We start from the raw sequence: 56,648 nt of genomic DNA on the forward strand, positions 1-56,648 counted from the left end.
GTATCGATAATTTCTTGTGTTCCATGCCACATTATTGATGTTATCTACATGTTTTATGCACACTTTATGTCATATTCGTGCATTTTCTCGGAACTAACCTATTAACAAGATGCCGAAGTGCCGCTGTCGTTTCTCGCTGTTTTTGGTTTCGAAATCCTAGTAAAGAAATATTCTCGGAATTGGACGAAATAAAAGCCCAGCAGGCCTATTTTCTCACGAAGCTTCCGAAGTCCGAAGGAGAGACGAAGAGGGGCCACAGGGGCGCCAAACCCTAGGCGGCGCGGCCCCCTTGGCCGCGCCGCCCGTGGTGTGGGCCCCCGTGCCGCCTCTTGACCTGCCCTTCCGCCTACAAATAGCCTCCGTGACGAAACCCCCAGCACCGAGAGCCACGATACGGAAAACATTACCGAGACGCCGTCGCCGCCGATCCCATCTCGGGGATCCTCGGAGATCGCCTCCCGCACCCCGCCGGAGAGGGGAATCATCTCCCGGAGGACTCTACACCGCCATGGTCGCCTCCGGAGTGATGAGTGAGTAGTCTACCCCCGGACTATGGGTCCATAGCAGTAGCTAGATGGTTGTCTTCTCCCCATTGTGCTATCATTGTCTGGATCTTGTGAGCTGCCTATCATGATCAAGATCATCTATATGTAATTCTATATGTTGCGTTTGTTGGGATCCGATGAATAGAGAATACTTGTTATGTTGATTATCAAAGTTATGCTTATGTGTTGTTTATGATCTTGCATGCTCTCCGTTATTAGTAGATGCTCTGGCCAAGTAGATGCTTTTAACTCCAAGAGGGAGTACTTATGCTCGATAGTGGGTTCATGCCTGCATTGACACCTGGGACAAGCGATGTAAAGTTCTAAGGTTGTGTTGTGCCGTTGCCACTAGGGATAAAACATTGATGCTATGTCTAAGGATGTAGTTGTTGATTACATTACGCACCATACTTAATGCAATTGTCTCGTTGCTTTGCAACTTAATACCGGAGGGGGTTCGGATGATAACCCGAAGGTGGACTTTTAGGCATAGATGCAATTGGATGGCGGTCTATGTACTTTGTCGTAATGCCCAATTAAATCTCACTATACTCATCATGATATGTATGTGCATTGTCATGCTCTCTTTATTTGTCAATTGCCCAACCGTAATTTGTTCACCCAACATGCTGTTCGTCTTATGGGAGAGACACCTCTAGTGAACTGTGGACCCCGGTCCAATTCTCTTTACCGAAATACAATCTACCGCAATACTTGTTCTACTCGTTTTCTCTCGCAAACAATCATATTCCACACAATACGGTTAATCCTTTGTTACAGCAAGTCAGGTGAGATTGACAACCTCACCGTTTCGTTGGGGCAAAGTAGCTTGGTTGTGTTGTGCAGGTTCCACGTTGGCGCCGGAATCTCCGGTGTTGCGCCGCACTACATCTCGCCGCCATCAACCTTCAACGTGCTTCTTGGCTCCTCCCGGTTCGATAAACCTTGGTTTCTTTCTCGAGGGAAAACTTGCCGCCGTGCTCATCATACCTTCCTCTTGGGGTTGCCCAACGAACGTGTGAAATACACGCCATCAAGCATATTTTCCGGCGCTCGCTGCCGGGAGATCAAGACACGCCGCAAGGGGAGTCTCCACTTCTCAATCTCTTTACTTTGTTTTTGTCTTGCTTTATTTTATTTACTACTTTGTTTGCTGCACTATATCAAAATACAAAAAAATTAGTTGCTAGTTTTACTTTATTTGCTATCTTGTTTGCTATATCGAAAACACAAAAAAATTAGTTTACTTGCATTTACTTTATCTAGTTTGCTTTATTTACTATTGCTAAAATGGCCAACGCTGAAAATACTAAGTTGTGTGACTTCACAACCACAAATAATAATGATTTCTTATGCACACCTATTGCTCCACTCGCTACTACAGCAGAATTCTTTGAAATTAAACCTCGCTTTTATCGAATCTTGTTATGAACCATCAATTTTCTCGGTGTTAGTTCTGATGATGCCGCTGCCCATCTCAATAATTTTGTTGAACTATGTGAAATGCAAAAATATAAAGATGTAGATGGTGATATTATTAAACTAAAATTGTTCCCTTTCTCATTAAGAGGAAGAGCTAAAGATTGGTTGCTATCTCTCGCCTAAGAATAGTATTGATTCATGGACTAAATGCAAGGATGCTTTTATTGGTAGATATTATCCCCCGCTAAAATTATATCTTTGAGGAGTAGCATAATGAATTTTAAACAATTAGATACTGAACATGTTGCTCAAGCTTGGGAAAGAATGAAATCTCTCGGTTAAAAATTGCCCAACCCATGGACTCGACTACTTGGATGATCATCCAAACCTTCTATGCGGACTAAATTTTTCTTCGCGGAATTTATTGGATTCAGCTGCTGGAGGTACCTTTATGTCCATCACATTGGGGGCGGCTACAAAACTTCTTGATGATATGATGATAAATTACTCGAATGGCACACTGAAAGAGCTCCACAAGGTAAGAAGGTAAATTCCGTCGAAGAATCCTCCTCCTTGAGTGATAAGGTTGATGCTATTATGTCTATGCTTGCGAATGATAGGACTAATGTTGATCCTAATAATGTTCCGTTAGCTTCATTGGTTGCACAAGAAGAACATGTTGATGTAAACTTCATTAAAAATAATAATTTCAACAACAATGCTTACCTGAACAATTCTAGTAATAACTATAGGCCATATCCTTATAATAATGGTAACGGTTATGGTAATTCTTATGGAAATTCTTACAACAATAATAGGAATTCACCCCCTGGACTTGAAGCCATGCTTAAAGAATTTATTAGTACACAAACCGCCTTTAACAAATCTGTTGAGGAAAAGCTCAATAAAATTGATATTCTTGTTTCTAGAGTTGATAGTCTTGCCTCCGATGTTGATCTTTTGAAATCGAAAGTTATGCCTAATAGGGACATTGAAAATAAAATTGTTACTACAGCAAATGCCATTCAAGTTAGAATTAATGAGAATATAAGACTAATGGCTGAACCGCGTGCTAGGTGGGATAGAGAGGAAAATGAAAAACTAGCTAAAGAGAAGAATATAGCTAAAGTTTGGACTATTACCACCACTAGTAATGCTAATGCTACACATGTTGCTGCACCTCCTACTCATACTAATAAAAGAATTGGTGTTAGCAATGTTTCCACTTCTAATGCAAAGCGCGAAAACCGCCTCGAAACCGCTAAAATCGTCGAAACCGCTCGCGATAAAGCTGCTGAAATTTTTTCCAACATTGGGGATGATGATCCCATTGCTTTAGATTATAATGGTTTGAATTTTGATGATTGCCACATCTCTGAAGTTATAAAGTTCTTGCAAAAACTTGCTAAAAGTCCCAATGCTAGTGCTATAAATTTGGCTTTCACGCATCATATTACAAATGCTCTCATAAAAGCTAGAGAAGAGAAACTAGAGCGCGAAGCCTCTATTCCTAAAAAGCTAGAAGATGGTTGGGAGCCCATCATTAAGATGAAGGTTAAAGATTTTGATTGTAATGCTTTATGTGATCTTGGTGCAAGTATTTCGTTATGCCGAAGAAAATTTATAATATGCTTGACTTGCCACCGCTCGAAAAATTGTTATTTGGATGTTAATCTTGCTGATCATTCTACAAAGAAACCTTTGGGTAAAGTTGATAATGTTCGCATTACCGTTAACAATAATCTTGTTCCCGTTGATTTTGTTGTCTTGGATATTGAATGCAATGCATCTTGTCCAATTATATTGGGAAGACCTTTTCTTCGAACTCGTTGGTGCTATTATTGATATGAGGGAAGGAAATATAAAGTATCAATTTCCTCTCAAGAAAGGTATGGAACACTTCCCTAGAAAGAGAATGAAGGTACCTTATGATTCTATCATTAGAACAAATTATGATGTTGATGCTTCATCTCTCGATGTTACTTGATACACACTTTCGCGCCTAGCCGAAAGGCGTTAAAGAAAAGCGCTTATGGGAGACAACCCATGTTTTTACCTACAGTACTTTGTTTTTATTTTGTGTCTTGGAAGTTGTTTACTACTGTAGCAACCTCTCCTTATCTTAGTTTTGAGTTTTGTTGTGCCAAGTTAAGCCGTTGATAGAAAAGTAAGTACTAGATTTGGATTACTGCGCAGTTCCAGATTTCTTTGCTGTCACGAATCTGAGCCCACTGCCCTGCAGGAAGCTCAGAAAATTATGCCAATTTACGTGCATGATCCTCAGATATGTACGCAACTTTCATTCAATTTGAGCATTTTCATTTGAGCAAGTCTGGTGCCATTTTAAAATTCGTCAATACGAACTGTTCTGTTTTGACAGATTCTGCCTTTTATTTCGCATTGCCTCTTTCGCTATGTTGGATGAATTTCTTTGATCCACTAATGTCCAGTAGCATTATGCAATGTCCAGAAGTGTTAAGAATGATTGTGTCACCTCTGAATATGTCAATTTATATTGTGCACTAACCCTCTAATGAGTTGTTTCGAGTTTGGTGTGGAGGAAGTTTTCAAGGATCAAGAGAGGAGTATGATGCAACATGATCAAGGAGAGTGAAAAGCTTCTAAGCTTGGGGATGCACCCGGTGGTTCACCCCTGCATATATCAAGAAGACTCAAGCTGTTTAAGCTTGGGGATGCCCAAGGCATCCCCTTCTTCATCAACAAATTATCAGGTTCCTCCCCGAAACTACATTTTTATTCGGCCACATCTTATGTGCTTTTTCTTGGAGCGTCGTTTTGTTTTTGTTTTTGTTTTGTTTGAATAAAATGGATCCTAGCATTCACTTTATGGGAGAGATACACACTCCGCTGTAGCATATGGACAAATATGTCCTTGGTTTCTACTCATAGTATTCATGGCGAAGTTTCTCCTTCGTTAAATTGTTATATGGTTGGAATTGGAAAATGATACATGTAGTAATTGCTATAAATGTTTTGGGTAATGTGATACTTGGCAATTGTTGTGCTCATGTTTAAGCTCTTGCATCATATGCTTTGCACCCATTAATGAAGAAATACATAGAGCATGCTAAAATTTGGTTTGCATATTTGGTTTCTCTAAGGTCTAGATAATTTCTAGTTTTGAGTTTGAACAACAAGGAAGACGGTATAGAGTATTATAATGCTTTCAATATGTCTTTTATGTGAGTTTTGCTGTACTAGTTCATCCTTGTGTTTGCCTCAAATAACCTTGCTAGCCTAAACCTTGTATCGAGAGGGAATACTTCTCATGCATCCAAAATACTTGAGCCAACCACTATGCCATTTGTGTCCACCATACCTACCTACTACATGGTATTTTCCAGCCATTCCAAAGTAAATTGCTTGAGTGCTACCTTTAAAATTCCATCATTCACCTTTGCAATATATAGCTCATGGGACAAATAGCTTAAAAACTATTGTGATATTGAATATGTAATTATGCACTTTATCTCTTATTAAGTTGCTTGTTGTGCGATAACCATGTTTATCGGGGAACGCCATCAACTCGTTGTTGAATTTCATGTGAGTTGCTATGCATGTTCGTCTTGTCCGAAGTAAGGGCGATCTACACCGAGTTGAATGGTTTGAGCATGCATATTGTGAGAGAAGAACATTGGGCCGCTAACTAAAGCCATGTTCCATGGTGGAAGTTTCAGTTTTGGACAAACATCCTCAAATCTCTAATGAGAAAAGAATTAATTGTTGTTGAATGCTTAAAGCATTAAAAGAGGAGTCCATTATCCGTTGTCTATGTTGTCCCGTATGGATGTCTAAGTTGAGAATAATCAAAAGCGAGAAATCCAAATGCGAGCTTTCTCCTTAGACCTTTGTACAAAGCGGCATAGAGGTACCCCTTTGTGATACTTGGTTAAAGCATATGTATTGCGGTGATAATCCAGTAGTCCAAGCTAATTAGGACAAGGTGCGAGCACTATTAGTACACTATGCATGAGGCTTGCAACTTATAAGATATAATTTACATGATGCATATGCTCTATTACTACCGTTGACAAAATTGTTTCATGTTTTCAAAATCAAAGCTCTAGCACAAATATAGCAATCGATGCTTTTCCTCTATGAGGACCATTCTTTTACTTTCAATGTTGAGTCAGCTTCACCTATTTCTCTCCACCTCAAGAAGCAAACACTTGTGTGAACTGTGCATTGATTCTTACATACTTGCTTATTGCACTTATTATGTTACTCTATGTTGACAATATCCATAAGATATACATGTTACAAGTTGAAAGCAACCGCTGAAACTTAATCTTCTTTTGTGTTGCTTCAATACCTTTACTTTGAATTATTGCTTTATGAGTTAACTCTTATGCAAGACTTATTGATGCTTGTCTTGAAATGCTATTCATGAAAAGTCTTTGCTTTATGATTCACTTGTTTACTCATGTCATACACATTGATTTGATCGCTGCATTCACTACATATGCTTTACAAATAGTATGATCAAGTTTATGATGGCATGTCACTCCATAAATTATCTTTGTTATCGTTTTACCTGCTCGGGACGAGCAGAACTAAGCTTGGGGATGCTGATACGTCTCCAACGTATCGATAATTTCTTGTGTTCCATGCCACATTATTGATGTTATCTACATGTTTTATGCACACTTTATGTCATATTCGTGCATTTTCCGGAACTAACCTATTAACAAGATGCCGAAGTGCCGCTGTCGTTTTCTCGCTGTTTTTGGTTTCAGAAATCCTAGTAAAGAAATATTCTCGGAATTGGACGAAATAAAAGCCCGGAGGCCTATTTTCTCACGAAGCTTCCGTAAGTCCGAAGGAGAGACGAAGAGGGGCCACGGGGCGCCAAACCCTAGGGCGGCGCGGCCCCCCTTGGCCGCGCCGGCTCGTGGTGTGGGCCCCCGTGCCGCCTCTTGACCTGCCCTTCCGCCTACAAATAGCCTCCGTGACGAAACCCCCGCACCGAGAGCCACGATACGGAAAACATTACCGAGACGCCGTCGCCGCCGATCCCATCTCGGGGGATCCCGGAGATCGCCTCCGGCACCCCGCCGGAGAGGGGAATCATCTCCCGGAGGACTCTACGCCGCCATGGTCGCCTCCGGAGTGATGAGTGAGTAGTCTACCCCTGGACTATGGGTCCATAGCAGTAGCTAGATGGTTGTCTTCTCCCCATTGTGCTATCATTGTCGGATCTTGTGAGCTGCCTATCATGATCAAGATCATCTATATGTAATTCTATATGTTGCGTTTGTTGGGATCCGATGAATAGAGAATACTTGTTATGTTGATTATCAAAGTTATGCTTATGTGTTGTTTATGATCTTGCATGCTCTCCGTTATTAGTAGATGCTCCGGCCAAGTAGATGCTTTTAACTCCAAGAGGGAGTACTTATGCTCGATAGTGGGTTCATGCCCGCATTGACACTCGGGACAAGTGATAGTAAAGTTCTAAGGTTGTGTTGTGCTGTTGCCACTAGGGATAAAACATTGATGCTATGTCTAAGGATGTAGTTGTTGATTACATTACGCACCATACTTAATGCAATTGTCCGTTGCTTTGCAACTTAATACCGGAGGGGGTTCGGATGATAACCCGAAGGTGGACTTTTTAGGCATAGATGCAGTTGGATGGCGGTCTATGTACTTTGTCGTAATGCCCAATTAAATCTCACTATACTCATCATGATATGTATGTGCATTGTCATGCTCTCTTTATTTGTCAATTGCCCAACCGTAATTTGTTCACCCAACATGCTCGTTCGTCTTATGGGAGAGACACCTCTAGTGAACTGTGGACCCCGGTCCAATTCTCTTTACCGAAATACAATCTACTCGCAATACTTGTTCTACTCGTTTTCTCTCGCAAACAATCATATTCCACACAATACGGTTAATCCTTTGTTACAAGCAAGCTCGGTGAGATTGACAACCTCACCGTTTCGTTGGGGCAAAGTAGCTTGGTTGTGTTGTGCAGGTTCCACGTTGGCGCCGGAATCTCCGGTGTTGCGCCGCACTACATCTCGCCGCCATCAACCTTCAACGTGCTTCTTGGCTCCTCCTGGTTCGATAAACCTTGGTTTCTTTCTGAGGGAAAACTTGCTGCTGTGCTCATCATACCTTCCTCTTGGGGTTGCCCAACGAACGTGTGAAATACACGCCATCAATATGCTAAAACAACTTGCTGTACAGCCAATGGAAGTATAACAAGCAATAAAGACTGCAGCTTGTACAATAATTTATAAGACCATCTCTCAGTTTATTTGTAATGGTTTAGTTTCAGTGCTTTCTCAATTACCGTCATTAAGCTATATTAGTGAGAGCAATGATGTCATATTTAACTCGTCCTTTCTATAGTCAAACTTTTCGCATACTATGGTCGATACGCTATCTATTAACACAAGAACAAAATTGAAAAATATAACCTTTACGCAACACCTCTCACATCATCCCATATTCTCATGAATTAAAATTTGCTGAAACCGAGACCATCAACCATCGAGCAAGAAAAGGCTGCGTGGTTTAGAATTCCATGGTTCCTATCAATAAAATAGGCAGCATCTGGAATAATCATGAGTAAATAAGCAAGAAGATACGATGAAGTAAATAAAGTGCATTTTTCTGCCCAATGAAGTAAACATGAAGAAACATAATTCACTCAACATATTACATGGTAACTTTATGTTTAGAAACAGGCTTAAAGCCTCATTACAATGTAATAACCGAAAACAAATGAGAAGTGAAATCTAAGATTCGCTGGGCTCCATTTCTATATTTGAATCTAGGATTCGCTGGCACAAATTCCCAGAAACTACACGCATGAAAATTTAGAAGGGGCATTGTTTAGTTACAGATAAATAATAAACACATGCTTTCCTCATAGGGCAAGCTGAGCGTACGTAACAACAGCCAAGAAAAACATCCTCCCATGCCTCCTACCATTTAATTTCCAATCAAAACAAATACAAGGATATAGGTTAAATGCACTTACCACGAAGAGAGGAAGGCTCTTTGCATGGAGAGAAAAACATAGACCATGATCATATCATATTCACAAGTCTTACTACCTCACATCCAAAATCACAGCAACCAGTAGAGTGTAATAATAAAACAATATAAGCACTAACCATCCCACTGACCATAAGAGGTAATAAAAGTCAGGAATGGAACAGTAATCATTAAACATCCCATTAACCATGTGCTTATATAGTATCTTTGAGGTCGTTGTCTTTCATCTGACTCAACGTAGTCATATCCACCGACTACATACTAAATACGGAGAAAATAGTGTATTCGGAAATCCAAGTAACCATCGCTTGTACTTCTTCCTGCAAAACCACATAGAACAATGTCGGACAACTCCGGAGACAATGTTAATTACATAATGTAATACCAGAAGCCGTGTATGCTTAGATATAAGTAAATATGTGCATTCATGCTGATACCACAGGGGTAAAGCCAAGGTACTTATTGTGCATATTCTTCTATCTGGTTAGTAAATTGCTAGAGAGGTATCTGGTCACAATCGCACTACGAAATTATATGAGATATCCATAAACAGAAGGTCCATGCTCTAAAACAAAATGCATACCTGAAGGTTGATTTTCTATTGTAATAAACAAAGTATTTACATCAAATGTACATAACCTAGAACTTAACCTTATGAGATAAGCACAAAATCACTTATGATAAAAGCATTCCACAAGTTTGAGAAGGATTTGAGAGGAAGCTTGCTTCCATCACATGAAGGATCACTCGGAAAAATAGGAAGAAATCAAACAACAGCACATATCACCTGTAGACATAGTAATATCACCTTGTAGCACATTTGGTCTTGAGATTAGGCACTTCTCTTCATAAACACACAATAGTTGGCCATCTCAAAGCGAAGGAGGCTGAAGCACAAAATAGAAAAGTTATTTATTTTTTACCACATTATTATATCGGCAAGCATTTGTACCCCGACCTAAAAGTACATAAACCAAATATATAGCTAAAATTATTTAACTTTCAACCCCCGAATCAAGATCACTTCGGTAATAATAAACCAAATTTTAACTTTGTCAAGTGCAAAGGATCTGATATTTTTTGGTGTGTGGCTTGGTACATGATTATATTAGTGCAAGGATAGATCACATCAAACCATGTTATCTACAGAGGCAAGACCGGTAGAGCACGGCGAGTAAGTCCAAGATACATGAAGACCAAAAGGTGAAGATCCAAAACAAATTTTCCATGGCATAAAGGTAAATAAAGACGGAGATCCGATTAAGCATCATGTTTCACGTACACAAGATCGGCTAGTTGATAGGAATGAAACATAATTAATGTAATTGTTCATGTGCGTGAGTGCAATTTCATTTTGTTTTCTAACAAAGCTATCACTACTATCGCCAAACAACGTAGGTGCAAATACACCTGCAGGTTCACGGTTCTCACCTAAATTTTGACAATAGCTATGACACTCTTCCTTATATGAGAACCACAGCTGAACCTGCACTTCACCGATGTATATGAAACTAATCCAATCAATCGATTTGCTGAATAGAAAAAAAAAACTAAGTCAGCATGTACCTCACAAGTAAGAAAATTAGCTAAAAATGACTCCTACCAAACAGTCATGAATATGGAGCCTACTGGATAACATTTCTAAAATTTGGTTGATATTCAAGGCATCATTTCAGCATATAATTGTTACTGGATAGATGTAAATTGAGTGTAACAATCTACCGAGTGTTACGCATATGAGTAGTATAATTGGTAAACAAAAAAGCTTCGGCTTGCTTGTGTTGACACTTCTTTTTCATCAAAATTATTCAGCTCGAGCCATATCAAGACTCACTACTCGGTGCTTAGTACTACGAAGAGATAATCAAAGACTATACTACTCCAAACGAAGTGTGTCCCGAGAACAATTTTCAATTAACCAACATGCGGTACTACTCCAAATAGAATAGTTTTACTCCACGCGCATGAAGTATGTGCAGGGGAGTACATGAACAAGAAGTACATGCGTGTATTCAGACCTGTAGAATCAGGCGCCATGGGCAGATCACCAAGAAGTTCCTGATTTTCTCGGCCACCCCTGCTAGCGTCTCGTCCATCTGCAAGCAAGCCTCGTCCCAGTCGTGGCTGAAGCGGATCATGACGAGCCACTCGTCCTCGGCGACGATGGCCCAGTCCACCGCCCATCCAGAGTGCAGGTGCGCATCCCCTGGATGAGGTACCTCCGCGGCGACCGTATCGCCGCCACCAGATCTCGGATCTCCGCCACCAGATCTCGCATCGTCTCCACCGGATCCGCGAAAAAGGTCTAAAACTGAGGGGAACGACATGGACGACGGCCCTGCTCCATCTCGAGCTCGTCGACGATGGCCAGCAGAGCACCACGAAAGATCGAGCTCCATGGAGGAGGCCGGCCGGTTATCAGCCTGCATCTGCCGGCCACGGAGCTCTACCCACTGTTTATGCGCGCGGCGGGTGGTGCGAGCAGCGGGCTGCTCTGCATCTGTCGGCCACCAACCGAGATCCTCCCTGGGACGACACGACGGTGCGGCGCTGCGAGCGGCGAGATGGGTCGCGGCTCGAGCGGCGGCCTGCGCCTCGTCCCGATGATGGCGATGCGACGAGCTCGTCCGGAGGATGGGGAGGCGGCGGGTCGACCAAGATGTGGTGGAGCAGAAGGGAATGGGGCAGAGGTGGAGAGAGGTGGGGCGGCTGCCGTGCTCAGCAGAGATCGGTTGGGTTGCTAGGATGGAGGAGGCCATGCGCGAAGAGAGGAACGTGGGTGGCGGCTGAAGGTGAGGAAGGATGCGCTCAATTGGCCTAGGTTTCACTCGGGCTGGTTTTGTCTCTCGTGGCTTCTTCAGCCTGCGCGCGCGTCGAGTGGAAGCCAGACGCGGGAACGGCCAAGATCCATCGGTGGAGAAGATCCGATGGCTGAGAGGCTCAAATCGCTGTGAGGCCCCCTATGGGGGGCATCATATACAACGTTAGACTAGATTTAGATGTGCGCCTTGGCGCACGACCCCGTGTAACTCATACCGATGAACAATGTATATAAAATAAATAAAAATTAGGTTGAGAAATGATAATATGATTCTTAGGTTTCACAAACGAAGTCAATAGAATGAAGTTTAGATAAAGCAACCTTAATTACAAACAAAGTATGATATCTACAAACACATAGAGAAGACACATCATAATTTAGTAGTACAACATAGGGAAAAGCAAGTAAATGCGTGAAGGATAAGCGGTACTGCAGGTTGCCAGTCCAAAGTCCTACAAAAAAAGAGGAGACATGGTTATCTTCATATAGAATCGGCTACTACCTCTATAGGACAAAACAAGTTTACATCGTCATTTCTCTGATTGGTGGATGTACCATGCGGTCATCCAAGTTGGTACCAAAGCTATTTATACATATGAACATGGTAGTGGCATTTCAAGAAACAAATGCGTTGAGGAAAAGGAACATTTCTAACCAAAGAAGAATGACCTACATATTTCTCATAAACACTCTGAATAGGCAACACCAAAATACCACCAAAAGGGATGCTACACAGCTAAAAATAGATTGTTTTCTAAAACAAAATCCAGGAGAATGGTACCAACCAAACTGCACTGATGCACCATGGCAGTAAGTGATACATCTAACCAGAAAAAAGGCTTGTGGAGTAAACTCTTAGATTTCCTCAGGTATAGATTTTGTTAAATCTTTCTGTTTCCTAAAAAACATTTTTGAGATTCATTATTTGAATAAGCTTCATATCACAATTTTTCATTGGTGCACCATCGTAGGCTAGAGAGATATTACAAACAACATAGTATCATATCAATAATTTAGCATCAAAGACATAGGGCATACCTATCTGTTGGGGACACTGCACTTGTAGAATATGGAAATTAGCCATCAGAGTAAAGGAGATACTATGGAATGTCTGAACAAATATAACAATCAGGCTAGGTAGATGTAAGAACATGGTCCTTCATAAGTTACAAATATATTATAAACATCTGGAGGACTGTCCTCTCAAAAAATTCTACCATTTTCTTAAGACAAATGGTATTACCGAGTTTACTGGTACTTAGAACAAAACAACCTCCTTGACAAAACTTTACTCCAATAATTTATACATCGCCACTCACCTTGGTCCTTTGAAGGTGGAGCAGTTCGACGCCTTGCAGCTCGTAGATAGAGGCTGCTAGGTTGCCGACTGCTACAACTTGACTCCTAAACATAAATGACATCTAAAGCTTTCATACATAATCCATGAAATGATAATGGTATATAAAAATAGGCCGTAAAGAGATATGCACCAATCGCAAGATATCATTTAAGCATCGGCAAGCAGCAAGAATCATCATTTTAAATATATAGCATCCATTTAGGCTGCTAAGGAAATGACTATAAACATTATAAGCATAACGGCCAGTGTGAAGTCCAAAGAAAAAAACAATGACTACTACATGAACATCAAACCAATCCATACCATAGTATTTCTTTTCATGCAAAGGCTAAATAATTGTTCCATCAAATTCAGAAAGCTACAACTGAAGTTATTTGACCTTGAAATAATCCAGTGTGGGGGGAACACGGTGAACTTAAGGCCAGTGGTACATAACTACTCCGTGAAACAATCTAATCCTAGGACTTGTGACAGCATGATGTCGGGCCAATCAAGTCCGGGAAATAAGAACAATTACCATTATTATGTGCATACAGGAAAAGAAGCCATCAAAATAGATGTGAATGTTGCAAAGGACAAGAAGTAAAGGGGATTCCACTAATACAACAGAGATCCATGCTGTAAAGACATACTTTACAATTTATATCTATTTGATAATCGATTGTTGTTACAAAAACAATATATTCTTTGATTACCAAAGGCTAAAAGTATTGCTTTTTCATTTCATCAACTCAAGGTCCCCCAAAAAGCCATCTGTAGATATTTGTAACATAATAAAAATAGTGGAATCAAGACACAATCACACAACATATAAGCATGTACCTGACGGAAAAAAAAGACAAAATAGATGCAGAATATGTGTCAATGTTTAATAAAACAATGACACGGTTATCATTGAGCATCACATATTAACTCTGCACAGATTATATAGACCTTCACACTTTGTCCTAAACCCAAACACACCCGGCCACCGACCATAAGGCCAAGATGGCGACCAACCGCAACCAATCTAACATAAACCTACATCACAAGGGAAAACTTACCAAGAATCAAGCAGGACATTAAGTCCATCTAAGCAGTGAATCTCACCAGCAATTCCCCGGGCATCAATCTCCATCAAGACGACCACCAGGAAAGAAAAAGGAAAGAACATAACAGCCGTATCAACCAAAAGCCGTTCAAACTTTGACATCGGGATAACTATTTTTAAAAAGGATAGAAGCAACATGTTGTAGATCTTAGGTTTGGCACATATTAGTACATTTGCCTTCATCTATATAACTATCTTTCCTAACATAAGCTATTCGGATAAATGTTAACCGAGAAAACCATAATAATAAAGTCCTGATTTGACCCGCTCGTCGACATTTAGATGAAAGATTTATATTAATTTCAACAGAAACCAATTTTATCTGATTAAGAATGTCAGCTCGATGCATAGGAACAGTTGTTGCTAAAGAAGTTGACTATGAAAAGTGTAAGAATACTCCAAATATGTACACCGTATACACCCCTTTAGAGAAGCATACATCCATCATTGATAAAAAAAAATGTAGATGATAAAAAATACGAGGAGCCTGCACTCCAAACATGACGCGTTCTTAGTTCACGAGCTCAAAATGGAAGGTTCAAAAGTTTTGATTGCAGATGTTGCAAGCTCATGAAAAAAAACTGTTACCCTTCCATGGATAAGTTAAAGCTAAAGTATATCATTGTCTACCTAAGTTTACTTTAAACAGTTATATAACCCCGGCAACACTTTCTATCATTTAGCTTAGAAGTGAGACACTAAATCCTGATTTAAACGGTGCAAGCTGGAAGTTCTCGAATTATCAGTTTTTTAGGATAAATAAAAGTATGTGTGCAACCTCAGTTTATATGACTGGGCATGGATGGGATGGTCTAATATCAAAAAAAATGTAGAGGCATCCCCCTTAATTGCTAGGATATATCGGCCATGAGCTGACACATTCAATCATCTCGGTTGCTGAACAAATAATAGAGCATATCGGTGTGAACCAACCAGAACAACAAACTCATACTAAAGAAGATGACAATAAATATGAAATTAAGCCTAAATGATGATGCATCTTGGCCATATTTAGTGCTAAGAGGTTTGCACAAGGTTGCCACATTTCGCCACGAGTGTCTCATATTATACAAAGTCATCTCCGCAGCCCGAAAATAGCCAGCATCAGCGAACACGCTTCCTATGAGATCCGTGGCCAAAAATAGAAAGGGCAAGAATTAAATGCATAAGATACCTAGTATAATAGGTCACGGAAGTAATTCCGATGAATAATTCTATGCTAAGTGCCGGCAAACAGGAGAATATTTTCCCTGATCTCTGTAAGAGGAATGTAGATGTCACCTGAAACTGCAAGCTATTCAAATGCTGAAATCAATTGGTTGCATGAGAAACGCGAGAGAAAAATAATGAAAGGATGATGAAGATGATGGGCTCCTCACCGGAGAAAAACCCGTTGAGGAAGGATAAAACCACGTCAACTTCAGACACTACCAGAATATTCAGTAGACTGCAGCACAACAAGGTTTTCAGTATCCACCTAAACCTGATGCAGCCGGCGTGGCACGACTGGTTGCCAAACTCTGCCGACAGGGTGCACACCACGCTTGAGGGCAGGTTCAACTGGTTCATCCTCTTCTCCCACCCCTGCAGCGTTACCGTCAGCAGGTAATCTTCACGATGCCAGGTCCTGTTTCACATTAACATCAGTGTGCATTTCACGAGAATGGAGTCAAAATGAGATATTTGTTCTGCTGGAGGTGCCTGTGCCAAATCTACATCAAATTCATGAGAAGGTCACGATGGTAGGTGGTGTTCTACTATTTCCTATGGATATATGTATGCACATATTGTTCACAGTAAGCTAATAGATTTAGGCCAGTGCACATATATGTATGCACATGTGTGCCTGAAAAAAATACAGCTTAATTTATACATGATGAAGAAAAACATCCATGCAACGAGTACACAAAAAACCCGAGAAACAAAAAGTCAAGTCAAATAAATCAGGATTGATACTCTGATCGATCGTGTGTATTTACATATCTGAACAAAATGCCAACATGGAGAATTAAAACAAAACTTATTCCAGATCACAAACCAAGAAATAACATCAAATACATTTTTCTTTCATTACACTGATCATTCTACTATGCATTAGAACAAGTTATAGTACAGTAGATCAGATCAGAGAGACATAGTAAAGAGAATCTATTTAGCAGCAATGCCATAAGTTCAGAGCATTACCTGTAGCATACAAAGGAGACCGCGTATAATTAATTGAACTGCTATTCATGTAAAAAAGAAGGCTGGATCTGCATGAACAAGACAAATAAATTCAGAACACTGCCCAAAGTTCCTCCAAATTCTCACATTCAGAAATATACGGATGCATTTATCTGTCAACCAAGCAAAACTGTAATTTATCAATTTGCACTCATAGATACTGAAACATGGGAACGACTACTCATAAGTTCAGAGCATTACCTGTAGCATATAAACCAGACCGCGTATCATTAATTGAACTACTATTCATGTAAAAAAGAAGCCTGCATCTGCATGAACAAGAAAAATAAAATTCAGAACACTGCCCGAAGTTCCTCCAAATTCTCACATTCAGAAGTATACGGATGCATTTATCTGTCAACAAAGCAAAACTGTAATTTATCAATTTACACTCATAGATAATGAAACATGGGAACGACCTTGCAAATGTTTTCTGACACCCAAATTTGTATGAGTGCTCAGTAAGATTCCTAGTAATACACAAGAATGCAACAATACATAAACCATAACTATCAAATGCAAATCACATCTCACGGTGCCTGGGAATCTCATTGAATGGAAAATTCAGAAATGACACCACACAAAGGATGAGCTATAACCCGATATGTGTGTCTCAAACAGTCTATCACAAATATCTTTTCCCATGAATCACTCAGCCATTTAGCAATAATAGCTCGCACAGTTAAGTCACATACATCAGCCAAACAGTGATTCTTGAAGCTAATATATCATAGTATTATATTGGAACACTATAAGAAGCAACTTCCAAACCGAAGATCAAGTAAAGCTAAACTATAAACCTTAAATATTCATGTTTCTACACAATACAGCTGCCAGACCTGCTGCTTTCACAATTAGCTGTCGTTGCTTTCTTGGCAAATCATCCATCTAACACAAATAAAAATAGTTCATTCTTCATACATGGACATGAAATTAAAAAATTGCACTGCCCACAACACAACAAGCATCTACATATACCAATTTTACTGCCCATAAACATTAAAAAAACGAGAGTAGAAGTGGTACCTCACACACTCGACCTGCTGGTCGATGAGAGCAGGAGTGATGCGTCCGGCTGCTACAGCTGGAGGTTCGAGATGATGCAGATATGGCGTGATAGACAAAAGCTCTATGAAAGATAGAAGAGAGTATGTCATCCATATATATATAACCATTAACCACATGATTTACTCCCTACAATTTTAGGCAACTTTGAAGAAAATGGTACCTGCCATCTTATCATGCCCACCCTTCATCCATAAATAGTTACTTCTTGATTCAGATCAATCTGCACCTGCAAGCACATCATAGAGCATACACGAGCTCATTCTTGGTAAATTGCAATAAATGTATTCGTAGAACTGGTCTATAACTGTAATTTGTTCAATAGGAACACAAGCAAAGAATGAATTAGAGAATTAGCTGGCCTTGAAAGTATGCCCAACATTTGAACTCAAACTTTGCAAATAAATACATCTCAATGCGTTCTCCACTCTCAGTGGACACATCTCTAGTGGGAAGAAACTTATATGGAGCACCATCAAGAAAGAATTTATAGGGATGCAGTTGTAGACCATTTGGCATATTCAGGAGATCACAAGACTGAGATATAAAAAAGGAAGCAAAATACACAGGGAAAATGTGAACCAAAATCTTCAGGCGCATACATAAAACCTAGTCATTTATACACTGTATACTGAAAATAAACTGGCGAGGATTCAACTACAAGACTGCTTACATATGGGTTTCAGGAAGAAACTAATTAAGTGTCTCTAAACTCTCATGGAGAAGAAACTACTAATATAAAAAATATTCACACAAATGGGTTAATTGCTCAGATATACCTTTTGTAAGACCAGCAGAAAGTCTCCAGCATGTCCTTGTTGCAGACCTCCAAGGCGCTACCTCTTTACATCTGGATTGCAATACAATATACCATTTCAATGGGTGGCTGCATATATGCAAAATGGACTGATCTAGCAGAGAAAAAGACAAAGAGGCAGTGTCACATACATACTCTGTTGTACTGGGCCGGAGAAAACAGGGATCAACGCAGCCTTATCCACGTGAAGAAAGATCTTCTCGCACTTCACCTGACATGGAGCTAAGCAGCAGCCTGCACTCCCCTTTTCTTGCCACACCATCTCCTGCTAGACAAAGACAGAAGATTGTAATCATTTGACTACTTTAACAAATAAGCATAATACATGTTCAATTTCCTGTGAAACACCAACTCCAATGATGGAAGTATGGATGCATTGGAAAGAACAATAATTAGTGGTAATGAATTCAGAACCCCTGAAGTAGAAGAAATAATAAATCAAGATTTGAAGAAGTCCAAGATGGCATCACAACTTTGCTTATGATCACTAATAGTAAGACAATAGAAATATATCTAATAAACCATTTCTTGCTTGCTCAATTAAAATCCAATGATCACCTAAGGTGTGGGAACCTCGAAGAAAACAAAGAAAAATGAAAAAAAAAAGCAGTCGCAATGTGTTTTTTTCACAAATAAATTCATGCCAGCAAGATAGAAAAATATGGGGCCATCTTTTTAAGCAAAACAGCACACATGTTTATTGAGCCTTTAACATCCAAAAGTTCAATAACTCCCCCCGAACAATGTTGTTCGTAGCATTTATAATTTAGGGAAACTCAAATAAAAACCCTGGCGTGGTAACTAACATAGTTTGTGTGATAATTCTGAAGAAAATAAAGACATCTCTGTTTAGATACAGAAGCACCTTGCAACCTTGCAGTAATAAATCACGCGCCAACATGACTTCACAATATATACTGAGAATCATAACATGTGCATATACCTATTTATCATCTGAGTACCCATAAGTTGCTTCAGATCTGTCAAACAAGGCATGCTCATGGATCTGCAGATGCTTCAGATCTGCCAAACAATGCATGCTTTTTTCCAATATAAATCCATCAAAGATTAATATATATTGTAATTGCATTAGCGAATGATAAAAAAAATAGAATAACTACCTTGGCTGGTCTATGCATACCAACTTCTGTAGATCGGCCATCTTTGTCGTTTTATAAAGCTTCTAGGTAGTCTGTTTATCACATTCATGTCAACTATCTTGCAATGCCTTGAGAAATTCCCGTGGACCATCCAAGTATACCTATCCACATGCTCCTGTGTCTATGGTACAGTGCATGTACTGTGACCAAAGCAATGGTTCATGTCACCCACGCAGACAAAAATTAGCATCTAACTCTTACAGAAAGGACGAACTGAAGACAACCAGATACATGATTATGCAAGTCTATTACTATATGTCCCTAAATGACTATGTTTCAAAGTGGATTTAACAGCGAGATATTCACATAACATACCTATATAAGCAAGAGTTACAGAATAGTAGAAATTGCAAATAACATATAGCAACCAAAGGACAGACACAACATCTGAAGAACTTCCATTGTTCAGCAATCATAAAGATCTCATATAATCAACAAAGAGAGACAACGGCATGCTATGTAACCAGAAAAAGAGCCAGAATTCCTTGCCAAGATTAATGACATTTGCAATCATCGTCATATTGTTCACTTTAACAGGGAGTGAAGCCGCGGCATTATTAACCATCTCCTTGATAGAACTAACTCGGGCAGTGACCTAGGTTGCCTACAATAAGAAATACATAATAGGCCATGAGATAAATTCAGAAGAATAAAATTACAAGCACAAACACCTGCTTGGAGTTTCATCAAATACCTCATAGGCGGAGATTAAAAAGAAGTTGTAGAGACAAGAAAGAGAAGCTATAGGGATGAAATCAGAAGAGGGAAGGTGAGGAGGAACATCAGGAAGGAACAAAAGAGTTTGGGGACCTGTAAGTGGTGCAAATGCCACCATGTCTTCTGGAACCAAGGTCGTGGCGGGCTGCAACGGCCAGTGCTTCTCCTGTTCAGAACCTAGTAGTGAGAAGTGAAACCTAACAACAGCGCAAGGGAAAAGGGCTCGGCCACTCACCTCAATACAATGTCGGCGTCCATCTCTAGCGGTGGAGGCCGAATCCCTCTGTCGGTCCACATCTCGCTCGCCTACTCCCCCATGTCAAACCCTGCCTCCCTTAGCCATGGCACCGTGCTGTTCCCCTCCTCTCAGCGGCCACTCACCTCCATGTGACCGGACGCCTCCCGGCGACCGGAGGCCATGATCCTTGACGGCACCTCAGGGCCGCGGCCGGTTCTTCTCTAGGCAGCTTCCGCCGCGACTTAGAGCAGGAGGAAGAGGCGGTAAGAGGGGAGGAGAAGAGCTCGACCAGGGATTGTAGGAGAAGGCGTCCGCGCGAGGTACCTGCTGATGACGGCGACGGCGTGGGCGTTGAGGAGGAGCCGGAGCCGGAGCTGGGACGTGGCGGCGGAGATAGGGGAAAGAGAAAGACATGGACAGAGATGTCGGGTGTGAGCAAATGGCTAGGGTTTTCCCTAGGAGGATCTGGTATTGGTATTGCCTCACGCATATCCCTCTGCGTCCAACCAGCGAGCGACATCTGGACCAACCGGATGGAGAGCGAACGAGGCGCTCGCCCAGCCCGTGCACGCCTGGTGGCCTATCGTGGATGGGCTCGGAAGGCTCCATGAGGGTGCACCGTTCATACCTTTAGATGTAAGAGCTTTGTACTTAATGATGCAGCTAGTGCGCTGTTTAGGACTTGGGAACAGGGCCGGCCCTGGGGAGGGTCTGGCGGGGCGGCCGCCCCGGGCCCAGAAAAACTGGGGGCCCATATTTTCTGTATAGGCTTACTATACATTGCAGAAAAAAAAAGAGCAGTTTTACGATTTTATATGGACTTGGTCTACAGTTTGACCTTTTCTTTTTTCTATTGGTTTCCAAGCCGACTGGCCGGCCACGACTTGAGTCGCCTGAAATCCGTTCCATCTATCGATATGTGAAACATCGCCAATTTTTCCGAGCTCGATGCCTCGATTCCCTGTCTGCCCTCTCGCGGTTTGTGGCTATCGCCCAGGCCGCCTAGTTCCTGCCCTCGCTCTCGCCGAGCGCGATCGACTGACCGCGAGACAAGCTGCTAACTGCTGCCCTCGTGCGGACTACGGTGCTGCCTGCTAGTCCGCCGGCCAGTGGACATCGCAGTTGGCAGTCCCAGTCCGACCGTCGTCAATCAGTCAATCATCCAATCTGCATATTAGATTAGATAGAAGGTAAGAACGCTCGCTACCGTTCTTTTGGAATTCTACTATATGCTCGTCTATAATTCGGGTTCTGAATTTTGATTAGTAGTTGTTGTTCTTATTTGTAGGAGCGGAGTTAACTAGTCTGGCGACTCTATACATCGACAAGAAGTTAGTGGACGAGTTTGATATTGATTCCATCATCATGGACTTTGCTTCTAGGAATTGGTGGAGAAAATTTTAAGGTACCATGTAAACATTATTTTATATGAATATTGAAGTTATGTATACTTAAAAGTATTTATTTTTCATCATCTCATACATGCGGAAAAAGTAGTAAGAGGGGCCCAAAATTTTAGTTTCGCCCGGGCCTCAAAAATCTCAGGACCGGCCCTGCTTGGGAATAGTAAAAGAAATTGTGCGGTCAAGCACAAGTGCACGAGACCAACTCTCCAACCAAATATTCGTTTGTTAATCATATGGGTCTCATGACAGAATTTCATTTAGCAGGTTCGCGTGTTAATCATGTACAGATGGGTCGCCGACGCCGAGATCGGTCATGTGGCTCCATTCTTTGACTAATCCGCGTGGCCCACAGATTTATACACATGCAACCAACCTGTGCGTAGCAACATCCGCTGGCCTGTCAACATCTAGGCTTGGCACTAGGCAGTTCGCAAATGCACATCGATCCAACATATACCCACCGCCCGTAGAATTAAGAATACCCTTATTTCCAATACTCCCTCGTTCCAAAAAACAATATCACTATCTAAACTTATGTTTAAAACGGAGGGAGTACTACTCTATAAACAGTGCAAAAACTTTTCGGAGAGCTAATTACACTGTCCACATAGTTGTCATTTAGGTGCATTTTAGTCCCAATAGTTGTAAATTGGTGCAAATCAATCCCACATAGTACACATTTTACACATGACAGTCACGTTGGCACCTGGGTAGCTCACGAAAATTGCATGTAAGTCCATGGGATTTCTGGCAACCCAAAATATAGTCCCCGCTACGACAGCCACTCCAAAAATTACAAAGGGGTACCTATTTTGTTGCATATATTTTCCCGCACCGTCACTTTTGTTGGCGACAATCTCACCTCCATTTGTCTTATACTGACATTAACAGTGTGGTTCCCACCGTCCTCTATGTCCTAGCGCTACCGTGGAAGGCTTTGAACAACCGCCGTGTTACGCTGCACCCTTGTTCTACTCATTTTCGCTTGGATTTCTGCTTGAACCCTGGGGTTTATCTATGGTTCATTGTTGGGGATGATAAATCACAATGTGGTCAAAATTTTAGATGAAATAACGTTTGATTGTGGTGTGGCAACGGTTACTGTTACTATGCCTAATCAGTAATCACTATAACCTCAAGATTGTGGATGAACAAGGGGAAAGTTATGCTTTTTTAGTTTTGAGATAGTTGACATCTATTTAGCTTTCTTTATGTGTACAATGTGGTGCACGCTCAAATTACTAATTTTTATTAGTGCCTTGCTTCTCCGAATTTGACTAAATTTGGGTGTCTTGTTTCAACTATTCAGAAGTGTAGCCTTGAGTTGGACTGGAATCTTAGTAGAAACACGACACCTAACTTGCTTGGAAAAAAAGCTTTGATGTTGATGTATTATCATGTTTCAGATAGAATGTGGTTTCCACTCAATTTAGGGCTTGTTTGGTTCTCAGCCACACTTTGCCAAGCCAAAATTTGGCAATTTGGCATGTGTTTGGTTCTTGCCACACTTTGGAACTGCCACATTTCACTATCCATATGGCCCACTTGCCATAGAGTAAATTTTTTGCCAACTTTTGCCACACTTTGTGGCTTCCAAAATCCTAGCCACACTTTTGTGGCTGCCACATTTGCCAAAGTTAGGCTTGGCAAAGTGTGGCTGGGAACCAAACAGGCCCCAACTGCCATGTTTCCCTGAATCTGAAAGTTGCATTGTCGCAAATGTAGCACTGAAATCATTAACATTGGTAGTATGTTGGTTTTCTAGTGTAATTAAATCTTGTGTTATAAATGGGGTTGCCGTGTTCATTCTCTACCTCGAATATCTTGATTTCCAGTGTCAATAAGTATAGTGTTATGAACAATGCAAGTGGAATAATGTAGATTGTGTATAGTACCGTAACTTGAATTTCTACATGTTTCTGTATTGATTGGAAAATAAAGACTTGTTTTTGTTCAGCTGGACCATAATGGATTTTTCTGTGGTTTACGGTTTAATTGAACTTATGATAATGGAACTACATATTTCGTAGATGTGAAACTTTTCACTATGTTGGATTGAAGATTTCTTGAAGCATCTTAGATGTGAGATGGATGGTATGTTGCATGTATAGTGGCATAAGTCAAGGAAAGACCTACTAGATGGATTATAGTGCATTAAGTGTGACACTGACATCGTGGACATTATTGAATCCACAACAGAGAAGAAAATACTGACACTGCTAATTTATTACAATAATTTCCTACTGACATTTGAGGGATGATCTAGTATGGAAGAAACCTAGGAATGTTGCAACAGGCAAAGGAAGTAGCTTAGCACTGATGACGTTAGGTTTAGGTGTAGCTAGCAATTCAGTAGAAGAAGGAAGCAGAGGAGAAGAATACCATGCACAAAATTTCCTAACTAAAGTAATACAAACTCCATATAAACACAGTCATTAGCGAATCTGATTCCACCTTTGCTGATAGTGACTATGATTTGAAAGATGGAGATGATGATTTATTCACTTACAATATTAACAGAGAGGTACTATATCACAATGAACATGCCAATGAATTTTAATTGGAGGATGATGAAGCATTACAAGACACTTCACTGAATTTGATGATGGGAGATGAGGAGCGGTTGCAGGAAAAATTTAGGTTGTTCAATCCTCAAGTTGACATGGACTATCATGAGTTCAAACTAAACTCGACTAGTCTGCTTGCAAAAAGGTGGTTCTTGGAAGGGTGCATGAGCCCGATCTTCGATCTTCGCCACATCATGTGCGTCAATGCCGACACGTCACGTAAAGGTAAATTTTCTCCTTTATACAATGGACTATGTGGAATGGTATGCTACTTCATACTCCGTCTTTTGCCTATGATAGGAATGCATCGACAAGCATAGAGGGAAGGGAGGCTGCCATGGTCGCTCGAAGAGTCAACACCTATGTCGTGGAAGCATGGAATAGGAGATGGAAGAAACTCCAGCCGCAACTACGCCGGAGTCTTCGACCTCGTCGACTCACACCGAAGTCTCTGGCCCATGAAGATCAGACCGGAGTCTCCGGCCTACATACACCAAAGTCTCCAGACTAAGTGAGGCACCTGCCACAAGTCATTTAGGGCCAAGACCCATGTACCCCTTGTATACCTAAACTATCCCTCCAGTACCGGCTCCCTATATATAGGCTCCCACCTCCCCCTTCATGAGACTAGTATATGATTGAGATGAATTGGCTTAGGCCTTCCCATATGGGATCAATGACACCTCTTAGTAACTAATCACTACCAAGTTGTATCAAGGCATCTTTATGTGATCGGTCTCACTCGTATGATTCTACTACGGTCTCTCATCCGAGTGATTCTACCGGTTGTATACCGATCTTTCTTTCTCGGGGATTCTACCTCGTGTCTCTTCCTGAGAGATTCTATCGAAACAGTGGTTCGGGCCATTGAGGTTAAACCGGAATTGTATCGGGTAGTGTTTTGCGTGTCTTCGTCATGTTCTTCACGTTCTTCCTCCCCCCCCCCCGCCTTTCCCTTAGTCACTTCGTGAGATCGGGCCACACAATCGAGGCTTACCCCACATCAGTGCAGGCCCTTTATTTGTGTAGATGGTTGCCGGTTCTTGGGAGTGGTCAGGTGCGGGATGATGTCAAGATTTAAAACAATTATCCATTCACAGAAATGAGTGACAAACACAAGATATTAGTTGCATTGATTTTTTCATGCATTTTACTATGTTTGTATTTTTTTATGATTTTCCAATATTACTTATAGACTAGAAAAATAATTTATGATTTTTCAATATTATGGACTGCAAATTATTTTATGGATTGCACTATAAATTGCTTAGTATTTTTCGGTATTTTGTTAAGATTTTCCAATATTATTTATGGACTGTAAAAGTATTTTATGGATTGTACTTATTATTTAATAGTTTTTTGTACTTGTCATGATTTTTCCAACATTATTTGTGGAATGAAAAAATTATTCATGGATTGTACAATATTATTTAGTAATTGTTTGCATTTTCCATGTTTTTTCCAATAATAAATTGTATTTTTTCCAATGACAATAAATAAATGGTAGCTATATTTGTGGGGACTAACAAATGATGTGAAGAATGTTTGCCCATATGCAAAATATAGCTTTGAATTTAACTAAAATCATGGATTTAGAGCACTCAAAAGAGATAAATCCTTGATATCAATCAAATTCAAAGCTGCACTTCTAAAAGTAGAAACAAGACACCTAACTTGCTAGGGAAGAAGGCTTTATTAATTGAACTATTTTTTTTATTTTTCTTGGTTTTTCTAAGAACAAATGGTATTTTTGAAACCATAGAAGAACTAATTTTATTTTTGCGATGAGAATAATAAATGCTGGCTACTTTTGTGGGGATTAACAAATGATGCGAAGAATGTTTAGGCACATGCAAAATACAGATTTTGTGTTAGGCTTTTGTACTTCCAATTTTTCTAGAAAGCAGGTCGTAGACGTAGAAAAGACATTGGTACCGAGTATTTTGAGGACACGAAACGCAAAAGGTAACAACGACACGTCCAGCTTTTCACCACCTCCTTTGGGCTTTGGTGATGGTGCACGAAAGCTACACGGTGTGCAGTGCAGGGAACGGCAAGGTGAGATGCCAGTAGAGCTCAACAAACAGCGCGAGTAAGCGAAAAGCAAAGTCAAAGGCCAAAGGCCACGCAAACGCAACCACCCGATATAAAGTGAGGCCAAAAGTTCCTTCACGCGAGCAAATACTGTACAAAAGGCAAACTGAAAATTTAAAAACTGGGAACGAAATACACGTCTTCAACTCACGGGTAGCGAAACATCCCCGTCGCTGCGCGCCGCACAGGCCACAGGCGCACACCGACACTTCCTCGTAGGCCCCACCTGCCAGCCTGCCACCCACCACGCGTTCCCTTCACTTATAAACAACCAGCCAGCTCTACTCTCTCTCTCCTCAAGTAGCAGTAAACCCCACTTCTCACTCCTCCATTCTCCACCTCCCACCACCGCAAACGCAGCACCGACCCGCACCTAATCCCGAGCCAGCTGCCAGAACCCGCCGCCATGGGCGCGCCGCTCTACGGCGCTGTCCTCCTCTTCCTGGTCCTCGCCGCGGCCACCGCGGATGTGGTGCCGGAGCAGCAGCAGCAGAAGCAGCCCGCATTGCCCTCCTCCCAGTCGGCGGCGGGTGGCGCCGGCAGCAGCAGCAACAGCTCTACGGTGGGGGTGAACTCCAACTCCGTGCTGGTGGCGCTGCTGGACTCGCACTACACGGAGCTGGCGGAGCTGGTGGAGAAGGCGCTGCTGCTGCAGTCCCTGGAGGACGCCGTGGGCCGTGGCAACGTCACCATCTTCGCCCCGAGAAACCAGGCCCTGGAGCAGGAACTGGACCCGGAGTTCCGCGCCTTCCTCCTCGAGCCGCGCAACCTGCGCTCCCTCCAGCGCCTCCTCCTCTTCCACGTCCTCCCCTCCCGCCTCCACTCCGCCTCGGGCGCCTGGCCCGCCGCCGGCGCCGCCTCCACCGCGCGGATGACGCTCTCCGGCGAGCACCTGGAGCTCTCCGCCGACACGGAAAACAGCATGCTCGTCGGCGCCGCGGCGGTGACGAAGCCGGACGCGGTGGTGCGGCCCGACGGCGTGATCCACGGCATCGAGCGGCTGCTGGTCCCGCGGTCCGTGCAGGAGGACTTCAACCGGCGGCGCAGCCTGGCGGCGATCTCGGCGGTGCTCCCCACGGGCGCGCCCGAGGTGGACCCGAGGACGCACCGGCTGAAGAAGCCGGCCCCGCCCGTGCCCCTCGGCGCGCCGCCCGTGCTGCCTGTGTGGGACGCCATGGCGCCCGGGCCCTCCATCGCGCCGGCGCCCGCCCCCGGGCCCAACTCCGGGAAGGCCCACTTCGACGGGCACAGCCAGGTGAAGGACTTCATCCAGACGCTGGTCCTCTACGGCGGGTACAACGAGCTGGCCGACATCCTGGTGAACCTCACCTCGCTGGCCACCGAGATGGGGCGGCTGGTGTCGGAGGGGTACGTGCTCACGGTGCTGGCGCCCAACGACGAGGCCATGGCGCGGCTCACCACCGACCAGCTCAGCGAGCCCGGCTCGCCCGAGAACATCCTCTACTACCACATGGTGCCAGAGTACCAGACGGAGGAGAGCATGTACAACGCGGTGCGGAGGTTCGGCACCGTCAGGTACGACACGTTGAGGCTGCCGCAGAAGGTCACCGCCAGGGAGGCCGACGGCTCCGTCAAGTTCGGCCACGGCGAGGGCTCCGCCTACCTCTTCGACCCGGACATCTACACCGACGGCAGGATCTCCGTGCAGGGCATCGACGCCGTGCTCTTCCCGCCCGTCGACGACACCGCCAAGACCGGCGGCACTGTCGAAGCCGCTCCCGCTAGGAAGGCCCCCGCCGTCACCGGCACCGCCAAGTCCAAGCTCCGACGAGGTCAGTACACACTAACCTCTGCTCGCGTTATTCACACTACTTAATTAGTTAGCTTAAGATACAAGAGTATTATAAATCAACCCGGTAGTCCTGCTAGTCGCATTCGCCATTGCCGGCAATGCAAGCAAAGACCAGCACAATCTGTGGCGTTAATTAACACGTAGAGTTCCACGTCGAGCAACTAGTGGGACAGAAAGACAAAAGGTGCCGGTGGTCCCGGCGCCATTTAGTGGTGAAGTTAAGAGCCGTGATTGGGTACCAGATGCTGATGAATGAAAATTTTACTGAAGCACGTCATTCGATTGGGTAGAAACGGTGCGTGGCACGGTGCGTCGGGAGGTTGAAGAAACCGCGTGCGTGTGGGTGCGCGCACAGCTTTGTACGGGGAGACAGCGAGCTCTGAGCTGTGCATTGACATCGACGGCTCAACCTCAAGTGGTAGTGATGGGAGTCTAGCTGAGCTAGCTGGCCCCGTGCTGTCAGTCCCACGGGATCAATCCCGTGGCCCGCGCACCGAGGAGATCATCGATGCCACTACAGTCTACAGCTGTCCGTCAGCCCGTCCTGGCTGCGCGTGGGCCCTGCTCGTCAGTGGTCGTGCATTATTTTTTGCTCTGGCCTGCCTTGAGGTTGTTGGTGTCTGTCTCAACAAAAAGGAATCTCATATTTCTCTAAATTTAGACAGACAAATATGCAAATTCCTCTTTTAGGACGGAGTGAAGGAGTATTTTATTTTCTGCTGGAGGCTGAAGCGAGCCATGTAGCTAGTTACATAACCATCTGAAAATCTGGAATGTTTGCAAATTTGAGACAAGCAAATTTAGGGAAGAAGGAAGCAAGGCATAAAACAAAAGGTAGCAATGTAGCATGACATAGAGATGTGGGAGTATGTTTGGTGCTCACTCCTTGTCTCCAACCAGCACCGGATCATTGGCATCCAATGCTGATGTCTGACAAGTCACCTGTACACACGCGAGAGGGCTACGCACCACCAATCTAGCACCAACACCTGAAAGTCATAGACACAACTATGCACCTCATTACCATTTTTTAATACTGTTGGTATCTTCCTGGTGCCACTGTTTATACACATGTTTGTGATGCTCCATCCAGGATTATTGTCTGACGATCTTTTCTTCTCTTTGCTGATTTTCCAGGGAGGTTGTTGGAAGGGGCGTGCCAGATGATGGGCGTCTTCGTTCGCCGATCACGCTTCACCAGCTGCGAGTACTAGACCATGGCTGATGATGGCGATAGCAGGTGGACGCATATGTAGTACTTGCTCCTGCTTTGCTTTCCTCCTGAGGGTGATAGATGAACAGAAACCAAATATCATGCGTGGAGTTGAGCCACGAGGAGGAAGACCGCAGAGCTGCTGGTTGTTGGGCCGTCACAAAACTACTAGAGGAAAATGTGGATGCAAATTTGTTTATACTGGAGGTCGACATCGATGTATAGAAAAATATTTTTCTCTTCTTCTTTTTGGTTCTTTCATTTGTTGTTTATGATGTTACATGGTTTTTGATAAAGAGGAATTCCCCCAAAATGGGTAGCGTTCACCGACCACTCAATTTTTCTGCCTCTCCATATGCCTGTTTGATCCTACCCTTGATGATATTTTTCTGCCTCTCCCTATGCCTGTTAGATCCTACCCTTGATGATATTTTTCTGCCTCTCCCTATGCCTGTTAGATCCTACCCTTGATGATACATACAACAAATTGTATTAGCACCTGGTAGGAACTTGCATGATAATCAATCATTATGCAATATTTAAGAGAATACGATCAATCTTCCATGTGCAAGGGGTGGAAAGACACACAAACCATCGTGTTAAACATGCCCAACCGACAAAACAGTGTTATCTATATTATACTACATCATACTACAAAGACTGCCGACAAAAATCACATAAAAACAATTGCTCCGCAATGATCATGCCAAAGCTCCTCCAGCTGTAGTTTGAAGCAGCATAACTAAATAGATTGAAAAGTTAAAAGGTAGGTAGGCATGGCATATTCGGATCCATCTATCCATGCAGTTTTCCTCGATACACAGACTGTCAGGTTCCTAGCTGTTCACAATAATAGGATGTCACTCCGTGAACACCTCTGCTGCAAGAGAATGCCAGCCCACGGAACAATCTGAAATTGATATGTGGACCCTCAAATAATATGAGCTCATAGGCTGCAGAGCTTAAAAGCCTTGATAATGAGGTGGTCTACCGTGCTCAGGTATTCAGTTAACAACTACTAGTACTAGTATTTTGTAGGTTTGCACCAATGATCTACCGAACTGAAGCACAGCAGCACGTGTTAGGTGATCCTGCTCTCATGTGCTACACACTTCAAGAACTGAGCTAAGGTGGTCAGCCTGGTTACACAGCTTTGGATCATCATGCCCTCCTGGAGCTCAGTAGTTTGGCCTCATGTTGCCGTCGGATGATCAAAGACTGCTGGTAAAGGTTCAGGTCGAGACCGTCAACATTCCTGCCCACTCGTGCTTGTAGAATTGCCTGCTCGAGGTAAAATGATATAGCATCATTCCAATGGTACAAGACAGATTGATTGAGAAAAGCTGGACAAGGAGAAATAACTACATCGCTGTTTGGCTGGATAAGGAGTTCGCCGATGAACTGGTATGTCGAACTACAGCGGAAACTGATGTCTCTCAGGTGTTGAGTGTCGACCTTGAGCTTCGCGCTGCCATCTTGAATAACGGCAACCGCAGAGTCGACATCATATGAATGGAGGCTAAATAATTGCAAGGAAAGAACGTTAACAGAGTTTAAACTTGTGGTGATGTTCAGAAGTCAAAAAAATCATAATGTGGCACTGAACATACATTCCTGTTACTCGGAGGGATGCCCCTTGCTTGAACATCTCTGAGGATGGCTCTAGCTCTTGCAAAGTAACAGGCACACCTGGTTTTAGAGTAGAAGATGCCATCTAGGACCCAGAACTGATAAAACACAATAAACAAGTTATTTCTGGTCTCTGTCGGATCTCCACAAACAAGAAATGCACTAATACAGTTTCAACATTACAAGATAGTACACCGAACCAACAACATGGCACTGGACTGATAGTTTGCTTGGGGCAAATGGAATGCATACTTGGCGCTACTTATTCACAGAAGCATTGCCCACATCAATTTGTTTGCTTGGTTTCTGATGATCTTACTACTGGAATGCATAGTTGGGGCAAGTACAGATACTGTTTCAACATTAGTACTGGAATGCATACTTGGGGCTAGGTATTCACAAAAGCATTGCCCGCATTGATTTGTTTGCCTGGTTTCTTATGGTCTTACCTGTCCACATTACACATCCTAGAACTCTAACAGACCTTAATTACACTAGCGCTTCATAGAATGGTTAAGCTAATGATCCACGTTATATCCAGATGAATGGAGACAGCAATATGCATACTTAAGTTCTCTAAATAAACAATTCCTTTGTGATGGAAAAAAAAACACTTTTGAAGTACAATAAATAGTATGGCCTTTCCAGTAAATCAAACAAGTCCAAAATTGCTAAAATAACATGATCTGGTTATCTTTTTTGAAGAAAAGCTGAAGTATAGCTTATTTGATATGACTAGGATTTTTATCAAATGAAAAAGTACATGGTGCTGTTGCAAACAAGTTCTTGACAGATGTATCAATTTTGACAATCGTACCAAACACGAAAAGTAAAGGGTGCTAAGGTCTCATGTCCATCACAAACCCCAGAAGAAGAAAGCAGTATGTTACACATTCAGAATCTGAGCATCTGAGCTGTGACGGAATGAAGTAAAATAAATAGTATGGCCTTTCGTGTAAATCAAACAAGTCCGGAATTGCTAAAATAACATGATCTGGGTATCTTTTTTGAAGGAAAACTGAAGTATAGCTTATTTGATATGACTAGGATTTTTATCATAGGATAAAGTACATGGTGCTGTTGCAAACAAGTCCTTGACAGATGTATCAATTTTGGCCATCGTACCAAACATGAAAAGTAAAGGGTGCTAAGGTCTCATGTCCATCGCAAACCCCACAAGAAGAAAACAGTGTGTTACACATTCAAAATCCGAGCATCTGAGCTGTGATGAAATGAACTAAAAAAAATGTAGTTATCCTTTTGACATCAACTTTGGTTTCTAAAATAGCCACTGAAGTGTTATGACTGTAAGTGTACATATTATGATCATTCTTTTACTTCCAGCATGAACACAAAGATGAAGTGATACCAATATCAGCAAACCCTGGTTGGCAATAATAGGCTAACAGTTTTCACAAAGATTCCTAATTCCTAGAAAGACATAATGGAGTCCTCTACAGGAATCAGGTTAGAATAAACATTGATGAGATAAAACAGCTATCACTATGGAAAAATATATTGTGTATAGTGTACTGATCTGGCATTGTAATCTCACTTATGGAGAAGTCATTGCACAGGAGGAAAAGAAAAGAAATACTTTTATGGGCATAAGACGTTAGCAAACAAGTTCTAGGCAGACTTATGCAATCTGATAATGGTACCACACTGAAAATTGAAAGCTGCTAACGTCTATGCCCATCGCGAACCCCAGAAGCAGAAAGCAGTATGTTACACAATCAGAATCTGAACATCTGAGCTGTGATCAACTAAATTTTTTTGTAGATAGTCGCTCGTCGTCAACTTCGGTTTCTAAAACAGCCCCTTAAATGTTACGACTGTATGTCTACAGATGATTTTTTTTTAATTTCCAGCACAATCATAGATGGAATGATACCAACAAGAGCAAACCCTGATTGACTATAACAGGTTAACAATTTCCACAAAGATTCCTGATTGCTGGTAATGCATTATGGAGGCCTCTACAGAATCGTGTTACAATAAAAATGCATAGTGCTGTAGCAAACAAGTTCTTGTCAGCCTTATGCAACTTGACAACGGTACCAAACATTAAAGTTAAAAGCTGCTAACGTCTTATGTCCATCAAGAACCCAAGAAGAACGCAAATTGTTACGCATTCAGAATCCGGTGAAATTAAATTTTTTTTTTGGATATTCTTTTGTTGTGAAACAGCCACTGAAACGTTATGACTGTACGTGTACATATGATTTTTTTTTTTTTTTACTTTCAGCAGATACATAAAGATGGATTGATATAAACAGGAGCAAACCCTGATTGACAATAACAGGTTAACAATTTCCACAAAGATTCCTAATTCCTAGCAATGCATTATGGAGTCCTCTACAGGAATCATGTTAGAATAAAAAAATGATGAGATAAAGCAGGTATTACAATGGGGAAATTGTTGTGTACTGATCTAGCACTGTTATCTCCTTTATGGAGATGCCATTTCACTGGAGGAAGCCAAAAAGCGCTTCAAAATCAGTAACATACATAGGTGGATCATTTCGGGGCACCTTTGAGCTACAACCATAAACAGAGGGCGAATATTACCATCAGAGGTTCAAAAGAAAAGATGGAGGAGGGACAAATGAAAAAGGAAATCATATGTACATCCAAACCTATACAATACATACATCATTTCAACATTCAGACATGAAATCCTTATTACTTGATTCTCACATGAACCTTGTCTTCACCAATACATTTGGCAACAGCTAACAGCATACCTAATATGCACGGGGTAGAAGAGACCTAATAAAGTCCACAACCCTGGCAGCAATTTCCTCTGCACCGAACGCCGGGTCTGTTGTATCTACGATGATCCTCGGAACATCCCCAATTTCATAGTCTGTGCAACCTTGGTAACCCTCAACAAGACTTTCCAGCTCGGCCCAGGTCTTTGGCTTATGCCACCCATCACCACCACCATTGGCCAAAGCACCCCCACGCTCCTCCAGCCTGCGGCGCCACACATCTTCGTCGCCCGGTCGGCATTCCACGACGACAACAAGTGTGGCCGGCAGGCGGGCCAGCATGTCAAGATGCGCAGGACGTGACAGCGGGGAGTCGAGGACGACAGACAAGCCGAGCTGGAGCTGCCTCTCGGCCAACCTCCACAGCACGGCGTAGGAGAGCTCGTTGAGCATGCCGCTGCCGCCGGCGGCGCCCTCCAGGTGCAGCGTGCAGTCCCGCACGTCGTCCTTGTCCAGGAGCGGGCACCGGAGCGCGGAGGCGATGGCGCGCGCCGCCGTGGACTTTCCGGAGCCAGGGTGGCCCTTCATCGCCACCACCACCCTCTCCGCTGCCGGCGGACCAGATCGTTCCCCGGCCATGGCCACGCCCCCTCCTACCTAAACAATTTAACAACCCTAGTTGCTGCTCTGCCGGTTCCTTGGCTCGCTCCCCCTCAACCCGCAAATGGCTTTTTGGCTCCAATTAACCAGCACAAAGAAAACAGTGGGATCTTATCCCTAATTTAGCAAGAAGCCAAGAACCTCGCAATCTATCTAAGGCCCAGAAGCATCTAGGCCGGGATCCGACAAAAAGAACAGCGAGTGCGAGGGATAAGTATGAAAAATCTGTTGGGGCAAGTGTCAGTACCTATCTGCGGTGGTGGCCGGCGACGGTGACGCCAGGCGATGGTGACCGCCGTGCTCCAGGAAGCCGTGGCAGGACGAGGATCAGGAGGGGGAGCGCACTGCACACGCACGCGCTTGTCAAATGGGCCATGCCCGGAAGAGAATAACTTACTCAGCACTCAGGCCCAAATATGACGGGCTCGGATGCCTGGATGCCCATAAACAAACTTGCTCAGGTGGCCCATATGGGTAGGGGTGCGTTCGGTCTGAACAAGAAAATTTGTTTTCATTTCACTCAGGAAAGAGATAATATGGTTATTGAATAATACTGAATACTCGAAACCGAAATTAGAACTTTTCTCCAAAAAAAAAACCTAAATTAAGACTTAGAACTAGAAAACTGAGAATTCAGTTAACCCTAAATTTCAGTTAGGTTTTGGTTTAAAACCTAATTTATTTGCAGATATGCACATAAGACCATTTAGTAGCACCTTGAGTTCTTGACAGTGATTTAACACAACTTCTGACGATTCACAAAAGGAAATGCAAGTTTTGACGGCTAACACCGCAAACAGTGTGCAGTACATTATTTTTTTTAGGAGGTAAAGAAAATATATTATATTTTTTAGGAGGTAAAGAAATATATTAATTAAATATATGTGTAATTGCATTCCCTTAGTACGGAATCTGGAATCTCTTCTGGCCCTGACCCAAGCCATATAGCAGTATGATACGATTTATTTTTCTCTAAAGACCTTTGTTTATCGAATACGAGTACCTAAAAGTACTTGTTTGGTGTAAGATCACTATGAACGAGTGTTTGCGAACTTTATAGAATTATAATAAAAGTACTTCATTTGATTTTTATAAATAGATGGAAATAGGTCAGAGCCAAGGCTTTACTTGAAGCCGTGCATACACAAATAGGATAAAAAGATCAAATGAAGCACAAATACGTGTTATCGAACAAATAGAGATCATGATACATGTGGAAGATGCATCCTAATAATACCATAGCCTATTGCTCCATGCATTATGTATTCAGTTATCTAACCGTGACTCCATCGACTTGTGTGGGGCTCCCACGGGTTAGCAGGATCTATGACATCACGGTTGATCTAAAAAAAGTCACTTTCGAGCTAGCTAGCCTACAACCCAACAGTCGACGAGGTTAGCTCATAGCTCTCAAGTTAAAAAAAAGCATACTTATTTGTGGACAGAGAAGATGATGTGGGCATTACCCTTCAGGTACCCAACATTAGTCTACCTCCCTTGGTCCACGTAGGGGCCCATGAAGATTGCCCAAAGACTAAGGTGGGTCCATACATCGATTCCAACAAAGGAGACCTGCCAGAAGATGGATTCTTGATGAACAAGGCAAGAAAACATCGTTAAATGAAAGACTAGATTAGATTTCATTGTAACCTAGTCGAGTTCGAACAGGACTCTCGGGACCTGGCCTGCTATATAAAGGCCAGGAGAGGGCATGCCGAAGAACACAACAACAATACGTAGAACCACCGCAACTTAGAGCACAAACCCTAGAATCCTTGCCTCCCGGCGAGTTGACCATAGCAGCCTATCGATCGGCTACCCCATTGTAACTCGATATTCGATAATCAAGATTAGACAAGCAGGAAGTAAGGGTTTTACCTCATTGAGGGCCCCAAACCTGGCTAAATCTCTCTCCCCGTTTGTTTGGTATTCAATGTCTCGTGCTAGCATGCAGGATTCCGTCAACCCTAAACCCCTCATGGTGGGCATTGCCGAGGAGCACCCTCGTCATCCTTCCTCTTACTATTCCTCCTCCACATGGGCGTGGGGATGTTCCCATTGAGTTCATCATCATCCTTGTCCATGGAGGAGCATTGGAAAGAGTCTCCCAAAGAAATCCTAAAACCCTGACAGATAGAAACAACGAAAACAAAGAACGCTCAAAAGCTCTCTGTGCGAGATTAGAGCAACAAAAAGGGGTATATGTTGACGGTTTTTAGGTCAAAACGAAGCGTCAGAGTCCAAAACGAGACGAAATGGGACTCCGAGGGACAAAAGGGGTAGGCCCACGTGGCCAGGGAATCTAGCCGCGTGGGGTGTTCCCTTTTCCTCCTCGGTGCTCAGTTCCTTCCAAGTTTCTTGTCTGGCACGTCAATTTCCATAAAAATGACTCCCGTAAAATCTTACGTAATTCCGAGAAAGCTGCAAACACGAAAGTTACCTTTTATTGATTTAGGGTTTCTGAAACTGCATAATTCTTCGCAATTACCTCTTCCGGTGTCCATAAATTCAACTCTTGCACCATTCCAATGAAACTCTTTCATGCAATATAATGTTTTAGGTGTTGTCCATTGACTACATGGTGTTTACCTTTCATATCACCGTGAAGACGGATAGCTCCTGAACGGTACACCTCCTGTATCACTAATGGTCCTTGCCATTTTGAAGCTAACTTTCCTGCAGAAAACTTGAAATGAGAGTTGTATAATAGAACTTGATCACCTACTTTGAATTCTTTCCTTTTAATTTTCTTATCATGCCAAATTTTAACTTTCTCTTTAAACATCCTAGCACTTTCATAAGCTTCATTTATCCATTCATCTAGAAGGTTTAAATCAAGAATTCTCTTCTCGCTCGTAGTTTTAAAATCAAAGTTCAATTGTTTAATAGCCCATCTAGTTTTATGTGAAAGAGATATGCCCTAGAGGCAATAATAAAAGTGGTTATTATTTATATCTTTATGTTTATGATAAATGTTTATATATCATGCTAGAATTGTATTAACCGAAACATTAGTACATGTGTGATATGTAGACAAACAAGAAGTCCCTAGTATGCCTCTTAAACTAGCTTGTTGATTAATGGATGATTAGTTTCATAATCATGAACATTGGATGTTATTAATAACAAGGTTATATCATTATATGAATGATGTAATGGACACACCCAATTAAGCGTAGCATAAGATCTCGTCATTAAGTTATTTGCTATAAGCTTTCGATACATAGTTACCTAGTCCTTATGACCATGAGATCATATAAATCACTTATACCGGAAAGGTACTTTGATTACACCAAACACCACTGCGTAAATGGGTGGCTATAAAGGTGGGATTAAGTATCCGGAAAGTATGAGTTGAGGCATATGGATCAACAGTGGGATTTGTCCATCCCGATGACGGATAGATATACTCTGGGCCCTCTCGGTGGAATGTCGTCTAATGTCTTGCAAGCATATGAATGAGTTCATAAGAGACCACATACCACGATACGAGTAAAGAGTACTTGTCGGAGACGAGGTTGAACAAGGTATAGAGTGATACCGAAGATCAAACCTCGGACAAGTAAAAATATCGCGAGACAAAGGGAATTGGTAATGTATGTGAATGGTTCATTCGATCACTAAAGTCATCGTTGAATATGTGGGAGCCATTATGGATCTCCGGATCCCGCTATTGGTTATTGGTCGGAGTGAGTACTCAACCATGTCCGCATAGTTCTCGAACCGTAGGGTGACACACTTAAAGTTGGATGTTGAAATGGTAGTACTTGAATTATGGAATGGAGTTCGAATATTTGTTCGAAGTCCCGGATGTGATCCCGGACATCACGAGGAGTTCCGGAATGGTCCGGAGAATAAGATTCATATATAGGATGTCATTTTATGTGAATAAAATGTCGCGGAAGGTTCTATGGAAGGTTCTAGAAGGTTCTAGAAAAGTCCGGAAGAAACCACCAAGGAAGGTGGAGTCCACAAGGGACTCCACCTCCATGGCCGGCCAACCCTAGTGGGGGAGGAGTCCCAAGTGGACTCCCCTAGGGGGCCGGCCACCCCCACATGGGAGGTGGGAATCCCACCTTTGGGTGGGAGTCCTAGTTGGGCTAGGTTTGCCCCCTCCTATGGAAGGTTTTGGTTCGGGTCTTATTCGAAGACTTGGACACCACCTCTTGGGGTTCCACCTATATAATGAGGGGCCAAGGGGAGGGGGCCGGCCACCCAAGAACCACCAAGGTGGCCGCACCCCATAGTGGCCGGCGCCCCCTCTCCCCAAACCCTAGCCGCCCGCTCCTCCACATCCCGCATAGCTTAGCGAAGCTCCGCCGGACTTCTACACCGCCACCGACACCACGCCGTCGTGCTCGTCGGATTCAAGAGGAGCTACTACTTCCGCTGCCCGCTGGAACGGGAGGTGGACGTCGTCTTCATCAACAACCGAACGTGTGACCGAGTACGGAGGTGCTGCCCGTTCGTGGCGCCGGAACCGATCGTGATCAAGATCTTCTACGCGCTTTTGCAAGCGGCAAGTGAACGTCTACCGCAGCAACAAGAGCCTCATCTTGTAGGCTTTGGAATCTCTTCAAGGGTGAGACTCGATACCCCCTCGTTGCTACCGTCTTCTAGATTGCATCTTGGCTTGGATTGCGTGTTTGCGGTAGGAAATTTTTTGTTTTCTATGCTACGTTTTCCTACAGTGGTATCAGAGCCGTGTCTATGCATAGATGGTTGCACGAGTAGAACACAATGGTTTGTGGGCGTTGATGCTCTTGTTATCTTTAGTTGAGTACTTTGCATCTTTATGGCATAGTGGGATGAAGCGGCTCGGACTAACTTTACATGACCGCGTTCATGAGACTTGTTCCTCGTTCGACATGCAACTTGTATTGCATAAGAGGCTTTGCGGGTGTCTCGTCTCTCCTACTATAGTAAAGATTCAATTTACTCTTCTATTGACAACATTAGTATCAACGTTGTGGTTCATGTTCGTAGGTAGATTAGATCTATATCGAAAACCCTAAACCACGTAAAATATGCAAACCAAATTAGAGAGCGTCTAACTTGTTTTTGCAGGGTTTGGTGATGTGATATGGCCATAATGTGATGATGAATATGTATGAGATGATCATTATTGTATTGTGGCAACCGGCAGGAGCCTTATGGTTGTCTTTAAATTTCATGTTGAGTAGTATTTCAAAGTAGTTGTAATAGTTGCTACATGGAGGACAATCATGAAGACGGCGCCATTGACCTTGGTGCTTCGCCGACGATGATGGAGATCATGCCCGAAGATGATGGAGATCATGTCCGTGCTTTGGAGATGAAGATCAAAGGCGCAAAGACAAAAGGGCCATATCATATCACATATGAACTGCATGTGATGTTAATCCTTTTATGCATCTTATTTTGCTTAGATCGCGACGGTAGCATTATAAGATGATCCCTCACTAAAATCTCAAGATAATAAAGTGTTCATCCTTAGTAGCACCGTTATCAAGTCTTATCGTTTCGAAGCATCTCGTGATGATCGGGTGTGATAGATTCGATAAGTACTTACAACGGGTGCAAGACAGCTTTTGCACATGCGGATACTAAGGTGGCCTTGACGAGCCTAGCATGTACGGACATGGTCTCGGAACACGTGATACCGAAAGGTAGAGCATGAATCATATGATTGATATGATGAACACTTTGAGTGTTCGCCATTGAAATTACACCTTTTCTCGTGATGATCGATTTGAGGTGCGATGGATTTGGTTCGTGTGATCACTAAGACAATGCGAGGGATATTGTTTTGAGTGGGAGTTCACCTAGATTTTTAATTATGTTGAATTAAAATTTGAACTCAATTTGTCATAAACTTAGTCTAAACTATTGCAAATATATGTTGTAGAGATGGCGTCCTCAATCAATTTTAACCAGTTCCTAGAGAAAGAAAAGCTTAAGAGCAACGGTAGCAACTTCACCGATCGGTTCCGTCATGTGAGGATCTTCCTCTCCGGCGGAAATCTGCAATATGTGCTTGATGCACCGCTAGGTGACCCTCCTGCATAAACCGAAACCGATGAAGTAAAAGCTGTTTACGAGACTCGGAAAACTCGGTACTCTCAAGTTCGGTGTGCCATCCCGTGCGGTCCGGAATCCGATCTTCAAAAACGTTTTGAGCACCACGATCCTCATGAGTTGATGAATGAGCTGAAAGCTATTTTTGAGACTCATGCGGCCGTGGAATGCTATGAAGCATCGAAACATTTCTTCAGCTGTATGATGGAAGAAGGCAGCTCCATTAGTGAGCACATGCTCGCCATGACCGGGCATGCGAAGAAACTCGGTGACTTGGGAATAGTGATTCCTAACGGATCGGGGATTAATCGTGTCCTTCAATCACCGCCACCAAGTTATAAGAACTTTGTGATGAACTACAATATGCGGAACATGAACAAGGAGTTACTCGAACTCTTTGGCATGCTAAAAGCTGCTGAGATTGAGATCAAGAAAGAGCACCAAGTGTTGATGGTCAACAAGACCACCGGCTTCAAGAAACAGGGCAAGTCTAAGGGAAAATTCAAGAAGGGTGGCAAGAAAGCTGCCACGCCTCCTATGAAACCTAAGAACGGCCCTAAGCCCGATGTCGAGTGCTATTACTCGCAAGGAGAAGGGACACCGGAAGCGTAATTGCTCCAAGTATTTGGCGGATCCGAAGAGCGGCCTTGTCAAGAAGAAGAAAGAAGGTATATCTCGATATACATGTTATAGATGTTTATCTCACTAGTTCTCGTTCTAGTACCCGGGTATTTGATACCTGGTTCGGTTGCTCATATTTGTAACTCGAAACAGGAACTAAAGAATAAACGACAACTGCTGAAAGATGAAGTGACGATGCGCGTTGGAAACGGATCCAAGGTCAATGTGATCGCAGATCGGCACACTTCCTCTACATCTACCTTCGGGATTAGTTTTAAGCCTAAATAATTGTTATTATGTACTCGCGTTGAGCATGAACATTATATCCGGATCTTGTTTAATGCAAGACGGTTATTCATTCAAGTCTGAGAATAATGGTTGTTCTATTTTTATGAATAATATCTTTTATGGTCGAGCACCACAAAAGAATGGCTTATTTTCGTTAGATCTCGATAGTAGTGATACGCATATACATAACATTGATGCTAAGCGAATTAAACTTAATGATAATTCTACTTATATGTGGCACTTGTCGTCTTGGTCATATTGGAGTGAAACGCATGAAGAAACTCCATACTGATGGATTACTTGAATCACTTGACTTTGAGTCACTTGATAGATGCGAAGCATGTCTAATGGGAAAAATGACTAAGACTCCATTTTTCGGTATGATGGAGCGAGCTACTCGACTTATTGGAAATCATACATACCGATGTGTGCGGACCAATGAGTGTAGCATCGCGCGGTGGTTATCGTTATGTTCTAACCTTCACGGATGATCCGAGTAGATATGGGTATATCTATTTCATGAAACATAAATCCGAAACTTTTGAGAAGTTTAAGGAATTCCAAAGTGAAGTAGAAAATCAACGTAACAAGAAGATTAAATTTCTACGATCCGATCGCGGAGGTGAATATCTGAGTTATGAGTTTGGCATGCATTTAAAGAAATGCGGAATACTTTCACAATTGACACCGCCGGAACACCACAACGAAACGGTGTGTCCGAACGTCGTAATCGAACTCTCTTAGATATGGTTCGTTCTATGATGTCTCTTACTGATTTGCCGTTATCATTTTGGAGTTATGCATTAGAGACAAGCTGCATTCACTTTAAATAGAGCACCATCAAAATCCGTAGAAACGACACCGTATGAATTATGGTTTAATAAGAAACCTAAGCTGTCGTTCCTTAAAGTTTGGGGTTGCGAAGCCTATGTAAAAAAGTTACAACCGGACAAACTAGAACCCAAAGCGGAGAAATGCGTCTTCATAGGATACCCTAAGGAAACTATAGGGTATACTTTCTATCACAGATCCGAAGGCAAAATCTTTGTTGCTAAGAACGGAACCTTTCTTGAGAAAGAATTTCTCACTAAAGAAGTGATCTGGAAGAAAAGTAGAACTCGATGAGATTAATGAATCTATACTCGTTGATCGAGTAGCGCAGATCGGAAGATGTACCTGTACCGCCTACACCGACAACGAGAGGAAGCTAATGATAATGATCATGAAACTTCGAACGAGGAAACTACCGAACCTCGCGGATCGACAAGGGAACGTGCCACTCTCGATTGGTATGATCCTTGTCTAAATGTCATGATTGTGGATAACAATGATGAGGACCCCGCGACGTATGAAGAAGCGATGATGAGCCCGGATTCCAACAAATGGCAAGAGGCCATGAAATCCGAAATGGGATCCATGTATGATAACAAAGTATGGACTTTGGTAGACTTACCCGATAGCCGAAAGGCTGTCGAGAATAAATGGATCTTCAAGAGAAAAACAGATGCTGATGGTAATATTACTCGTCTATAAAGCTCGACTTGTCGCAAAGGGTTTCCGACAAATTCAAGGTATTGACTACGATGAGACTTTCTCACCCGTAGCGAAGCTAAAATCTGTGAGGATTTTGTTAGCAATAGCTGCATTTTTCGATTATGAGATTTGGCGAGATGGATGTCAAAACGGCGTTCCTTAATGGAGACATTGAGGAAGAGTTGTATATGGTACAACCCAAAGGTTTTGTCGATCCTAAAAATGCTGACAAAGTATGCAAACTTCAGCGTTCAATCTATGGACTGAAGATCGAGAAGTTGGAACCGACGCTTTGATAAGGTGATCAAAGACTTCGGGTTTATACAGTGTCATGGAGAGGCCTGTATTTACAAGAAAGTGAGTGGGAGCTCCGTAGCATTCCCGATATTATATGTAGATGACATATTATTGATCGGGAATGATATAGAACTATTAAGCAGATGTAAAAGGTTATTTGAATAACGAGTTTTTCAATGAAAGACCTTGGTGAAGCATCGTATATATTAGGCATCAAGATTTATAGAGATAGATCAAGACGCCTAATAGGGCTATCACGAGTACATACCTGGACAAGATTCTAAAGAAGTTTAGAATGGACGAAAGTAAGAAAGGGTTTTTACCTATGTTACCAGGCAAGGTCTTGAGTAAGACTCAAGGACCGGCTACGGCAGAAGAAAGAGAAAGGATGAATCAAATCCCCTATACTTCGGCAGTAGGCTCTATTATGTATGCCATGCTATGTACAAGACCGGATATAGCGCATGCTGTTAGTTTGACTAGCAGATATCAAAGTGATCCAGGAATGGAACACTGGACAGCGGTCAAGAATATCCCGAAGTACTTGAAAAGAACTAAGGGTATGTTTCTTTGTTATGGAGGTGACCAAGAGCTCGTTGTAACAAGTTACACCGATGCAAGTTGGAACAACGATCCCGATGACTCTAAGTCACAATGCAGGTACGTGTTTATATTGAATGGTGCTGCAGTAAGCTGGGCAAGCTCGAAGCAGAGTGCACGGTGGCGAAGTCTTCAACGGAATCGAGTACATAGCGGCTTCGGAGGCTTCATCGAAGCGGTATGGATGAAGAGGTTCATTGTAGAGCTCGGTGTGGTTCCTAGTGCATTGGACCCATTAATCATTTATCGTGATAACATGGGTGCCATCGCCAATGCACAAGAGCCAAGGTCACACAAGAGGCTGAAGCATATCAAGCTGCGTTACCACTCGATTCGCGAGTACATCGAAGATGGAGAAGTAAAGATTTGCAAAGTACACACTGATCCGAATGTAGCAGATCCGTTGACTAAAGCTCTCCCTAGGGCAAAGCATGACCAACACCGAGAATGCCATGGGTGTTAGGTATATTACAATGTAATCTAGATTATTGACTCTAGTGCAAGTGGGAGACTGAAAGAGATATGCCCTAGAGGCAATAATAAAAGTGGTTATTATTTATATCTTTATGTTTATGATAAATGTTTATATATCATGCTAGAATTGTATTAACCGAAACATTAGTACATGTGTGATATGTAGACAAACAAGAAGTCCCTAGTATGCCTCTTAAACTAGCTTGTTGATTAATGGATGATTAGTTTCATAATCATGAACATTGGATGTTATTAATAACAAGGTTATATCATTATATGAATGATGTAATGGACACACCCAATTAAGCGTAGCATAAGATCTCGTCATTAAGTTATTTGCTATAAGCTTTCGATACATAGTTACCTAGTCCTTATGACCATGAGATCATATAAATCACTTATACCGGAAAGGTACTTTGATTACACCAAACACCACTTGCGTAAATGGGTGGCTATAAAGGTGGGATTAAGTATCCGGAAAGTATGAGTTGAGGCATATGGATCAACGGTGGGATTTGTCCATCCCGATGACGGATAGATATACTCTGGGCCCTCTCGGTGGAATGTCGTCTAATGTCTTGCAAGCATATGAATGAGTTCATAAGAGACCACATACCACGATACGAGTAAAGAGTACTTGTCGGAGACGAGGTTGAACAAGGTATAGAGTGATACCGAAGATCAAACCTCGGACAAGTAAAAATATCGCGAGACAAAGGGAATTGGTAATGTATGTGAATGGTTCATTCGATCACTAAAGTCATCGTTGAATATGTGGGAGCCATTATGGATCTCCGGATCCCGCTATTGGTTATTGGTCGGAGTGAGTACTCAACCATGTCCGCATAGTTCTCGAACCGTAGGGTGACACACTTAAAGTTGGATGTTGAAATGGTAGTACTTGAATTATGGAATGGAGTTCGAATATTTGTTCGAAGTCCGGATGTGATCCCGGACATCACGAGGAGTTCCGGAATGGTCCGGAGAATAAGATTCATATATAGGATGTCATTTTATGTGAATAAAATGTCGCGGAAGGTTCTATGGAAGGTTCTAGAAGGTTCTAGAAAAGTCCGGAAGAAACCACCAAGGAAGGTGGAGTCCACAAGGGACTCCACCTCCATGGCCGGCCAACCCTAGTGGGGGAGGAGTCCCAAGTGGACTCCCCTTAGGGGCCGGCCACCCCCACATGGGAGGTGGGAATCCCACCTTTGGGTGGGAGTCCTAGTTGGGCTAGGTTTGCCCCCTCCTATGGAAGGTTTTGGTTCGGGTCTTATTCGAAGACTTGGACACCACCTCTTGGGGTTCCACCTATATAATGAGGGGCCAAGGGGAGGGGCCCGGCCACCTAAGAACCACCAAGGTGGCCGCACCCCATAGTGGCCGGCGCCCCCTCTCCCCAAACCCTAGCCGCCCGCTCCTCCACATCCCGCATAGCTTAGCGAAGCTCCGCCGGACTTCTACACCGCCACCGACACCACGCCGTCGTCGCTGTCGGATTCAAGAGGAGCTACTACTTCCGCTGCCCGCTGGAACGGGGAGGTGGACGTCGTCTTCATCAACAACCGAACGTGTGACCGAGTACGGAGGTGCTGCCCGTTCGTGGCGCCGGAACCGATCGTGATCAAGATCTTCTACGCGCTTTTGCAAGCGGCAAGTGAACGTCTACCGCAGCAACAAGAGCCTCATCTTGTAGGCTTTGGAATCTCTTCAAGGGTGAGACTCGATACCCCCTCGTTGCTACCGTCTTCTAGATTGCATCTTGGCTTGGATTGCGTGTTTGCGGTAGGAAATTTTTTGTTTTCTATGCTACGTTTTCCTACATTATGTTCTAATTCCACAGGTAAATGAAAAGCTTTTCCATAAACCATTCTGTAAGGAGACATTTCCATAGGGTTTTTAAAAGCAGTTCTATAAGCCCATAATGCATCATTAATTTTAAGTGGCCAATCAGACCTAGACCTATTAACTGTCTTTTCCAAAATGATTTTAATTCCCTATTACTTAGTTCAATTTGTCCACTTGTTTGAGGATGATAAGGAGATGCAACTCTATGATTAACATCATATTTTGCTAATGTTTTCCTAAGAATACCATGCATGAAATGAGAACCACCATCAGTAATTAAAAACCCGGGAACACCAAACCTGGGGAAAATGATGTCCTTTAGCATCTTCATTGTTGCGGCATGATCTGCACTTCTGGTTGGAATTGCTTCCACCCATTTTGTAACATAATCCACTTCAACCAAAATATGAGTATGCTTTGTCTTTGAGGATGGGAAAGGTCCCATAAAGTCAAAACCCCACACATCAAATAATGGCTCAAGTGGCAAAGAATAATTCATAGGAATTTCATTTCTCCTACGAATATTTCCTACTCTTTGACATTTATCACAAGTTTTAACATATACAACACAATCTTTAAATAAAGTAGGCTAATAAAAACCATATTGTAATACCTTTTCACCTGTTCGATCTCCTGCTGATGCCCTCCATAGGGACTATCATGACAATTTCTTATAATAGCATGTTGTTCATTCTCAGGTACACAACGTGTCATTGATGTGACCACAACAGATGCTACAGGGTGTAGCACTTCGTTGATGCGGGAGCAAGGTGACGTAGCCATCTGCGGAGCGAGGTTCACAAGACGCAAGGTTTTACCCAGGTTCAGCCCTCCGAAGAGTAAAAGGCCTACGTCCTGCTAGATCTATTACTCAGTGGAGATTACAATGGGGGGCTCAGTCGGCTTGTCGCCGAGAGCAATGGTGGTGAGATGCGATCTCGGATTGTGTGTCTTCTAGGGTTTAGCTCGGGGGTTTATATAGGCACCCCTGATCTAGGGTTACAAGCAGATAAGTCCGAATCATATCACTTGCTATAAGGCCGAGATTCGTTATCCCGCGCCCAAGGAAACTAAGCTTCAGTCGCTTGGGCCTTCGATCCATTCGCTGTCCGTGGAGTTTAAGCCCAGTCGCTCCAGGGTTCTAGGCCCAGTCGCCCTAGCCGACTTGACCCCTTCTTGGGCCTTCTCTCCTGCGGCGAGTGAGACTAATGGTACACCCCCTTGGGCATATCTCCATCAGTAGTCCCGGAGAGCGTCGTGGATTCAGCATGAGCTTGAGGCAAGGCGCGAAGAGGCTTGGCGATGGGTCGAGGTGAATCGACGGCGAGCTCCTGAAACAGAAGAAATAAACAGGATTCCAACCTTTAGTCGAAATGAGCCAGTCGGAGTTGTCCAGTTAGCGCGTGCCAGTCGATGTTAGTCAGTCGGCGTATGTCAGTTAGGAAGAACCATTCGGCGTCAACCAGTCGGTGCAAAGCCAGTCGATGCATGTCAGTCAGTGCGAATTGTCCAGGGGACACACGTGGCAGTATCAATGGCTATTTTCACGTTGACCGAGGCGCGAGCCGTTGCGCTGCAGTTGACCATTGGGCGTGACGTGACGGGTAATGGCTAGTTAATGGCCACGCAACTAACACCGTCGTGAATCCGGGCCGTTGATTTCCAGGCGCCGATTCCAGGGCGGATTTGAACGGTGGATAGCATTCCTTATCCGGGGCGAGTGAGGCAGTATAATAGCCCGACCGTGACCTAGTACAGGCCACTTCGCCCACTTCTTCTTCTTCCTCATTTTCGCCCGCAATCCCCCAGTCTTCACCTGCTCGAGCTCCGGTAATCGCGATGGCGGCGAAAGGGTGGACGAGGTCCAAGGTGACCAAGCAGGCGTTGATCCCATACATCTCCGCGGGCATAATCCCTGAGATGAACCGCGAGAGGTGGAGGGTGCCGGCGGCGAACGAGACGGAGCCGCTGCTGCGGACGGGGGAGTTCGTGATATTCATGAGCTTCCTTGATCGCGGCTTCGCGGTGCCGACCTCTTCCTTCGCGCGCCAGTTGCTGGCCTTCTACAGCATCAAGATCTCCGACCTTGGCCCCCATAGCGTCCAGCAGATCTCTCTGTTCGCGGCGCTGTGCGAGTGCTACCTGGGTTGGCCACCCTACTTTCCTGTGGGTCACCATCTTCCATGGCAGGGCAGCCCGGGTGAGCAAGAGCGATCAGTCGCTCATCCCGAACGGCGGGATGACCTTCCAAGTGAAGTCTGGGGAGGCCTTCATTGATATGGCGCTCCCAAAGAAGGCGCGGGCCCAGTGGCGCAAGTACTGGTTCTACGTCAAGGACCACACAGCGAAGGGCGACATCGCCATCCCGAAGTATTCTCCCGAGCCAAGTATGCCGCGACGACTGAACGTGTGGTTGCTGCCGCGCGAACAAGAGGAGGTGGTGAAGGAGATGCGGTCGGTGATCCAGTCGCTGAAGGATTCGGGGTTGACGGCGGCCTCTACAACTGTTGGCACGCCCGACGGCTGGTGCCCCTGTGGAGCCAAGGCCATTACATGTGGGAGTACACGGGGCAGAACGACTACAACCGCGTCACTATCGCGGAATGGACCGAGGCCGAGTACCGGAGGGCACTCTCCAAGATCACCACGATGAAGTTCACCTTGTTCGATGTGGAGCTGCAACCTTACTCAGTGGACAAGCCTACACCGGAGGTATGTGACGACTCGCCTTCTTGTGATGAGTGGCCGGGGTTTTTATAAGAGTTGCTCATCCTTTGACTTTGACGCGGAGGTGGCGCAAGATCGCCAATCACCTGCCCCCGTGATACGTCTGCGACGTATCGATAATTTCTTATGTTCTATGCCATATTATTGATGATACCTACATGTTTTATGCACACTTTATGTCATATTCGTGCATTTTCTGGAACTAACCTATTAACAAGATGCCGAAGTGCCGGTTCTGTTTTCTGCTGTTTTTGGTTTCGAAATCCTAGTAACGAAATATTCTCGGAATTGGACGAAACAAAGACCCGGGGGCCTATTTTTCCACGGAGCTTCCAGAAGACCGAAGAACATACGAAGTGGGGCCACGAGGTGGCGACACCACGTGGCGGCGCGGCCAAGGGGGCCCGCGCCACCCGTGGTGTGGGCCCCTCGTCGGCCCCCGACTCTGCCCTTCCGCCTACTTAAAGCCTCCGTCGCGAAACCCCTGAGGCGAAAAAACCACGATACGGAAAACCTTACGGAGACGCCGCCGCCGCCGATCCCATCTCGGGGGATTCTGGAGATCTCCTCCGGCACCCTGCCGGAGAGGGGATTCATCTCCCGGAGGACTCTACACCGCCATGGTCGCCTCCGGAGTGATGAGTGAGTAGTTCACCCCTGGACTATGGGTCCATAGCAGTAGCTAGATGGTTGTCTTCTCCTCATTGTGCTTCATTGTTGGATCTTGTGAGCTGCCTAACATGATCAAGATCATCTATCCGTAATTCTATATGTTGTGTTTGTCGGGATCCGATGGATAGAGAATACCATGTCATGTTAATTATCAAGTTATTACATATGTGTTGTTTATGATCTTGCATGCTCTCCGTTACTAGTAGAGGCTCTGGCCAAGTTTTTACTTTTAACTCCAAGAGGGAGTATTTATGCTCGATAGTGGGTTCATGCCGCATTGACACACAGGACAGTGATGAGAAAGTTCTAAGGTTGTGTTGTGCTTGTTGCCACTAGGGATAAAACATTGGCGCTATGTCCGAGGATGTAGTTGTTGATTACATTACGCACCATACTTAATGCAATTGTATCGTTGTTTAGCAACTTAATACTTGGAAGGGGTTCGGACGATAACCTGAAGGTGGACTTTTTAGGCATAGATGCGGTTGGATGGCGGTCTATGTACTTTGTCGTAATGCCCAATTAAATCTCACTATACTTATCATGCCATGTATGTGCATTGTTATGCCCTCTCTATTTGTCAATTGCCCGACTGTAATTTGTTCACCCAACATGCTTTTATCTTATGGGAGAGACACCTCTAGTGAGCTGTGGACCCCGGTCCATTCTTTAATACTGAAATACAAATCTCTTGCAATACTTGTTTTTACTTGTTTTCTCTGCAAACAATCATCTTCCACACAATACGGTTAATCCTTTGTTACGGCAAGCCGGTGAGATTGACAACCTCACTGTTTCGTTGGGGCAAAGTACTTTGGTTGTGTTGTGCAGGTTCCACGTTGGCGCCGGAATCTCTGGTGTTGCGCCGCACTACATCCCGCCGCCATCAACCTTCAACGTGCACTACAAAGGAAGACATTTTTTTTGACAAATCACTTTCGTCATATTAAGGCCAATTTTCGTCAAGGATTACTTCGCGGTGACAAAATTTGATCGTCATGGGGTTCGTCAAGGAAGCTCCGTCATAAAATATCGGGGGTGACGGTATGCATTTTTCGTCAACGTCAAATGTTTGATGGTGACGACCTACAAATTCGTCAACATCAAAGGTTCATTGTTGACGAGACGGGTTTGTCACGAAAAATTGCAACTTTCGTCAATATCTAAATCTTGGGAAGCTTCGATTGGTCCAAAAAAAGCATACGTGGCCTTACATGTGGGTCCATTTGGCTTCGACAACATGGGTCCGACGGCGCTGACATGGATATACTGGTGGGACCCACAAAATATTATGACAAAGCTGGACCCACAATATTCGACCGGTGGGATCCACAAAATTCAGACAAGTGGGACCGGGTTGTTGCCGACATATGGGTCCCAATAATGCTGGCTGGTGGGACCCACAAATTCGACAAGTGGGACCAGAAATTGGTGCCACGTGGTTTCATTTAATAGTGACGTTGTGACATTTTCCGTCACCTTTTGAATTTGACAAAATTTGAGAGCATTTGAATTATTTGCGAAATTTGGGAAACAAAAAAGCTGGCGAAATATCAAAAAGTAGACAATAAATATCATACTTAAATGGTGGCACAAGAAGTATATATGTCTCTCACGAGACCGAAAGATTCATAAGAAAATTACAATTGGAACACAAAGAAATTAAAAGACCTATGATTAATAATGTTGTAGGACGGTGGTGCAATAGATTAGTTGCCACGGGATTGAGACATGGATGGTGGCTGGGATGTCCTCAAGAGCAAATTAAGCACGGCATCCATTTACGTCGGCCTCTTTTCATAAGCCGAGTCTTTTCTTCTTGGGCTTTCTTCACGGCTTCAAGTTCTTCCTCCTGCTTCTTCCTGATCTCTTCAAATTTTTCATCTTGTTCTTGCGAGTCTTGCACTGCATGTCAACGTAGTACGTTTCAGTTGCCTGTATGGAGTTACGCTCTTGATACGCCGGTCTTTGTTGTAGCTCTCGATGCGTGTAGGCTGAGACGGAAGACTTCCTGGAACTTGTTGCGACGCCCAATCTTGGTAGGAATGTCTTTGTTGCGGGTGGTGGATGGGCTTTTCTCGCTCAGAACTAGCTGAACAATTTGCAAATCAGTCAAATCAGGTTCATCTTCATTGCGTGGCGCCGCTTTTTTTTGCCACCATTTGATCCTGCATAAAGATTACAATCATTGCATGGACAACATACAAAAGCTGGATTATATTATATTGTGCTAATAAGAAATATTTCTTACATATGCACTTTTTGCTTCAGCACTCATAATGTTATCCTTGTTAGTGTGTGTGATTCTAAAAAATTCAATTGGAGAGGTTTCTTCTTCCTGTTGCTTAGCCTATACGCTTGAAAAAATGTAGAATGCACATTACCATTGTACACTTGTGTATGACGAAGTATGAGCTGTATTGGGAAATTCAGAACACTTACTAGATGTTCCCGGTGAGCAACATAGCTTCGAGATCCGGTGGTATGGAAGCTGTTTCACGGCTTCTCTGTTCTTTCCATTTATTACACACGGTCCCTATGTTCGGTACATGCATTTTATTTATCCGGATCGGAGAAATGTAAGAATTCGGTAGCTGTTATTGAAAGCAATAACGTTTATGTACACTGGTACTTCTCATCAAACCATCTTTTCACCGGTTCTTTCCGGCTATTCTCTTCTACATGACCTGGCTTCTTGAGATATGCTTGCTCCGAGTGTGAGATTTTTAATTTTCGGCCAATACTCCTTTTTAAGCCTATATCGGAAGCTGCCGAATACTAACTTGCGGCATATCGGTGCACACATCTTGAGCCACCTCATCATTTTTGTCCATATTAAACTTTCCCTTCAAAATAGTGATGCATTAATCGGTAGATTCTTAGATAGATGATCATGTAGCATACTAATTAGGTTAAACCAAGATTGTACGGGACTCACCGCTACTTGTACTTATAGCATGAGGAATGACATGTTTGAGAGTGTCATCTTTCTTGTCTTGTGTCCGGTGTGTTGCAAGCGGCATTTTTTCACGGATGTGAATACCAACCTCATTGCTCAGCTTTGCTTGCTGGACATAATCCTTGGGTCTCCCGACACCGGGAGTGAATTCAATTGGCATCTTATTGCCACCATGTCTTCTTGTGTACTCATGTAGTCCATGGCCCATGGTACGTACTGCGTCCACCTCTCTTTCTCTTACTACCGCCGAGATGTTGTCAATGTCTACGAAATAAGAGATATGAAATGATTCTCTTTTATATGAAAATATGCGGTACGGTGTTTAGTTTTTACAAACTTTCATACCTTGCCGCTCAAAGTTTACAATTTGATTGTCCTCGGGAGATGAGGTGCTGCCTCCGGATGTCATGATCTGGTTAGGTGAGGGTGCTCCTTCGGTGTTCGGACCAGCGGTGGCCATCGGCTCATCGGATGACCCGGCTTCGAGGTTCGGTTGTTGCCATTGATCTTGTTGCAATGTTGGATGGTGCAACTTGAGGTATGGATCGCTTCTTACGTGCAACTATTGCAGAAGAAGCAACTATCTGCAAGCAAAGTAGAGGCTACATTAGTAGGAAACATTTAGCATGTACGTATTTCCTATCATAGTTCGGACATAGTTCCACGGACACTGAGCTGAAGTTTTGCCGACGGTGCGGCTGATCCTCATCCGAATGAAGATCATCATCGGCGGTAGCTATCTCTTCTGGATTCGGTTCATACGAAGGGTCCTCTTCGACCTCCATCTCTTCGCGGGCTGAGTCCTTTAGATTGTTACTAGTTCCTATTTGTACCCCACCATACACTAATGTACGTGCAAAACCGAGAGAAATCTTTACGAAATTTGTGGGCGGGTCCATATTTTTCAGCGAAATTTTTTCCATGCGTACTACATTTTCTTGCATTTGTTTCTCCTTGGCAAGCTCATATGCCGGCTTGACGGGGTTTTGTGTCTCCGCTGAAATAATCGGAAGAGCGGAGCGTGAACAAAACATAAGAGGGCGCCAATTCCATAGAAAACGAGCAAATAATTGTCTTTCCAAAATATTGTACAGCGGCAAATGATTGAAAACATAAGAGTCTACGTATGATGTCGGCGAACAAAACATAAGAGGGGGCATATGGCAGGCTAAGGGACATCATGTGCTTTTAGATATCTACTCGTAACAAATAATTGACACATAATGAGGTATCGGTAGTTCAGTCCTATACCGATAGAAGTTCGGATATGTGCTGATAGAAGTTCGGATATGTGCTTGATAGAAGTTCGGATATGTGCTGAAATTTGATTTTTGACTTTTGAAAGACATAGATAAACAAAAATTGTGGAAATAAATAGGCTGATGAAACAAAGTACATGATTAAAAAAACTTCATTACATTGTTAAGACGTGCATTGCACGTGCAAACTAACTAGTTCCATAGAAAACGGCAAACAATTGTTCTAGATCAAACTACTGCTTCCCTACGAAGCGACGAATAAAAGTACGAAGCAATGTCGTTGTTCACTTGTAGCTCGTCGAGGCTGTTTTCGGCAACGGCTGGAATTAGTTCGGTTAAGTGTTTCGGCAAACAATTGTCTATGCAAAAGATTGTACAGCGGCGGGATGGCAAAGATTGTATAGCACGGCATGATTGTCTACGCAATAAAAACGATAAACCCTATACGTATGATGTCGGGATTGGATCTATCAAATATGCAAGATCTAGATATAGGTCAAACGGGCGTGGTAGACATGTAAAACCGATCTCTGGATCTAACCATCCGAAAAACACAACAACAAGCCGATCACCGACAGATTTACCTTGGCGTTTCTTCGAGCCGGGCGCCTTCTTCGGCGTGTGTGTGCGATTTTCCTTCACCACGACGTTTCGACGACTGCCGGCCATGGCGACCACCGGCCGGGGAGATAGATGCGAGATGGATGAACGTCCGGCGAAGACACCGGATCGGGGTGAGCACGAGAGGATGAGGTCGGGTGTGTGGGTAGTTAAGATGCTCGTAAATCATGGGGTAGAGGCACGACGTATATAAGGGAGGGCGAAATATTTGATAGGTGGGGTGCGCGGGAGGAGTGGAGGGAACAAAAAATTTGGGCGTTTTGGCAGCCGGCGTACTACAATTTGGAGGGAACAAGTTTTTGCCGTGAAAGAAAAAATATTACTACGAAAATGGAGCTGTACATGTATATTTTAATTAAAAAATGACGGAAAACGAGTAAAACTCATAATAAATGCTAAATTCAATGTAAAATCATCGGTAACTAGTGGGACTGAGTAAATGTTGTGACATTCATGTGCAAAATTCAAATTTAAATTTTTCATGAGGTTTGGTGTAGTTTGATGTGAATTTACACAAGTGAGGACATTTTCGGCAGAACGGTCGAATCGTCGACCCGGAAGTTGTAAAACCTTTTGCATGTGAGGTATATGTGAGAACACATCCCACATATACATGTTATTGTTCACACATGTGAGATTTTGTCCGAAAACACTTGTGGAACCTCATGTTGGTTGGGTCGATCCATGTGTGGACCCACATCGATCATGTCGGTGAAGGGCTCTTTTTCAAGCAAGCTGCACTTCAAATACTCAGATTGAGCTGCAAATTTTTGTGAGTGGTCATGAAGGGTAGGTATGTGTGCCTAAGGAGTTTCAGATTTTTCGACATTTTTAGGTGTTTGTTGATTTTTTATTAAAAAATGACGAGAAAACGAGTAAAACTCATAATAAATGCTAAATTCAATGTAAAATCATCGGTAACTAGTGGGACTGAGTAAATGTTGTGACATTCATGTGCAAAATTCAAATTTAAATTTTTCATGAGGTTTGGTGTAGTTTGATGTGTTGAAGTGATGCCTACTTTGGTATAATTGTGCACTTCGTCCACAAATGAGCATTTGTTTTTTATGTATGTTGAAAAAATGACTAACATGCCATAATTGTTCGACCTAACCTATAGTCCGAACAAAGGCATGTAGTCAACATGTTGTTGTACATTTGAAGTTGTAAATCATATGGTTTTAAATAATTTTGAAGTGCAACTTTATGATTCAATGTATTTTTGCATGAGATACTTTGTGTTTGACTTTTGAATAACTTAAAGGATAGCAACCACCATCTACCCCACGGCCTCATTAAATAGCGGTTGTAGGCGAGTTACTACTACTTATTGTATTTATAATGCCCCTGGTTGGTTTTGCCTTCTGCCCTCCGTTGTTCATGCGGTGAAGCAAGTCTCCTTCATCTTCTTTCTCTCTCTTTTCTGCTGAAAAACTCTTTTCTCTCTGAAGATTTTCGTTTGTTTTGAGAGGTAGGAAAATATGTTTTTACATGTCACTACTTCACCTCACCTCCTTTTTCTCTGTTTGTTGAAAATCCTTTTTGTCCTATGAATAATCTTGTTTGTTCAGATCTATGGATATATGTGTGTATGGTTTCAGATCTATGGATAGATTTCTATGAATATGCCCTACCTACCTGTATTTTTTACTAGCTTTGGTAATTGCTAAATATACACAGGATGAACTGTGTTGTTTGTGGTTCGATGGGCAATCATTGTCGGCAGAGGCGGGAGACTCTCGGTTCATTTCGTTGTTATCTTGGAAGCAGATTTGATGACTTTATGGTATATATCCTTTTTTAGAATGTATCTTTTTTGTTGACAGATTCTAGACTATATCCTTATTTTACTGCATTTTTGTTCTCTTGTTTTTTCGGATTGTGCCTTGTTTTGTGAGGAGGCGGTTCAACAACCTTGTTGGTAATATCTTCTTTGTCGTTACATCGGATGAAGTGAAGTACAAATTTCATGTTAAGAAAGGCGGTTCGAAGACACGTGTTTTTGGTGCTTGGATACCAAAAATTTCTTCATGACTACGACACTGAAAGTTGGTGACTGTATCATGTTTGGGTTTGATAGTGCTCTGAACTGTTTGGGATTTTTGC

At 43.2% G+C, this 56,648-nt stretch overlaps 3 protein-coding genes and 2 long non-coding RNA genes across 12 annotated transcripts; 1 reads left to right on the top strand and 4 right to left on the bottom strand.

The window, feature by feature from the left end:
• Positions 1–9,828: 9,828 nt before the first annotated feature.
• On the bottom strand, positions 9,829–11,048 carry LOC124670046. 2 transcript variants are annotated; one of them, XR_006992377.1, is made up of 3 exons: positions 11,018–11,048; positions 10,431–10,485; positions 9,829–9,886 (listed from the first exon to the last, which is right to left on the bottom strand). It is a non-coding gene; the product is annotated as an uncharacterized LOC124670046 (long non-coding RNA). The 2 variants fall into 2 exon arrangements; XR_006992376.1 differs by having other exon boundaries at positions 10,431–10,531; positions 11,018–11,047.
• A 5,405-nt stretch (positions 11,049–16,453) lies between these two features.
• LOC124679100 lies at positions 16,454–20,913 on the bottom strand. 7 transcript variants are annotated; one of them, XR_006994806.1, is made up of 12 exons: positions 20,815–20,913; positions 20,488–20,731; positions 20,346–20,418; positions 19,497–20,139; positions 19,319–19,398; positions 18,507–18,640; positions 18,338–18,408; positions 17,722–17,787; positions 17,520–17,622; positions 17,333–17,381; positions 16,695–16,762; positions 16,454–16,522 (listed from the first exon to the last, which is right to left on the bottom strand). It is a non-coding gene; the product is annotated as an uncharacterized LOC124679100 (long non-coding RNA). The 7 variants fall into 7 exon arrangements; XR_006994808.1 differs by having other exon boundaries at positions 18,507–18,643; positions 19,319–19,415; positions 20,488–20,883; XR_006994809.1 differs by having other exon boundaries at positions 18,507–18,643; positions 20,488–20,882.
• Positions 20,914–26,868: 5,955 nt separating this feature from the next.
• LOC124674752 (fasciclin-like arabinogalactan protein 16) lies at positions 26,869–29,922 on the top strand. Its single transcript, XM_047210805.1, has 2 exons — positions 26,869–28,350; positions 29,508–29,922. Exons 1-2 carry the CDS (start codon positions 26,964–26,966, stop codon positions 29,582–29,584), a joined length of 1,464 nt encoding a protein of 487 aa, XP_047066761.1. The 5' UTR covers positions 26,869–26,963; the 3' UTR covers positions 29,585–29,922.
• Positions 29,923–30,744: 822 nt separating this feature from the next.
• Positions 30,745–31,518, bottom strand: LOC124669415 (CST complex subunit TEN1-like). Its single transcript, XM_047206035.1, has 3 exons — positions 31,194–31,518; positions 30,949–31,102; positions 30,745–30,864 (listed from the first exon to the last, which is right to left on the bottom strand). The coding sequence occupies exons 1-3, from the start codon at positions 31,295–31,297 to the stop codon at positions 30,745–30,747; spliced, it is 378 nt and encodes a 125-aa protein (XP_047061991.1). The 5' UTR covers positions 31,298–31,518.
• Positions 31,519–33,711: 2,193 nt separating this feature from the next.
• On the bottom strand, positions 33,712–34,763 carry LOC124674423. Its single transcript, XM_047210472.1, has one exon. The coding sequence runs from the start codon at positions 34,563–34,565 to the stop codon at positions 33,960–33,962; it is 606 nt and encodes a 201-aa protein (XP_047066428.1). The 5' UTR covers positions 34,566–34,763; the 3' UTR covers positions 33,712–33,959.
• Positions 34,764–56,648: the final 21,885 nt, after the last annotated feature.

Source organism: Lolium rigidum, chromosome 7, assembly GCF_022539505.1.
Source record: "Lolium rigidum isolate FL_2022 chromosome 7, APGP_CSIRO_Lrig_0.1, whole genome shotgun sequence".
Taxonomy (NCBI): Eukaryota; Viridiplantae; Streptophyta; class Magnoliopsida; order Poales; family Poaceae; genus Lolium; species Lolium rigidum.

Coding starts and splice junctions, on each gene's coding strand:
- LOC124674752 (XM_047210805.1), top strand. CDS start 26,964: ATGGGCGCGCCGCTCTACGGCGCTGTCCTCCTCTTCCTGGTCCTCGCC. Junction 28,351..29,507: donor CAAGTCCAAGCTCCGACGAG/GTCAGTACACAC, acceptor CTGATTTTCCAG/GGAGGTTGTTGGAAGGGGCG.
- LOC124669415 (XM_047206035.1), bottom strand. CDS start 31,297: ATGGCATCTTCTACTCTAAAACCAGGTGTGCCTGTTACTTTGCAAGAG. Junction 31,103..31,193: donor TCCCTCCGAGTAACAGGAAT/GTATGTTCAGTG, acceptor GCAATTATTTAG/CCTCCATTCATATGATGTCG. Junction 30,865..30,948: donor TTATCCAGCCAAACAGCGAT/GTAGTTATTTCT, acceptor TACCTCGAGCAG/GCAATTCTACAAGCACGAGT.
- LOC124674423 (XM_047210472.1), bottom strand. CDS start 34,565: ATGGCCGGGGAACGATCTGGTCCGCCGGCAGCGGAGAGGGTGGTGGTG.